At 35.9% G+C, this 68,044-nt stretch overlaps 2 protein-coding genes and 4 pseudogenes across 2 annotated transcripts; 4 read left to right on the forward strand and 2 right to left on the reverse strand.

Annotated features, from left to right (window-relative positions):
• The first annotated feature begins 7,706 nt into the window (after positions 1 to 7,706).
• On the forward strand, positions 7,707 to 8,636 carry LOC114632537 (annotated as a pseudogene).
• A 951-nt stretch (positions 8,637 to 9,587) lies between these two features.
• LOC114632400 lies at positions 9,588 to 11,477 on the forward strand (annotated as a pseudogene).
• Positions 11,478 to 33,617: 22,140 nt separating this feature from the next.
• Positions 33,618 to 34,568, reverse strand: LOC114632348 (taste receptor type 2 member 109-like). The gene has a single exon (XM_028780885.1). It carries the CDS (start codon positions 34,566 to 34,568, stop codon positions 33,618 to 33,620), a length of 951 nt encoding a protein of 316 aa, XP_028636718.1.
• A 5,631-nt stretch (positions 34,569 to 40,199) lies between these two features.
• On the forward strand, positions 40,200 to 41,959 carry LOC114632503 (annotated as a pseudogene).
• Positions 41,960 to 45,416: 3,457 nt separating this feature from the next.
• On the forward strand, positions 45,417 to 46,376 carry LOC114632401 (annotated as a pseudogene).
• A 4,531-nt stretch (positions 46,377 to 50,907) lies between these two features.
• On the reverse strand, positions 50,908 to 51,840 carry LOC114632429 (taste receptor type 2 member 42-like). Its single transcript, XM_028780932.1, has one exon. The coding sequence runs from the start codon at positions 51,838 to 51,840 to the stop codon at positions 50,908 to 50,910; it is 933 nt and encodes a 310-aa protein (XP_028636765.1).
• Between the last annotated feature and the right edge of the window lie 16,204 nt (positions 51,841 to 68,044).

Raw genomic sequence — 68,044 nt, forward strand, 5'->3', positions numbered from 1 at the left:
TCATGCCAAAATAAGTGAGTCAGTAGTTATAATTTGATGTATATATTTCAACCAATATTTATTTTATTACATTAAAAGAGTCTCTGACAAGCTAAGCCATTTGCAACAGGCTTAGGACAACTGAATCACCTGGAAAGCAAACCCTCCAACTTGCTGAGCTGTGGGACCTTCCAAGTTATGCAATGCACCCCAAGTCTCCAGATTTAAGGACCGATGTAGAGTGGGTTTTTAGTGATGTAGTTGTCTTTGAGTTACTTATGTTCCTCTGAGTAACCCTTCATACATATCTCCACTTGTAACACCAATAATACTCATTAGGTTCACAAGTTAAACTTTTTCACTTTGACCTGTCACCAGTTCCAAATAGGGGTGAGTAGGTGCTTCTTCATTTCCCCCAAAGGAGTATTTTCATATCACAGTATTTAAATCCAATCTGAAAGTGGTTGGGTACTCACAAGAATTTATGGGCAAAATAATATGGAATTGTTAGGTTAAAGGAAAAAGGATTATACAATGTTAGATAGATATGAAAATGGGTGGATCAGAGAAGACTTAGATTGAGAGGTAAAACGTATCAAAATATAATGGATGAAATTCTCAAACACTAAGAAATAGTTTTAAAACCTGGTGATAGCAGGTTACTTAGGCAAATCTCACATGATCATGATCCTCCTGAAAATTTTAATTATTCTATTGTGATCTAGGTACTGGGTTTCAAAATTTTCCTAGTTGACATGAAAATTGAAAAATTATACATGGATTTGCAAAATGAAATGCAGCAGTAAAATGCAAGGTAATGTGCTGCTTCTGCATGTGAGTAAATGTGATTATTAGCTTCAAGTGAAACCTTAACCTTGAAAGATGAAGAGAGAAAAATATGAAATTCATGAAGAGGGGCAAATTTGTTCTAATTAAGCATTGAAAACATTGTATATGACAGTGCTGTCCTTTTTTGTTTGAGGTGTGTCAAATAATTAAAGAAAAGAACTTTAACACATAACTAGAAACCAAACGATGATAAAATTTCATGTCAGACAGTGGATCCCAATTAAATGAGCATGACAGGCAACATCTTTCATACAAGAATCTACATACACCCTGTTTCTTTGTTCTTTGCTTCTGTTTAAAAAAAAGAAACCCATTGGGATATTTTTATATATAATATTAAAATCGACCAGAAAGTCAACATCTGAATGGTAGTTTTTCTCACTCGGTGAGTATAGTAGGGGATCTGGAATGAGATTGCCTCTTATTTTCCATTTATCTGTGTAAGCCATGCCATGCCCTTGAGTGTGAACTTGACTTACTTCACATCTAATAAAGAGAATAGAACCATGGCATAGGGATGTCACTCCTGGCAGTGTTTGTTTTGTTGGTTTCCTGTAGGGAAAAATGTCTCAAATCATCAAATTTATCTAAATTTTAGCTTATCTAAATATGATCACTTTTTTACTCAGACACTTTAAAAGGAATGGACTATATTACAAAGTATAGCTTCTCTGGGCAATTCCCAGTGTAAATCAATGTAGGGAGAGAAGATTTCACAATTTTAAATCATATAAAAATTGTTTTTGAGGTACCTATTTTATCATCCTGATTTCTTGTCTTACTTGTTTTAAAGTGAGATCTAAGAATCATAAGGAAAATCATTAAATTAAACAATGATACATGCACATATTACTATTGAATAGTAGTGACATGTATATTATAATAGACTTGATAAATTAATGCCATAAGAAGTACTAACTCATAACAGCCCCAATAAATGGAAGAAAAGATCAGAGATTTAGCCATTTAATGACAGGGAAGAACCCTAAATATGACATTATGTTGACTTCAGTGTTTTTACAAGTTAGGGGTGGAACTTCATATCTGTTTCTTTTTTCAGTGGATTCATATTTTTCCATAGATGCTTTATAATAAGGTCAACAAAAGAACTTAATTTTTCCTATCATGATAAATATTGCATTTGAAGTAATATGCAATTTATAGTAATTAACACAATGGATTCACCTCCAACTATTAAAATGACACACACAAAAAAGCATTCTATAGTAGTAAAGAATGTCTTATTCTCTGATTTCTCATTGTCTTTTGAGTATGGTAGAGTGAGAAAAACTAGTGACATAATTACTAATGACACATTTTCTTGTATGAAGGAGATTAATTAACTTGAATAACAGGGCTATATGAATTTATTCAGGACTATTAAAGGTTCATGTTTTCTTCCTACTTAATAAAAATCTTCACACAGAACTTTATATTTCTGTTGTTTATAAAACCATACTATCAGCATGGCAGGAACCATTGAAAATGAGATCCAGTTATTATTATAGTGGATAAAGTCTAGACACTAGATTCTGGAGCATTACCTAGTCAGTGAAAACTATAGCTTAGTTAAAAACTAGTGAAAGAACAGAAAAGTAAACTCTGAGGACAGCAATCCACAGAGGGGGGAAAAAACACGTTACCACTACAGATTGCATGTGCTGACTTCATGCTGCATCAATATGCTTCCATAAGTAGAATCATTGATTAGGGAAAATGTTTGAAAATTTAACAATTCTAACCATAATATCAGTAGAATATACAATTGGTGCAAACATATTAGTAGTATGACTGCTGGCAAGGCAAATATAAAAGGTATATGGAGTTTGTAAAAATAAAGTAGGTTTGGAGTGTACATAATCTATTTTGGCAGATTTGTATGTGTTTTGTTTAATAGTAAACAATTAACTTCTTTAGTGATGTTTTTTGGATTTCTATATATAAATGACACTTATTCTATAACTATTTGTAGTTAGTAACAGTTTCCTTCCCAAGAAGTCATTTGATTTAATATTTTTCAAAAATATTTTCTGTTATTTAAAAAACTATATTAAAACAATGACAACAACAGAGAAGTAAACATGGGACTATCATGAAGTTCCATGAGTTATTTTCATAAGACTTCTACAACATGAACAAAGACCATATTAAAGAATAGGATTATTTGAGAAATCATGCTTAGTCCAAAAATGCAGAGAATGTATCTTGACAAGGAAGAATGAACAATGTGATATTTTGTGTTTCACTGTCACCTGTTACATTATTTAAGAATCTTATCATTTATTATTTACTGGTGCTTATTAGTATCATTGAATTAAAATTATATGTCATAAAATATCAATAAAATTGATAGTATGGAATAGGAATGTTGTTTTCATTCACAAAATAAGCACTTAGTTTGGAAGGTCCTGGTTTTAATCTGTGTTGTTATAAATGAGACAAATTTAAAGTCTGACAATGATAGAATTTCTATAGTACAGAAGAAGCATGGGGAAGTTTACTGTTGTTTTTAAAATACAAAATGCGATTGAATTGAATTTTACAACAAAATTATTACCTATAGACTTTCCAGGGACAAGAGTCCAAGTTACAAACAGTGCATCAGAGGGTATGTTGGCCTTATAGTAAGATGCTGTCCTGGATAACAGCTGTAGATCATGAATCTGCGGTGCTCTGTATTCATCGTGTGTTCTTACCATTGTGTTATTTTTCTTGGAGGTTAAAGACAATGTGAAAATTTTGGCAGTTGTCAAAACTAAGAATATCTTACACATTCAGGTAAATTACTATGAACCTATTCATCCTGCAGCACAATCCATTAAGAGAGGCATGTGTCAAGACTCTAGAGGTAATTTTACATTCAAAGAGCATCAGGGCACATTAGCTGTTAGCATCTCCAGGTCGTAGAATCACTTACTCCAATAGGATCATGTGCTTTCTTTACTGTGGTTGGCAATTGATCATTGAGAAACTATCTCATAGCATGTCCTGAAGATGCTGGTGGCATACTTTCTGTTTTTTTCACTGAAGGATCATAGACTAATGCCAGTCCATGGATGGTAGTCATTTTATTGCCTCAATGCTAAAACATGAGAGGAGCCCTTTCACTCCCATTGCAAAGACTAACCTCAGGAAGAGACCTTCCAGTTCAGTCTTCTAGGGTTATAGACATAACTAGAACTGATCTTGAAAATCCACGTCATGTGGATTCTCCACATCCAGGAATCTGACTTCTCCATTTTCATCAGCCTGAACTTCAAGTATCACTGTAGAAAGCTGTTCCAAGTTCTTCCACCTCTATAGAAGCAGGTGTTTCTTTAATCAGAACAATGAACCAAAAGCTCCTATGTAGGTGCAGAGACTTTTATCATTGAGAGTTGGTGAGTACAGGGTTGGGTATAGGTGGAAAGAGCAACTATTGAGGTGGAAGATTTCATCAGCAGATCTCTTCCTCTATAATCACAAGGTTTTAAATGCCAGTAGAATTAGTTTTATGAGGTACATTCTAGATCCTAACGTCCTGAATTGATGTAATTGATGTTATCAATGATAACTTTCCTATCTAGAGTTTCTGAGATATTCTGGGTGTTTAACCTCATTAGTCCTCCACTGCTATTTATTGATCTTTTTACATCATGCAGAGAAACACTTCTCATCTGCCTTCCTGCTCTCCCCAAATGTATGTCCTCCAAAGATAGGGCTCAGTGCTTTTATTCACTTCAAAGTTTATTTTTCTAACTTCCTTTTTTTTTTCCAATGAGAAGACAGCTGAACTTGTCTCTTGAGTTTGATAGGGATTAATGTTTAGAGGCAGAATTAAAAAAAAAAACTTTCCACTATTACTAAGTGTCTTTAGCATTGATTCTAAAAATATTTCTGAAGGAGAAATTTCAAAAATCCTTTTTTTAATTTTTGCTAAATTAGAATAATGGTGATTCAGTATTCAATCTAATGTTATATTTAGCAAAACACTTTAAATATTTATAGAAATGTGTTTATTATATAAGAATTAAAGGTATAATGACCCAGATAGAAAGAGGTTCAGGTAAAATCTTCTTTGATTGTTTGAATTCATTATAATCATGATAAAACCGGAGTCTCAATAAAAATGTAAAGACATCAAAAGCTTGTAAAATATACTTACAATAAAATGGTCTCTAAAATGGGTAAAGGCTTGTGGGAAGCTATCCTTATCACATCATTGCCATTAACAAGTCTGTGCGCATGCGCTGGAAGGTTTTCCCGCCTTGATTAATCTGACAGTTGGAACACATCATGTGGCCTGAGGCAACAGGAGCCCATCAGAGACTGCCACGTCCCAGGCGAGCTTAGCTCTCTATATAAGGGAAGGGTTTTAGGCCCTTGGGGTCCCTCCTAGTTTGTGAAGCTTATGCTCTCCCTCTCAAGATGCATTAAAGCTTATACTGCAGAAGGATCCTGAGTGTGCCGCGTCTTTCCTGCTGGCGGGAGGTTGCGCGGACAAAGGCTCTGTCCTTTCTTTGATACTCACTTCATATTTTGGTTTATAGATGAAATGTGTTATGATTGTCCTTGGTAATATGTCTCTTGTCTGGAAAAATAGTATTTCCCCAGGGGAAACCTATATTTTCTATCCATAATGAAAGATACAATTCTAAGACTAGGCAAAGACGCCCACAGTGAAAACAACCCTACCTTGCAGGAAACAAAACTTTCTTTTCTAATAACGTTTTCTGTATGGTATAGAGAATAATCTATAAAATACATATTTTGAATTTTGGATGAGTCTATTTATTATACCAAAGTAAAAGAACAAACAAGAAAATATAGATAGATGATAAATATCACAATTGCACCTTATCCAATACTAAAAATATCCACCATTAATCAACTGGACGAAATCCTTCAAGGCAACCAAATGGGTTTTCCATTAGATAGCTTTAAGTGATGCAGAATGCTCACTTTGCTGAGGCATCTGAAGACAAAAAAAGGATAGCAAGAGTCAAAGATTTTGGAACAGGCTGCTCACAGCTTGCACCTGAAAGTGGACTGAAGAAGTTAAAAGTGTCAGATAAATTCCGAGTTGAGATTTCTCACAAGACATGAAAGCCTCATCTTGAAATTTCAGCCTACCTTTTCCTTTTTGGCATCTTTATATCAATGAATAAAAGATAGTAACATCTATTGAAGTGTTTGCCTTTTGCCGTTCTCAAGGGCGCATAGTTAGGCTGTTTGTCCTCCCTTAACTCTGAGTTAAATGGGCAACCCATTTTCAGAAAAGACTTTGGAGGCCATTTTAAAATAAACATGCTTAGTACATAAAAGAAGGAAGCCTCACTCCTATAGCCATATCTCCAGGGAACACTAACAGTACATATCAATTGACCAATTTAAAATCATTACATAGCTCTTTAAACACTACCATCTCTACCTACTTTAAACAGCCACACCCTTAGATGTTTGCATTCCTGTTTGTCCACTTACTTGAGCTCATCTTTGTCAAAGGAAAGAACAGGTAGAATGTTTCTGCCCCTGAAGGTTGGTGCATTTGTCAACTCTTAGGAATTGACTCAAAAATTTCCCATTCTCTTCGTTTTCCCTTCTTTATATGTCTTTTATGTAAATATCGCAAAACTGTGAGAATTTTTAGTATATATTCAGTTTTTAGAAGATGAATGATATAGGAGGCTAATGATCGTATTGAACCTTTGTAATGAAATTTCACATGTTTCATTTTGATTTCTAAAATTAACAATATGTATTTTCCTTTTATTTCAGCATTTATTTCTAAATTTACTTCTTGGTGCCTTCATTACTTCTATTTATTGATTAATGATTGTGTCTTGAAGCTCAGTTTAAAAACTTAACCAAACTGTTTTATTTGTCTTTGTTTATGTGAGTGATCATAACTAAATATATGTTGGAGGAAGTTGTGAGAAGTTAGGGATCCTCATTTGTTAGTAACTTGGTATTAATGAAGAAATAAAAAGGGCAAGGGAAAGGTAGAGAATGATGAGAATTCTGGCTGAATCCATGAACTCATTCCTGTTCAATTCTATTTCATAATACAACAGTAATGTAAGTAATACTCTACATGGTTGGTTAGAAAGTTCTAAGTTTGTGGAATTTTACATTAATTCTGAGGTATTGATACACTAAAGCATTTTAGACAGGGTCAGAACAACTGAAACAGGACTATTTGTGGATATATACTAAAAGTTGAGACCATTTTAAAATGTTTGAACGTGAAACAAAAGCATTGTAATTAAAGTAGATGCATATTTTGTGGCTGTTTGTGAATGTGCCTAAAATGTAAAATAGTATACATGTACAGTTATATGATCAGTGCTAAAGTTTAGATAAGTTGTAATGTCTGCGACATTATCAGACAAATACAAATGTCTGCTTTAAGATGTTTTGCAAAACATTAGCTTTGTCAACCCTAGTACTCAGAAAGCTCCTTACAAAGTAAGTGTAGGTTCTGATTGCCCTCTACACCTTAGAATGTAATAAGTTACAAGCCAGCTTAAAATGTTAATAAGTAACAGCCAGCTTAAAATGTTATTATGGCAGAGTTGTAGAAGCAATACAAGTAATTTGTATTTCTTTCATCTTAGAACATGAAGATTTAGTATTACCTTTAGGATTCACTCAAAAATGTTCCACGTCACTTGGTCTAAAGAGTGTATTCTGGATGGAGCTTGGTTGAACTGAATGGGAAAAAAGTAACTCTCACAGAAAAGCGACATATTATGAGCTGAATATTGTCAAAGCTTGATATTCGCAATTTGATACTACACAGAGCATTTTTAAAATTGAGTATGTTATGAGGACTCAAGACTCAGAGCTCTTTAAATTTTCTACAGTGACCTCAGGAATCATAACTTGCCTTACAGATCATGGATGGAATCATACAGAGCATGTTTACATTCATTGTAGTTGTAGAAATAATAATAGGATGGATTGGAAATGGATTCACAGCTCTGGTGAACTGCATGCACTGGGCAAAGATCTCTGCAGTGAATCAAATACTCACAGCCTTGGATTTCTCCAGAATCTACCTTCTTATGACACTGTTCACTGATATATCAGTGTCTTCACTGTACTCACATGTCTTAAAACGTAGAAGGGTGGTAAAATTGATTAATTTCCATTTGAATTTTAGCAATCATTTTAGCATGTGGCTTGCTTCATGCCTTGGCCTTTTTTATTTTCTTAATTTTTCTAACTCTATTTTTGTTTACTTAAAGATGAGAATTAACCAGGTTGTTTCAGGGACTTTGCTCATGTCTTTGGCCCTCTTGCTTCTAAACACTCTGCTGATAAACTCATACATTGATACCCAGATCGGTGACAACAGAGGACCTCTGCTATATGATTTCACTTCGAATAACACTTCATCATTTTACAGGATTATTTTTGTCGTAAACTGTATTTTCACATCCATAACCTTTACACTTTCCAGTCAACTTTTCTCCTGCTCATCTTCTCCCTGTGGACACATCACAAGAAGATGCAACAGATTGAACAAAGATGCAGAGGTGCCCTCACCAGTGCCCACATCAAAGTCTTGCAAACCATGATCATCTATGTCCTTCTCTGTGCCATTTTCTTTCTGGCTATTTTCATGCAAGTTTGGAGTAGTGAGTTGTTGAAGAACATTCTTTATGTCAAGAGATTGTTTTAGTACTTTTTCCTTCAGGACATTCATGTGTCTTGATCTGGGGAGACACAAACCTGAGAGGGAACACTCTGTGCTATGGTGGTTGAAGCACAGGTTAACATCATGGGTCCCTAAAATACGTTGCAGATCATCTTGCATATTCTAAAAGAAATTGAATTCATAAGAAATTCTCCAATATTATTTATTTTCTTTAGAAAATGTTTTACATTGCTTTATCAATTTTGTATGTTATATCTGATAAAAGTTCTATGCAAATATTTCACATGAGAAGCACAATACACATATATAATTTAAAAATATAAAGTTATAATATATAAGAGAGAGTATATTTCATATATCATATTAGCTAAAATGATTTCTTGCTTTAGGTTTAATTGAGAAAGTTTGGAAAATGCTAAATCATGAGCTAATTAATTAAAAATATGATACCCTAAGTACTAGTTTTAGAATTTAAAATTATTAAATACAATCATAATTTTAGGACTATATAATGTATATTTGAAAATATATTATATGTTTACATAATTTTTCAGCCTTGTGCTATAATTATTTATAATTTTAAAATATGTAAAATAAGTAGACCTCATGATAATTTAGTGAAATTCTGGTTACCCATTAATGCTTCTTTTTCATTGGGTACCGGGCCTGAGATTTCATTGGCTTTCAAAGAAATAGAAATTTACAATATTTTGAGATGGGGTAAACTCATAATCAGCACAAACTCTTTTAAAATCATTTATTTATTATTATACAGTGGTGTGTGTGTGTATGTGTGTATGTGTGAACATTTAAGTGACAAAACACACAGATGAAGTAAGAAGACAGCCAGAAGCATTTGGTTCTTATCACCATGTAGGTTCTAAAGATAAAGTGTCATCAGACTTGGCGGCAAGAAATGTTAAACACCCATCATCCCAAACTTGTCTGATTTTACATGTTATAATATTGTAATTAGTAAAAATGAAATAAATGTATAAATATATATTTTAAAAGGTTCAAATGTTCTAAGATATGAAACAGTGGAAAACACAACTTCTGCTTGTATTCAGGGTGTTAAATAAGGTGTTCCGTATGATAAAATTGTACTTATTTTATAATGAGTGAATTTTTTCACCCCCTCACAGAAGAAGGGGAACGAGGTTTGGAAGGACTGTGGTATGGGGCGACTTGGCATGATGTAGTGAGGTGGATTTAAAGTGAATAAGTAAGAAATAAAATTAAAATTAAAAATTAAAAAATGGAGAAGAAATGAGGAACAGGTCTAAACAGGGAATTTACAACAGAGAAATCTAAAATGTCCAAGAAGAACTTAAAGAAATGTTGAAAGTCCTTAGTCATCAAGGAAATCAAAATTAACCCAATCATGAGATTTCACCATACTCTAACCAGAACGGCTAAGATCAAAATTTCAAGTGACTGCACGTATTAGTCAGGGAATAAATGAAACAGTCCTCTTTTGGTGGGAGTGCAAAGTTTTACAACCACTCTGGAAATCAATCTGTCAGTGTCTCAGAAAATTAGCAATAGTGCTACCTCAAGACCTACCTATACAACTCCTGGGCATATACCCAAAAAATAGTCCATCATCCCACAAAGTCACTTGCCAAACTGTATTTATACCACCAGCTCTATTGTTAATAGCCTCAAACTACGAATGGACACAAATTGTGGTTTATTTGCACAATGAAATAGGATTCCACTTAGCTATTAAAATCAAAGACACCATAAATTTTGCAAATTCATGGATGGAACTAGAAAATATCATCCTGAATAAGGTAACCTAGATCCAAAAGTACATTCATCACCAAAGTCTAGCATAACTGCTCTCTGAGAGGCTCCACCCAGCAGATGACTGAAACAAATGCAGAGACCCACAGTCAAACATCAAGGCAGCAGCTAGTAGAGTGTTATGGAATAGTTGGGGAAAGGATCGAGAGACTTGACGGGGATAGGAACTCCACAGGAAGATCACCAGAATCAACTAATCTGGATCCTTGATAGCTGTATTAAAATAGAAAAGGAAAGTTATCTGTTAAAGTTGAGTGGATGAAAGTTTGAGTTTGCCAGTCCAGCATGTTGGTTACTGAGAGTCTTGTCTATCTATGCATACAAAAGCTTAGCTCAGAAAAGCTGCTTGCTGTTTAAGGACAGATTTCCCTTAAGGATTTATGTCTGGCTTTTCTAACCTGTATTCTGCTCTATTAAAATAAAACAGTATCACTTACAAATGCAACTATACTAGAACTAGCTCCTCATTTCTACTATTCTTACAATCTAGCAAAGTACACTGATATATTCTGGTTTATAACTGATCAACTGTCAACTTGGCTTACCACCTGCCTCAGCATTTTCTACTTATTCAAAATCGCCCACTTCTCCCATCTCCTTTTCCCCTGGTTGAAGTGGAGATTGAGAGGAGTACTGGTTGTTTTTCTCATATTTTTTTCCTCTTCTTGATTTTTTATTTTCTACTGCTTGAAATACTTCCTCTTTGGAGAGATATTTATGTGATACCTAAAAGTAATCTGACTTCATTTTCAGATACAATTAAGAACATTGCTGTTCAAAATATGTTTTTGATATTATATATTTAGTCTCATTTCTTGTGTCTGTAGCATCATTGCTCCTATTATTTTTTTCCTTGGTGAAGAGCTCCCAAAACCTTGTTCGGATTTCTAACACCTCTGAAGATTCCAGAACCAAGATCCACAAGAAAGCCATGAAAATGCTGGTGTCTTTCCTCATTCTTTTTATAATTCACAATTTTTGCATGCAGGTGGCACTGTGGTTAGCATTTTTGTTTCCATTGAAAAGGTCAATTAGTTTTGTCTGGTTAACATTAACCATCTTTCCCCTAACCCACTCATTTATTCTCATCTTGGGAAATAGCAAGCTTTGACAGAGAGAAATGAGTGTCCTGCAAGATCTTCAAAGACAGCTTCAAGAGCTGATCCTCTCCCTCCACAGAGTCTTCAGTCTACACTAGGGGAACAGCTTAACAGGGAGACTTGGAAGGTCATTGGTGAATTGTTCTTCTGCTTAGTTCTTTTAAGTACTGCTGAACATATATGGACTAGAGCATTCTGCTTTCCATGAGAAAAACACTATCTCACAGTCAGGTTATGACGCACAAACCTATCTTTTTATAATTCATTTACAATTTTTGTTACTTATAGTCTCAAATATTTTAAAGAGAATAGTTAATTTTTACAGGCAAAAGGTATGAAATTACAATTTACAGGGAAGGTTTATGATTCCTTAGTTATCAAAGCTACTTGTAAGCCTCAATAAGTAGAAGATGGGCAGAATGTTGATAGGAGATTAGGAAAATCTCAAGTTAAAGAGAGAAAAATATCAATTTACGTTTTAAATTATGTTAAAGCTCTCTCTCTCTCTCTCTCTCTCTCTCTCTCTCTCTCTCTCTGTTTACTTTATATGTATAAATGTTTTGTTTGCAATTATGTCTTTGCACGATATGATGTGTGACTAATATCTAGGGAGTTAACCAGATGGAATCAGATTCTCTGGAAATACAGTTACAAATTGCTGTGAGTAACACTGTGGGTGCTGGGCACTAAACTGAGTCCTCTGTCTGGACAAGTGCTCTTCCCTGCTGAGCCATCTTTTCAGTCTCCATAGCTCAGGCCCATGGATGTTTTGGTCATTGCATAATGATGAGGTTACAGTCTGAAGTTTGTATCATAAGGTGGATGGGCAGGTTGTATTAATATTCTAATGTTCTTATACAAACCCAAGTTTTGTTAGTGATTGTATTAAATCCATGAGACTTTTTCCCCATAGCACTAATGTAATATTTTTTTCAATTATATGTGAATGTCCTACAACTTGCCCTCAAAATCATTGCTTTACACTCCTCGAAGGTCTATCCTCTCACCACTGCACAGGCCGCTCCCCAAAAAGGGAGAAAACACCTAATCCAATTTGTATTATCCACATATTCACTAGAGCATGGCCTAATACCCAGTGGGCAGCCTCTTAAAGAAAGCTGAGCCACCACCTCACCACAACCACCATAGTGCATCAACTGCAAAGAGCTACACTTTAGTATTTTTATCACAAATATAAACGGCAGTCTTCAATAGCTTCCTGTGTGGACTGTTTCTGTTTTGTTGTGTGGTTGGGTAAAGGTGTTATGAGGTTGTCACAGAAATCTTTGATTTCTCTTATCCTCAGTAATGAGTTTGAAGTCATAATACTTCAAAACCAATGCAAAAGAAATTTCCTTGCCTATATAAGCTTGCAGAAGCATGGACCAGGGAGATCAACATGATATCTGGCAACAACATGGACCACAAACATCATCAGGGACTCAGGTGGCACTACAGACCAAGGATATCAACATTATCTCTGGCAGTAAGAACCAGGATATTTTGAGGAGGCTTAATAAAGAAAATGAACTGCTCTTCATCTTAGATATCTAGATGTTGCTCAATCAGGGTGACAGTGTGGTTGGGCACCATATTTGGGGACTGGACCTTCAAGAGTTCTTGGCTGCTGTATAACCACCCTGTCTCTATTGTTAGTTGCCCTTAGTGTCAGGGCATGCCCATTGTGTGTGTAACCTGCAGGCAGCACTACATTGTATATTTCCTTATTCCTAGCAGGTTGAGCTACAGGAGCAGCAGCATCACTGGTTCCATACCTCTGGGCAGCCTACCAGGTATCACCTAGGCAAGGCAGGTCCAGTGGTGGCTCATGGCTCCAGGTGGCATGAGGGCCAGCCCTACTTGACAACAACATGTGCCTTTGTCTACACTCCCATATCTGTGGTTGCTACCCCTTCTCTGGTTGTACTCTCAGGTCTCATATGACTCCATTCCACCATCTTTTCATCCAGTTCTAGAAAACCAATTTTTAAAAGTATCATCCCATAAGAACTGCCACTTATAAGTTACACTGGAGATCTTGGAAACTCTGCAAGCTCATCCTCTGCTGCCTTCTTCTAAAAGGCCCTATGGACTTCTCAGCCTTCCTGGAGTGGCCCCACGGCTTAAATTATTTTTCTTATCTTTTAATGTCTTTGTTTCTCTCTCTCTCTCTCTCTCTCTCTCTCTCTCTCTCTCTCTCTCTCTCTTTCTCTCTGTCACTCTTCCTCCCCCCTCTTTTTCTATCCATCCCTCTCTTACTTGTTTCTTCCCTCCCTCACAAATGTTTTAAAATAAAATACCAGGAGTCTTATTGAGAGTCTGCCTCCTAGTCTCTGATTTTTATTTGTTTTAAATCTGCTTTCTGAAACAATCATGGGCACATTTCATATGGTGGACACACATGAACTAAATAGCTTCTTTCTGTCTCAGCAAGCATTTGCATGTAGCTCATTTAACATTTTAGTGTGTCAGAACAGAAGGAAAAGACACTGCCGAGGTTTTACATATACCAAGTTTTTAGCTGTAAACTATTCAGCCAAGCTTTCCAAAAAGACAAGACTCAGTAATCTGAGGAAGTAGTAACATTCAAACAAAATGACCTGAGAAGAAATGCTAGTCTTATCAAAGAAGGCAGGAAATAAAGCAAGACTTTAATAATCTACTGAATATATTATAGAATCTATTTCTAACAGTACCCCAAATAGGAAGTATTTCAACCAGTAGAAAATAAAAGATGAATATAAGTAAAGCAAATACAAGAAAAACCACAAGCACTCTTGACAATCTCCACTTCAACCAGAGGAAAAGAAAATGGAAGAAGTGGACAATTTTGAATAAGTAGAAAATGCTGAGGCAGGTGGCAAGCCATGTTGACAGTTGATCAGTTTTAATCCAGAATTTATCGGTGCACTTTGCTAGACTATACGAAAAATAGAAATGAGGAGCTAGTTCTAGTATGGTTACATCAATAAATACAACCAACAGAGAGCTGATTCTGGAAGCTGCCAAACAGAGCAGAATGAAGTTGATGAAGGTGATTTTCTGGTTCTTGACCCAGTCAGAGCAGTTTACCAGTCCAATGGACACATTCCCCAGCCTTCCAGTTATAAATACTGCTATTACCAGTATCAGATACATTTGATCAATCCTGTAAGCAGTTACATAGGAAAAGAGAATCCACACTTCTAGCAATTTTCCTCACTGAGTAGTTTCAAACAAACTTCTACAGAAAATCACTCTTTGCCATATTTATCTTCTTCCTTTCTACTGTAATTTCATCTTTGATTGAAAATTTCTTCAAATGAGTAGATATTCACATATACTTAAGAAAATTCTTAGTCCTAAGTTTTTGTCACTTTTCAACTTTAGTCTCACTCTGAATCTATCAAGATCTGTTTATGAATATAGCCCCATATTTTTATTTAAAGCTGTTTTGAAAGAACGGTTACATTCTAATCCAGATAGTCTCTATGCCTACATAATAATTCACATGCCCTTAAATTTTCCATTCATGTACTGTCTGAAATTATTAAGTAAAATATATTAAAATGCAAATTTGAATCAGATTTTTTTCACTGCAATATGTTCTTCCTCACCTGAAACATTAAACTCTGTGGAACCAGATGTCTTTGTTACTGTTCAAAGTAAGTGATAAGAGAACTCTCAATAATTTAGGTATGGATTCCATAAACTTACAATGTATTTGTTATGTGTATGACATTTTATAAAAGCAAGTTTTTAAAAAGATAAAATTAAGGAACACGTAGAATAACAACAAGAGGAAGAATGAGTGAACAATTTTTTTAAAAAAATAGTGTGTAAATATAGAATATGAGTAACTCTGTACTTAATGCATCTTTCTAGAGAAGAAAGGAGAGAAGTGATAATTGGATCTTGGAGAGAATCAGAGAACTAACAGGTTAGATTTTGGAAGAGCTAAACAAACTACAAAAAGATACCCAAATAAAGGTATTCTTCTGAGATTAAAGCCTTATCTTTGGTAATTTCTTGTACCTTCTTTTTAGATGGTTCTCAGGTATGTTTGAGTGCTCTTCACAACTAATTATATCCCCAAATTTTGTGTTCTAACATTTCATGTGTTACATTTGCATTGGCTAGAGGCATAACAGTGGCACTTTAGATTTAAAAGATCACTAGAAAATTGCTTTAAGTGAGACTTTTTAAAGGAAAGGAGAGACACACTTGTGTGTGTGTGTATTTGTGTGTGTCTGTGTGTGTGTGTGTGTGGTTGTTTGTGTGTGTGTGTAGATGATAGTATTAGAATAAACCTAAAAGAAAATAAAGAAATTTTGTAGTTTTATTTTTTAAAGTGTGAATGATAGTTTGGGCCGGGTTCATCTATGAAGATCGAAGAAACTCATAAAGATGACAGCCTCTGAGATGAAGAATCAAGGAATCTTTGCAACAAGTGTGGTATTAGTGCAAGTCAACTATACACCAGATCAGAGAACAGCAGATGTCTAATTTAGCTGAAGCAGTTTAGATTACTAGAAGACAAATGCTATGATGAAAGAGTCAGTGATGTCCCAAAAAAGAAACTGAACATTATCAAACCTACTAATATACTAAAGGTGAAACTTCAAGAAAACAAAGATTCATGAAAGAATCCAGAATGGAAAATAATTCAAATAATGATAAATAAATCTTGATCAAATCTACAATACATATTATAATATTCTTAGTAATTGGAGAGTAGAAATAAATTCTTCTCTATTAAAAAGTTGTCAACAAAAGCTGAGAGTAAATATGATGCTTACCTATCACTGAGTTCATTGTTCTTTATTTTGAGACAAAGTTCTTGATAAATTGTTATTCCATATATATTGTTTTCAATTTTGCAAAGTTTTCCTCATTCAAGTAAGGAAAGAAAAATACATAGAAGATTTAAAGAACCAAAAAAAAGTGAATGAAGGTTTTCATATGCTCTTGCATTTGGTTTGTGAAAATTTTATTTAGTATTTTTTCATTGATATTCATGAGTAAGTTTGGTCTGAAGTTCACTTTCTTCATTGCATCTTTATGTGGCTTAGGTATCAGAGTATCTGGCTTCATAGATCAAATTGTATAGTGTTCCTTCTGTTCTATTTTGGGGAATAGTTTGAGGAATATTGGTATTATCGCTTCTTTGAAGGTCCAGCAGAATTCTGCATTAAAACCATCTAGCTTGGGCTTTTTTTGGTTGGGAGGTTTTTAATGACAATTTCTATTCACTTAGGGGATGTGTGACTGTATAGATAATTTACTGATCTTGATTTAACTTTGGTACATGGAATCTGTCTAAAAAATCATCCATTTCATTTAGATTTTCCAGTCTTGCAGAATGTTGTCTTTTGTAGTAGGATCTGATGATTTTTTAAATTTTTTTCATTTTCTGTTGTAATGTCTCCCTTTTGATTTCTCATTTTGTTAATTTGGATAGTGTCTCTGTGCCCATTAGTTAGTTTGGGTAAGAGTTTAATCTTATTTATTTTGCCAAAGAACTAGCTCTCAGTTTTGTTGATTCTTTGTATAATTCTCTTTATTTCTAACTGGTTGATTTCAACCCTTATTTTGACTATTTCCTGCTATCTACTTCTCTTGGTTTTGTTTGCTTTTTTTCTGTTTTAGAGCTTTCAGAAGTGCCATTAAGTTGCCTGGAAGGAATCTCTCAAATTTTTTTTATTAAGTCTCTTAGTCTATAACTTTTCCTCTTAACACTTCTCTCATTGTTTCTCATAAGTTTGGGTATGATGTGTTTTCACTTTCATTGAATTCTCTGAAGTCTTTGATTCTGTTCTTTATTTCTTTCCTGACCAGGTTCAGATTATGTGAGTATGTCAGCTTTCTGTTGCTTTTGTTGTAGTCTTCACTCTAGGGATATAGCTATGGTTCAATATATCAAAATCCCTCAAGGTAATACACTACACAAACAAACTCTAGAAAATAAAGAACATGATCATCTCAAAACTCCTTCATGTTTAAAAGTCCTGGAGATATCAGGAATTGAAAGCACATACTTAAATATAACAAAAGTAAATATTACCTTTTTGCTGGAGCAGACTCCTATCTGGCCTGCTCCTATGAATACACCATACTCTGACCCATTCTAGAGGGACTACTGTACTCAGAGTAGTGGGTAACTACCATCCCCCAAAACCCTACCCCCAGAGCTGCTGCTGGGAGCCTGCAGCACTCAAGACCCATCACCCACCCACACCTTGCCCTCCAGAATACCACTTCCATTTTGTCCTCACTTGGTCCTTTTTGCTGGGGCAGACTCTTAGCTGGTCTTCTCCCATGAAGACGTCACATCCTGACCCAATGTAGAGAAAACACTACACTCATAGCAGCAGAACATCTGTTGTACTCAGAGCAATTTAAGAAGCTAGACTCCTAGGAGCTCTAACATGCCCAGGATCATAGGATTTCAAGATTCCAGAGGCAGCCTTAGTTCCAAGAGCTCTTCCACAAAGGAGTTCAGGCAAACAGGATCACAGAGACAGCTTGACTCTGAGGAATTCTGACATAAGCACAATAACAGGAGAGAGGCTCCAGTCAGAGACAGTGAGTACAGCTAGCACTAAAGAAAACCAGATAGAGAAAGACAAGCACAAGAACATAAGCAACAGAAACAAAGGTTACTGGGCATCATTAGAATCCTGTTGTCCCAACACAGCAAGTCTTAGACACCCCATCACACTGGAAAAGCAGAATTCAGGTTTAAAATCACTTCTAATGATGATGATAGAAGACTTTAAGAAGGACATAAATAACTTCCTTTAAAAATACAGGAGAACACAGATAAAGAGGTAGAAGCCCTTAAGTAGGTAGCACAAAAATCCCTTAAAGAATTGAAAAAAAATCAAACAGTGGAAGAAAATAAACAAAACCATCCAGGATCTAAAAATAGAAATAAATACCATAAAGAAATCTCAAAGGGAGACTACTCTGGTGATAGAATCCAAGGAAAGAAATCAGGAGTCATACACACAAGCATCACCAATAGAATACAAGGGATAGAAGAGAGACATTCATGTCCAGAAGGTACCATGGAAAACATTGACAAAACTGTAAAAGAAAATACAAAATGCAAAAAGATCCTAACCCAAAACATCCAGGAAATCCATGACACAATGAGAAGACCAAACCTAAGTATGATAGGTATAGATGAGAGTGAAGATTCCCAACTTAAAAAGCCAATAAATGTCTTCAACAAAATTATAGAAGAAAGCTTTCCTAACCTAAAGAAAGAGATACTAATGAACATACAAGAAGCCTACTGAACTACAAATAGAGTAAACCAGAAAGGAAATTCCTCCCATTACATAATAATCAAAACATCAAATGCACAAAGCAAAGAAAAATGTTAAATGCATAAAGGGAAAATGGTCAGGTATCATATAAAGGCAGACCTATAAATATTAAACCAGACTTCTCACCAGAGGCTATAAAAGCCAGACAATCCTGGACTGATAGCAAACATACCCTAAGAAAAGACAAATGCCAGCCCAGACTACTATACCCAGCTAAACTCTCAATGACTATAGCTGGAGAAATCAAGAGATTCCGTAACAAATCCAAATTTAGATAGTATCTTTCCACAAATCCATCCCTACAAAGGATAATAGATGGAAAAATCTGACACAAGGAGCAAAACTAAAATGTAGAAAAACCAAGAAAGTAATCTTCCAACAAACCCAAAAGAAGATAGCTACACAAACATAATTCTACATCTAATAATAAAAATAAGAGGAAGCAACAACCATTTTTTTTCTTAATATCTCTTAACATTACTGGGCTCAGTTCTTCAATAAAATGAGGTAGACTAACAGACTGGATATATAAACATGACACAGAATTTTGCTGCATATAGGAAACACACCTCAATGACAAAGACAGACACTACCTCAGAGTCAAAGGCTGGAAAACAATTTTCCAAACAAATGGTCTCAAGAAACAAGGTGGAGCAGACATTCTAATATAGAATAAATTCGACTTTAAACCAAAAGTTATCAAAAAGGTAAAGAAGGAAACTTCATGCATGTCAAAGGAAAAGTCTACCAAGATGAACTCTCAATTGTCAACATCTATGTTCCAAATGAAAGGGTACCCACATTCATAAAAGACACTTTACTAAAGCTCAAAAACACATTTCACCTCACACAATAATAGTGGAGGATTTCAACACCCCACTCTCAGCAATGAACATGCCATGGAATTTGAAACTAAACAGAGACAGTGAAACTAAGTGATGTTATGAAACAAATGGAATTAACAGATATCTATAGAACATTCCATCCTAAAACAAAAGATTGTACCTTTTTCTTAGCACATCATGGTACCTTCCCCCAAATTGACCATATCATTTGTCACAAAACAGGCCTCAGCAGATACAAAAAAATTGAAGTAATTCCTGTATCCCATCAAATCACCATGGACAAAGGTTGCCCTTCAATAATAACAAAAGCAATGGAAAACCCACATACACATGGAAACTGAACAATGCTCTCCTCAGTGATAACTTGGTGAATGAAGAATTGAAGAAAGAAATTAAAGACTTTTTAGCTTTAATACAAATGACGGCTTGTCACACCAAAACTTTTGGGACACAATGAATGCAGTGCTAAGGGGAAAACTCACAACTCTAAGTGCCTACAAAGAGAAACTGAAGAGAGCATACACTAGCAACTTGACAGCACACCTGAAAGCTCTAGAACAAAAAAAAAAATCGAATACACCCAAGAGGTGTAAAAGACAGGAAATAATCAAATGCAGGGCTGATATCAGCCAAGTAGAAACAAAAAGAATTATAGAAAGTATCAACAAACCCAGGAATTGTTTCTTTGAGAAAATCAACAAGATAGATAAATCCTTAGCCAGACAAACCAGAAGACCCAGAAACAGTTTCCAAATTAATAAAATCAGAGCTGAAAATGGAGACATAACAACAGAAACTGAGGAAATTCAAAAAATCATGAGATCCTACTACAAAAGCCTATACTCAACAATACTAGAAAATCTGGATGAAGTAGACAATTATATACATAGATACCAGGTGCTAAAGTTAAATCTGGAGCAGATAAACCATCCAAATAGTCCCACAACCATAAAGAAATAGCAGGATTCATTAAGTTTCCCAACCAAAATATTCCCATAGCCAGATGGTTTTAGTTCAGAATTCTATCAGACCTTCAAGGAAAACCTAAAACCAAATCTCTTCAAAATACTCCACAAAATAGAAACAGAAAGAACACTACCCAGTTTGTTCTATGAAGCTACAATTACGCTCACATCAAAACCACACAAAGACACAACATAGAAACAGAACTTCAGACCAATCTTCCTTGTAAAGATTGATGAAGAAATACTCAATAAAATTCTCACAAACTGAACCAAAAACACATCAAAACAATCATCCATCATGATTGTAGGACTGTATAAGGGTATCCTGGTCCTTGGCTGTGCATGGGCCTGGAAACCCGAGACTCCAAGGGAGAAATGGAAGGTGTTCGGCCACATCCCCAGAACCCAGAGTACTCACACACAGTCTCATCTCCATAGACCTACATTGTTCAGTCACATAGGCAATTACAGCCCCTCCCAAAGTGCACAGGTAGAGGGTGTGACTATAGGCCTCATGCCCTAGGAATTCACATACTGATGAAGGCCAGAGGGCAGAGCAAATTAAGCATTCCTTCCCAGACCCTCCCCTTTTCTCCCTCCTTATTTAACTCAGGACTGTCCTGAGTTTCAGGGGGTTATATCCAAATCCATCCACCACCAGCCATACAAATAAACCTTTCTGGAACCAAGGACTTCCTCATGTCATAGTGGTGTGCCATTGCCAAAGCATCCAGCCTCTGGAACCTTAGACCTTTCTCCTGTATGTGGGACCTGCAGCTTGGAAAGCCTCTGCAACACCACTGCTGTGGCCTATTTTCTCCCACACATAATCAAGTAGTCTTTATCCTAGGAATGCAGGATTGGTGCAATATACAGAAATCCATCAATGTAATCCACTGTATAAAAAAACGAAAAAAAAAAAAAACACACACACATGATGATCTCCTAGATTCTGAGAAAGCATTTTACAAAATTCAACATCTCTTCATGGTAAAAGTCTTGGAAAGATCAGGAATTCAAGGCCCATACCTAAACATAGAAAAAGCAAGCCAGTAGCCAACATCAACCAAAATGGAGAGAACCTTGAAGCAATCCCACAAAAATCAGGGACTAGACAAGGCTGCCCACTCTCTCCCTACCTATCCAATATAGTACTGGAAGTCCTTTTCAGAGCAATTAGTCAACAAAAGAAAGTCAAAAAGGTACAAACAGGAAAGGAAGAAGTCAAAATTTCACTATTTGCAGATGATGAGATAGTATAATTAAGTGACCATAAAGCTTCCACCAGAGATCTCCTAAACAAGATAAACAACCTCAGCAAAATGGCTGGTTATAAAATCAACTCAAACAAATGAGTAGCCTTCCTCTATTTGATAAACAGGCTGACAAAGAAATTAAAGACATGACACCCTTCACAATAGTCACAAGTAATATAAAGTACCGTTGTGTCAATCTAACCAAGCAACTGAAAGATCTGTATGACAAGGACTTCAAGTCTCTGAAGAAAGAAATCGAAGAAGATCTCAGAAGACGAAAAGATCTCCCATGATCATAGATTGGCAGGATTAATATAGTAAAAATGTCCATCTTGCCAAAACAAATCTACAGATTCATTGCAATCCCCTTCAAAATTCCAAGTCAATTCTTCATAGAGATAGGAAGAACAATTTGCAAATTCCATTGGAATAACAAAATCGTAGGATAGTTAAAACAATGCTCAACAATAAAAGAACTTCTGGGAGAATCACCATGCCTGACCTCAAGCTGTAGTAACAGAGCAATAGTGGCAAAAACTGCATGGTATAGGTAGAGAGAGAGGCATGAATATCAATGGAATAGCATTGAGACCCAGAAATGAATCCTCACACCTATGGTGACTTTATCTTTGATAAAGGAGCTAAAACTGTTGAGTGGAAAAAGGACAGCATTTTCAATAAATATTGGGAGTTCTACTTGAGGTTAGCATGTAGAAGAATACAAATAGATCCATTTTTATCTCCTTGTATATGCTCAAGTCCAAGTGGATAAAGGACCTTCACCTAAAACCAGATACACTAAAACTAATAGAGGAGTAGATTGGGAAGAGCCTTGAATACCTGAGCACAGGGGAAATGTTCCTGAACAGAACACCAATGGCTTATGATCTAAGATCAAGAATTGACAAATGGGCTGGGTGGTGGTGGCGCATGCCTTTAATCCCAGCACTTGGGAGGCAGAGGCAGGTGGATTTCTGAGTTCTAGAGTTCAAGGCTAGCCTGATCTAGAGAGGGAGTGCCAGGAGAGCCAGGGCTACACAGAGAAACCCTGTCTCAAAAACAAACAAACAAACAAACAAAAAGAATAGATAAATGGGACCTCATAAAATTTCAAAGCTTCTGTAATGCAAAGATACTGTCAATAGAACAAAACAGCAACTAACAGATTGAAAAAAGTTTTATACCAGTCCTACATCTGATAGTGGGCTAATATCCAGTATATACAAAAACTCAAGAAATTAGTATCCAGACAACCAAATAACCCTATCTAAAAATGAGTTATAAAGAAGTCCCAAGTGGGGAAACTCAAATGGTCGAGAAGTACTTAAAGAAATGTATAATGTCCTTAGTCATCAGGGAAATGCAAATCGAAACAACCCTGAGATGGCACCTCACTCCAGTCAGAATGGCTAAAATCAAAAACTCAGGTGATAGCAAATGCTGGTGAGGATGTGGAGAAAGATGAACATTCCTCCATTGTTGGTGGGATTGCAAGGTGATACAATCACTCTGGAAATCAGTCTGGGGATTCCTCAGAAAATGGGATATAGCATTACCTGAGGACCCAGCTATACCAATTCTGGGCATATACCTAGAATATGCCCTAATATATAGCAAGTATACATGCTTCACTATGTTCATAGCAGCCTTATTTATAATAACCATAAGCTGGAAAGAACCAAGATGTCCTTCAAAAGAGGAATGAATACAGAAAATGTTGTACTTTTACACAATGGAGTGTTACTCAGCTATTTAAAAAAATGAATTCATGAACTTCTTAGGCAAATGGATAGAACTAGAAAATATCATCCCGAGTGAGGTAACACATTCACAAAAGAACACACCTGGTATTAGCCCCAAAGCTAGCAATACCCAAGATACAAATCACAGACTATATGAAGATCATGAAGAAGGAAGACCTTAATGTGGATGCTTTGATTCTTAGAATTAGTAACAAAATTCTCATGGGAGCAAATATGGAGACAAAGTGTCAGATAGAAACTGAAACCGTCTGGAGACTGTTCCAACAGTCTATCCATATCATGTGCAGTCACCAAAGGCAGATGCCGATGTGGATACAGGAAGTGATGCTGACAAGAGTCTGACATAGTTTTCTCCTTTGAGGTCTGCCAAAACCTGATATATAAAGAGGCAGATGCTAACAGCTAAGTATTGAAGTGATCTCAGGGCTACCAATGGAGGAGTTAAAGACTAAAGGAGCTGTAGGGGTTTCTGGCCCCTTGGGGAGAACAACATTAGCAACCAACCAGAGCTCCCAAGGTCTAATCCACCAGACTGGGAACACATAGGGACCCATGGTTCCAGCTGTATATGTAGGAGAGGATGTCTTTCTTGGGCATTGTAAAGGGTTATATTCATAAATGGGCACTAAGCCCATTCTTATTTTTAGGTAGACGTCATCTTCCCTATTAGAAGCTGTCAGAGGTCAAGAGCAACTCCATGCTCCTGTTGCTGCTTGGCTCAGACTGCAGCTCTGGCCAGCCAGATGCACTGGCCCATGACACCCATGCGATGCCAGCAAGGTGGGTGGCTCAGTCAATACACCATGTTGTCTACACAAAATGCTTGCCTGAGCGCAGACAATCCAGCTATCCATGTGGTACCTGGTAGAAATGAGACTATAATGTTTAATCATTATCTTAAGGCTTTATATATTTGGAAATGCTCAATTATCAAGATATCCACACAATTCGAGGTGTTACCCAATACCTAACCTAGATATTACAACTATCTCAAACTGCTAGAGACATAAGGAGATTCTCTGCCATCTTCTCCTCCTCCTCTTCTTTCCTTCTCTCTATCATTCCTACTTTATCTTCTCCTTCCTTTCTTCTGTCCTCCCTTATCAGCTCCTCCCACATCAGCTCCACTCCATACAATGTGGCAGCATCAGGAAACCATTCTGTTACATATCACCCTTCTTGTTAGAATAAAAAAAACAAAAAACAGAAAACTTTCCTTCAAAACATAATTAGAGCACAACTCTATCAATTTGTTTTTGTAAGGTACAAGATAAACCTAATACCCAGTCTAATATAATGTCAATAAAAAGACTATCATCATCTATCTTAACTTAAAAGACTATATAGCTCTGAACCTAGCTTATGTCTTGGCTTCAGAATGCATACTATCTGAAAACTATTTTCTCAAGTCCCCAGGCTTGGGGACTGAGGTGGTTATTATTAGGCTGCCTTTCTAGGGAAAAGTAATGATTCTATTGGAACAGGGAGGAATAGCTAAATTTGATTACATAGGCATAACTTATTGGTAGAAATATGTATGACTGTTATTAAGCTGAAGTTGAAATTTCTTAGATAGTACAAAATTTATTTTGATGCATATTCAAGTGTTTCATTGGTATAATTTCTTCTATTAATTAAAATTTGCTGGGTACACAGTCCTTCTTTAATTTTTTTAAACTGATCTGAGATGGTTAGCCTGTGAGTTTAGGACCTGTACCAAATTCATGGCTGAGTTTATTGTTAGTGTGCTTTCTATGTTTTAATTAAAAGTAGCTGAGAGGAATTATCAGACAACAGTCCAGATTTTCTTTACATAGATAGTTTTCAAAAACATCAGAAGTCCACAGAATTGACATTATAAATATTTGGGTTTTTTTTTATTATAGACCTGTTTGCTCCTGACAGCTTCCCCTTCTTGAATTTTAAGAAATTGAGCATCTTTGGAGTTATTCCAGTACTGGAGAGACAGCCACTAGGCAAGAATTTCTTCATTTCATCTACAGACAATACAGTCCAGAAATAAGAAACATTATGTGGAATAGTTGACTGGTAATCACTACCAAAGAGTGAAATCAGTCCTTAGATATTCTACATTTCTAGGTCTGTTAGATGATCCTGGGCCAGAAGGCTGAAGATCAGATGCTTCAGCGTTTTGAAGTACAGGGACTGTCCAGGTGTTCAGCAGTCTCTATAAATTGGCTAAGTTTTAGAAGCTATACTTTGTGCTTCCCACATTTTCAGGTAATTCTGTCATTCTAGATTTCTGATGGAGTTGAAGACTTATAGTCTCATAGCCAACCCAGGCTATTTAATTTGAGAGAACGGATTTAAGGATATGGTTTTCAGATGACATTCATTCTAAAGCCAAGACATAAGCCAGGTACAGAACTATACTCTTTTAAGTTAAGATACATGACAATAATTTTTTTATTGATAATATATTGGATTGGGTTTTAGGTCCATCTTGTATCTTACTCTTTAAAATTCATATGGTTGTGCTCTATTTATATTTTGAGGAAAAGCTTTTATTTTTTTATTCTAACAAGAAGGGTGATATTGTAGCAGAATAATTTCCTGCTACTGCTACATTATTTGCAATAGCTCAGTGATGTGTGAGGAGTGAAGGAAGGAAGAGGAAGAGAAAGTGGAGGATTGAGAACTAGAACAGGGAGAGGAGGAGAAGATGGGTGAAGATATCTGTGTGTGTTTAGTAGTTGAAGGCAGTTATAATATCTAGGTTAGGTATTCGGTAACAATGCTAATTGTGTGGGCATCTTTTTACTTGAGCATTTCCAAATATATAAAGCCGTTGGATAATAATTAAGCTTTAGAGTCTCATTTATACTGGGTACCGTGTGGATGGCAGGCATTATCAGGGGCTCAGTCAAACATTGTGGAGAAAGAGTGGTGGATTGGCAGTCAGCATGTAGAAAAATGAAAATAGATCCATATTTGTCACCTTGCAGTAAGCTCAAGTCCAAGTGGGTCAAGGACCTCAACATAAAACCAGATACACTGAATCTAATAGAAAAAAGTGGGAAAGAGTCTTGAACTCGTTGGGACAAGGGAAAATTTTCTGAACAGAACATTAATGGCTCAGGCTTTAAATCAGTAACTGATAAATGCGAACTCTTTAAACTGAAAAGCATTTGTATAGCAAAAGACACCATAAATAATACAAATTGGCAACCTGTAAATTGGAAAAAAATTTCACTAGCCCTACGTCTAACAGAGAACTAATATCTAAAACATATAAAGAACTCAAGAAATCAAAAAGGAAAACCCAAATAATCCACTTAAAAACTTGGGTATAGAGCTAAACAGAGAATTCACAACAGAAGTATCTCAAATGGCTGAGAATCACTTAAAACAAAATGTTTGAAGTCCTTAGTCGTTAGAGAAATGGATTTAATATTAGCAGCAATTATTTTTGTAAGTTGTTAAAGAATATATAATTCAATAAATCTTTATGTTACCTTTTGACAAATTCTCTGTAGTGATACAAAACACTTTTCTGTAATTTCTTTATTAATTCAATTCCCATATTCAATCACAGACATAAATGTTCTCACACAAGGAAGTATATCTCTCCCAGCAATCACCATAGCTGTCTTGGTCACCTTTTCACAGTACTGAGGAGGCTCATTCTGCTGAGTTATGAGGACTAAAAGTGAAGCTCAGGGAACAGGTCTCTGTGTGAGTATGAGGAGGCATGAATTCCACCCAAACTTACCAAGCCACAACTAACAATAAGGAACAAAAGTGACACAGACTGCTCTGGGATCTAGGCTTTGATTAGATAAAGACTCAGCATCTTTGACAAGTGTGTGACATCCCAGCACAGTTCCTTTTCTTGCTCTGGTTACAGAAGAGTCAATTTCTTCCACCCATATGAAGAGCATTTGGGGCCTCTTGTCAGTCTTCTCAAGGTGAAAGATCAGGCAGGGGCTGCCACCTGACTTCAGGAAATCAAGTGAGCATACTTCAAACCCAGAGAAACTTCCCTCAATAGGAATAAACAATCCTTAGTAGAGCATCAGGAGACTTCCTTTAATAGAAGATGCTTTGATTGACACACCTCCTCCATCCTCTGGCAGTCTGTCTCTTGCTGGCTCAAAGCATCTACTTCCTAGTGATTCTTTCAAAACAATGTGTCACATATCATAGAAGGAGAAAATAACATCAAACAATTGGGTCGCACATTATAGAAGGAGAAAATAGCATCTGACAGTTGTCCTCTGACCTAGTACAGGTGCTGTGGCATTTGAACAAGTAAAAAATAAATACAGAGAAAGAATTCATTCTACTTCCAGATGTTAACAGAGAGTATTTAACAGAGAACTTCAACATTCCTGTAGGATTCCTAAAGGTGGAGAGCATAGAATGTATCACAGAACAAAATGGCCGTAAATACACAGACAAGAGACATGGAACAAAGAGAGAGTGGTTTTGTCTTCTAACATTCAGTTCAACTCAAATGCAAATTTTACTACAGATAAGTAAAGACTGTAGAGAGCTACATCATATTTTTAGCCTCTGTATAATCGATACTCCACTTCCTTTTCTGGGACTGAGCATGAATATATAACCAAGTGAACAAGATCATTGTTTCATGTTGTAAGACCTAAGAGACAGAATACAGCCTAGGCATAAAATTGCCAGTCTAAAGGAGAAAGCAATACTTCAGACAATGATCATAAATACTTTGCCCTTATTAGAAACTATTGTAAAATCAGTGAACAGAATTAGTGTGGAAATTCAAAGGTTCCTAATGATTTGGGGACAATAGATGCTGTGGGACAATCACAAAAGACAATTTTTAGAAACCTTGTAAAGACAGTGTGTGTTATTTAACACTTGAAAATGGACCAAAAGTCTTGAGAGGCATTACTGATGAAATTATTCTTTTCTTAATGCTTTACAGGGAGGTATCAATAAGAAGAGCATGAATGACAATGCGTTAAGCCACCTAGCTCGAGTCTATGCAAAACTATGTAGAAGTTTTTATATAACACGACTCACAGTAGTTACCAATTATTCTGCAGATTTAAAGACAGATATTTTTTTAATTTTCTAAAGTATGGCATGATGTCTGCAATTAGCTTTAAGGTAAGCACATAGAGGAAGTTCTTCTGCCAATGGTAACTGCAGTCAATTATTAGATAGAGTGCTATATTTAAGGCTGATATTTCCTGGTCAGTGGGATATGACATCAGATCATATTTATTAAAAGCTGCAGATATGACAGGAATCCATGTCAAAGAGAAGAGGATACCTGTTCCCAAGAATAATGTATTTTGGGTCATGCAACTGTTAATGTCCTCATATTAAAGTGGAATAACCAGTATCCTGGGTACTCACTGAAAATTATAAACGAAGTCCTTTAAAATATCACCTGCATGTGTCTCTGCCCTCCACTTTCTCATAAACATTTGATTCTTTCTTACATGTCCACACCTGCAATCATTTCTGTAAACTCATTGAGAAGTTTGTCTTCCCCACGATATCTTAAGACTTGCCTCTCTGGTGTTCTTGTGGCAAAGTCCTCATTTCAGACCCTGTACTAAGTGAAGCTAGAGTGATCAAGGTCCTCTGTGGTTTGGTCTCTGCTCTCATGGTTTTGTACTTGCTGTGGAGAGGACTGGTTCACAGGAGCATTCATTATTCCATGATGTTCCTACCATGTCTTGTGCATAGCTGGGAACACATGGGGTTTCAGAAACCCAACCTGTCACGAGCTATCTAAGGTAGGCTAAGGGTTGCAGGTGGCCCATTGCTTTTGCATGGCTTACAATGGGTGAGGTCTATGAGACAAAGTCCCAACGATACTTCATTCCAGTATTGCTTCTTGCAGATGATATATCACATCTCCCACTAAGAATGAGTTCTCCTGACTAAAGAGAGCTAAAGAGAAATATCTAAGGACAGAGAGATGTGAATAAGCATTCTATGAGATGTAGGTGAGGTCTGCCTTCACAGAGAGCAAAATGTCACCAATCTCAGCTTTATGCATGGAATGCAGGTATTTTTGTCTTCTCCATTGAGGAGCCCCTGCTACATGTTTAACTCCTGGTTTCTCTGATGATCTGTAGTGAAAGACCTTTGTTCTCCAAATATATAACTAGAAGCAAGCTACTCACAGTTTAGGGTTAAAAAAAAAGAACTCTACTAAAGTGTTGCTTTAATGTCTTCTAAGAGAAAAAGATTTCATTTAAATTAGGTTTATTCCTATATCCATAACTACTGGTAGACATACATGAAAAGGAATAGCATTAAAGCAACCATGCTATAAGCTAAAAACATGGGAAATATGATTGCTGTATAGTTTTTGATGAATTACTGGCAAGGGGTAACAAAAGTGTCATAATAGAACACTACCTTCTAGATACACCTACCTGCTGCATTAAGTCATGGTGGGCAAAGACATTTTTTGCCACGAAATAAACCTACCAGTTTATTTTGTGTATGTCAAGTGTAGGAATTGTCTTCCATTCCCTTCTCACCTGTTTCTGTAGGAAAGTCTTTCCTTATAAATTTTTGTGCTGGTGGAATCTAAAGTGTTACAACCTAGAGTGAAAGGTGCCATAGTGGGATTGGGAAAGCTTCTTGATGTGTGTGCCCCATGATAGGATCTAAGTTCTGTCTATTCTGATGGTTTATGAAATCTCAATATCAGCACCCATACCACAGACCCAATACTAGGCCCATTTGAATTTTCAGATCTCTTATTATTTGCACTTGTCTTTCTCCCCTGAAAGAAGATAGGTCCATTTTGAAGGTAAGACTATTTTAATTGTCAGAGTTTTCTATAAAATAACTTTTATTTTCTCAGATGAAATGATTAGGTGAGAGCTGTATCAAGATATGCATCCACGAAGCTTGGCGTGGGCACTGGGCACTACCTCTTTTTTTCTAACTATTCCTAGGCCTAGGACTAGAATTTTCTAGTCTCTATAGAATCTAGACTTTTGACAGCTCAGATCTTGAAGGTTCAGCTTCTATCCTTTTTCGGTTAACCTTGGTCTAGAATGTTTTGAGTCTTTGGGATTTACTGCTGAGTAAACTCACCCTTTCTAATTCTTTCTAAACTCTGGCTAGCTGGTTCAAATCAGCTGTTCTGGCTCAAATTCCTCTCCAAGATACTTGATTCAATCTGGCTTCTCTAAGCTTCTGAATGGATTTCCCTGTTTGTCCTTAAACCTACTTGGGCAATTTGTTCTAATCTCTCTCTTTCTTATTTTCTGGCTTCAGCTGCTTATGCTAACCTGCTTTGAACTGCAAATCAACTCAATTCCACTTCGGTGAACTTACTTGACTGATAGCAAACTTATTTTCTCTTTCTGAACTTCCCTTAAGTAGCTTTTCTTTCCTGTGATGTTTTCATGAGAATTGAGTATATCTTATCTCTGACTTATTCTGTTAAATCATTCTTTGATTCATCATTTTGTCTGCTCATGAAATATGAGTCACTTTCAAGCATGACTGTTTCCTTCTATAATCTAACCTAACTTTCATTGTTTTTGATTACAGATATCTCAGTAGTCTAGTGAGAGAGATTGCTGAATTAAATTCTTCTACAGTTTTCATTATTTCTTTTTTACATTCTTATTTTGTTATATACTATTTGTATGTCTTTCAAATGATTATTGTATGGACGTGAGCATTTTGAAGATATTTTGGATTTTCTTTCTTTGTCCATTAACCCATCAGGCCTCTGAAGGAAACACACTGTAACTCATTTACTCTGAAGCCCTTATGCCCCTATCTGTCATTGGTGAAGTTTATTAAACTTGATTTTCAGTATATTTGTATATCTCTTAACTAAAAAGTTTATTTGTTTAGAACTCTAGCAACTAAGGTTTCATCTTTTCATATTATTCGTATTCCCCCTTTCTCAGGTTGCATCCCTTACTTCCTCTTCAAGACAGCTGTGAGTTATGATCATTAAAGAGATGTGAATGGGAAGGATGGTCTTTTGTAATAATGAAAAAAATCAGGTCAAATGAGCAACAAAAATGTGGAATAATAAGAATACTGGGTAGATAAACTCATTTCTGACCAGTGTACGATTCATAGCCAAATGGGAAAGCTGAACTCAATCTATGCCTATGTAAAGTAGCCCCAAATATACTGAGTATTTACATAATTTTTGAATCAGTTATTCAAAAGCATTATTAAATACTGTATGATCAACTGGCACAGTATACCCATGAATTAGATGGTTAACAATATTGTAAAATTTATAAATGAAAATGTAGGAAAGGGAGATTTCAACTAAAAATTTAGTTTATGTGTGTGTATGTGCCTGCGCATTAATCAATGACCTTGTATAGAAAAATCAAATAAGAAAAGCCCATTTTTGGTGTGAAATACTTCAAGAATAGAATGCTTGGCCTGTGATATTATTAGATATCTTTATATTGTAGGAAGAACCTTAGGAAAATATTGAGCTAATTTTATACATTGCTGATAATCTCTGAGCTTAGAAAGTTCCATATATCCCTTTGACTTTCATATCCATTTTTCATATTTTCTAATATGTTTTGTTCCATATTCAAGTACTTAGGTTAAAGTATACAGAGGAAATATAAACAGCAAAATAATGCAATATTTGCATCTTAGCACATGAAAACTCAACATATCACATGTCATTGGTTAGAAAATATTTAAGGCTATTATATGTACAGAGTAGTGTTATGCATCTTAACCATGAGGGAAAGTACACACATGTGGAGAAAGCCATGGACCCAATCCTTGGCTTAGCAAATTTAGCTGTCTGCTTTTATTTATTTAAGATGAGAGATGGAGAAGCAAAAATGTGATGAGTATATGATGTAACCATCTCAAATTTTCTTCAAGGATTTTAAAAACTGAGTCATGATGAAAGCCAGTGGATGACACTGCATTTAATATATTTAATTCCTAGAGTTATGCATTAATTCCCAAGACCCAGAAATATAGGAAGATCTTATCTTGGAAATTAATTGTAGAGAAGTTCAGTTACTTTATTTCAGAGCATACTATTTCTCGTGAAAACATATTCAAATGGTGTAATGAATGGTTGTTATCTATACACTTGTTTCAATGAATGTGTGAACATTTGATGGGAATATGGGTAAGTATAAGTTTGACCCAGAAATTTGAAAGAATTAAGGATAAACATATAACTGAACAAAGAACTCTTCATCTCTAATAAAATTCAAAACCATATCATACTGATGATTAAACTGCATAAAACACTGGGTATTTCCCGAAGATCTATTGCATATGTACCATATTCTACAACTAAATCTTTGAAACTACTTCAGGAATTTATATAATTTTAGAGATTTTTAAATGACTACTAAATAATAAATACTAAAAAGAGGTATACATTTGAAGTTTTGCTATTGATTGTGTGGGAGTCATCAATAACATATTTCACATGATAATAAGGATTCTGTAATATTAAAAATATAAAAATAACAATTTCAAATTAATATTTTAGAACTATAATAATCTTATGTATCTTATATGTTAAAGTAAAATAGGTTATATTACTTTCCCTAAAATAATATACTTTGCACCTAGAAATGTAGGTGAAATTGTCTTAATAATTATGAAAGTATTTTAGAATGGTTGGTAATGATTGTATTAAAAAATATGCAGTAACTCAAACACAGTAGTTTCATGGTTCCAAAAAATTTGCAAAAATAAATCCAATTGAGCTACGTATCTATTAAACTATTTTTATTCCCACGTATTAAAAATTCTATATTAAACTACACATTTCTCCTTTTAAGTTTTATTCACATATTCTACATTATATGGTTTCAGTCATATTATTTTGTCACAGTTTGTTATAGACATCAACATAGGTCATAACCAAAAATCTCTGTGATTAATATTTGATGCAAAATTTATATAATTTTGACGTATTTATGTTTTAGTGAAATATAAACAAGACCTTTTTGATAAAAGTGTTAAGAAATAACCTTGCACACACCTTGCTAAGTTAATAATAGCTTTAATTAGTGGTTATTGCAAGTAAACATCAAATTCATTCAGTGAGGTCAAATAATATTTAAAACTTGAAAATGAAAAAAACAGAGAAATTTTATTCCACATAACTTGACCTGCATTTCAGCCACAAGAACACGGAGATAGAGGCCTGTCTCAGGTTCCTGTCTCCCAGAATCAAGACATATGTATGAAATGAAGGAAAAGCTATATATACAATATGACAAAATAAAATAAAAAGATGCTTCTTCAGTAATTCATGTTTCCAAAGTTGTACTAACAGAGACAGGACAAAAATGGAGAATAATAGGAGAAAGGCAATCACAGTTTGCAAGGCTTTGAAGTGGGCCATTGTGCTGGCATCTCTGCATCCTTGAACATGCTGCTGCATCTTCTTGTGATGTGTCCATAGGGAGAAGATGAGCAGGAGAAAAGTTGACAGGGACAAAATAAATGGGACAGACAAGAAAATAATGTGAAGCCATAACACAAAACTTTGACAATTTTCATGGTAATAAGAAACAAAGCTGTATGACATGTTTATTTGATGATATTCATTTATACACATGTTAATTCCCAAGTTAACTAGTAAAATGTTTGAAAACAAGAGGACCAGCGACACCAGTAATGTAACTGAAACTACTTTTTTAACTCTCCACTTTAGGTAAAGAAAAGGAGAATTAGAAAAATTTGCTATCTTGAAAAAATAAAAGACACTGAGGCATGTAGCAAGCCAGATACTGATATGATTAGCTGAAGTCCATAGATTACTAGTGAAATGTGCCATTGTTCTAATAGTAACTAAATCTGCATCCAGAAAGGTAATTAGGGACCCTATTAGTACAAACCCGAGGAGAAAAATTCTCGAAGTTGCCAAAGCAGTGAGGATTTGATTAACTAATGATATATTTTTTCTCTTAACCCAATCCATGCATTGCACCAAGGCCATGAATCCATTTCCAATTATTCCAATAATTAATTCAATGAATAAAATTATTTGAAGTATGCTCTGGAAAGTATCAAATATTCTCTTCAAAAGATCCTCCATTTTTTGTATTAGTTCTAAAGATTTACAAGCACTTTCATTTGAAGTGCTATTTTTAACATGCAATTTTGAAGATTTCTGAGTTGACTCTCATAAAATACTTATGCTTAACTTTCCCACACACAATAATAGAGAAACGAACAATACAGTTACGGATTCTGAAGCTCTTTCCATGAAAATGTGTCTTCTCATACAGGTCAGGAGAGTCAGATCAGTAGTGCTTTGCTCACACACAGATCCTGTAGTATTTTCTAGACAGAGATAAAGAAGTGATTGAAAACTTCTATGCTTTTGCAAGGGAAAACATATGAGTTTCATCACTTACTTATATTTTCATCAATCTATGTATATAAAAAAAACAACAAAATTTAAAATGATATGGGTCTCTCTTATTTTTAAGGCTTTATAATTACAGCAAATTTCACAGACTTTACAATATGATATCCTTATCTCTCATATTCTTATCTCTGTACGGTGTCATGAGAATATTTAATCTTCCAATATTTAGAGGTAAACACAATATTTTTTCATTATCTCATATGTATATATACGTGTATACAATGCTCACCTGTAAGTATGTATTTAATGAGATTCGAATAATTTTTAAATTTTTCTATACTGTATCTACATTGGCCAATATTATGTGCACATAGATCATGCTCAGCAGTGTCCAAGTTGCTTAGGTCAGTTTAATTATGAGCTTTCCATGTTACCTGATGGAATAGGACTACTCCATCCATGAATGTTAGAGAGGAAACTCTACTTTTGCTGTGACCAGTCAACAAAGAAGATTAACTCATCCACAACATAAGACACCTCCTTATTCATGGCTCCTCTTTTAAATGTTACTATAGATTCTTCCATTAGCAGTAAACACCATGCGACTGCAGCCACCTCTCACTTAAACTTCTTGTAGTATCTGCACTGTAAACATAACTGCTTATCACCAAAGCAGAAGTCTGTCAGGCATGCTGGGAAACATAAAGTACACTTTGATATAGTCATAAATCAGTTCTACCTAATGGTCAATATAGAACATAATTTGAGAAACTAAGGGAGGGTTGCCAAATATAGTGTAGATGGCAAAGAATAAGATGCAGTGATTTAATGTCTCTGACTAACAATACTTTCAGTCCCTGAAGCAATACTGGGGGAAGAAAGTAAGCAATTTGAAGACACAGAAGTCTCCATCTTTTGGTGGTTTGTTCTATGAAGAAGGCATAACAGACAGGTGTGGGACATATCAGAGAAACATCTAAGAATGGAAAAACACACATACCTTCAGTGTAGAGGCAGGCTGTTTCCTGTGACTTGGAACCTTCCAGGTAACCAATGAGGTCAAGTATGAAGAGAAACAAATAGAAACAGGACAAGGGGTAGAGCTGAGGGGAATGAATAATGATAGTGAGACTTCATGTGCTTTCAGAAAAGCCTCAGGTCTTAGATTTATGACAAAAACTACACTGACCTGCAGGGAGCTCTTCACAATAACCACATTTTTCAACTTTTTAATGGATAATTTATTGACATTTAAAAGACAACTGTGGGTTTTCTTCCTATTCATTTGTGAACAAAAAAACCAGAGTATTTTTGTAAGATTTAAACACGGTGTTATTCATTGCACTCATGTGCACACACTACTGCAAATACACAGTATTTTTTCCTTTTACTTCACTTATTGGCATTCTGTTCTAATCACACCAATCACAAATATTTTCTCATTATTTTACTTCTTTTTGTAAATAAATGTTAAGCAGTTCACAGCTTCTGGGGACATTTTTTTCCAAATAGTTTTTTTTTCTTTCCTGTTGAACGAGATAATAAAGAACACTGGATCCAGTAGCCATCTGCCTCTGAGGAAAATCACTCATAAAGTAAATTTTAAAGTATTCTTCAGAAAAGAAAAGTTGCTGTGACTTAGTAAAGAGTTTCCCATTCATGAATTCTGAACTTGAATAATGGTATAATGCAGTAAAAAAAAAAGATAAGAAAATTTCTATCACTTTTAGTAGCAAGATTCCAAACTCCACCCACTTCGCAAACTACCAAGTCAATGCCACCTTTAATGTGTGAGTACACCTTAAAAACAATAATATTCATTTTCATGTTTTAGAAAAGATTTTCTTTGATGAGCAGCCCACAAAATGATAGTGTAATTTAGAGTCAAGGAAAGACTGATTTTAATAAAAATGCTTTTTGCAAAATGTATGTTACTTAAAGTACATTTGGAGCATCACATAGAAATTGTGAGGGTTCAATTTCTTTCCCTTTCAGTCACTAATACTTCTATAGGCCTTTGTAACTAAATGAAGACATTAAAGAAGAAGTATTTTGAATCACATCCTGATAAATTTCATTCTGACTTACAATCATCATAGCTTCCTCCTGACCAACAGCAGTCCCTGGGGAAAGAGTCTAAATTGAGAATGGCACACAACATTATTCTAACATTTCATCTACAAAGTAAAATTAAAATGCAGCTTGAATTCCAAATCCAGAATAGAGTGCATTGAAAATGATACACTTTATTGTTTGTCAATCATCTATCAATATTCCAGAATTTTCTATAAAAGTGAGTGCCTCAGAGCAAAGAGCCCCCACTTATTCTAAAGACAGTGATAATGTATCTGTTTTATGTAAAATTAATTGTATATCATTTTATTTTTTATTTATGACTGATTACACAAAATTTTAAAAATTCACAAAATGTTTAATCAGCTTTGATATTATTTATTCCTCCATACCAAAATAAATAAGTCAGTAGTTATAATTAGATGTATATATTTCCATCAATATTTATTTTATTACATTAAAAGACAACTGAGCCAATTGCAATAGGCTTAGGACAGCTGAATCACCTGGAAAGAAGCACTCCAACTTGTTGAGCTGTGGGCCTTCCAAGTTATGCAATGCATTCCAAGTCTCCAGCTTTAAGGAAATATGTAGGGTGGATTTTTAATGATGTAACCGTCTTTGAGTTACTGATGTTCCTATCAGTAACCCTTCATAAATATTTCCATTAGTAACACCAATAAAACCCATTAGGTCCCCAAGTTAAACTTTTGCAATTTGATCTGTCATCAGTTCCAAATAGGAGTGAGCAGATGGTTTTTTATTTCCCCAAAAAAGTATTTTCACATCACACTATTTAAATCCAATCTGAAAGTGGTTGGGGACTCCCAAGAGTGTATGAGCAAAATAATATGGAATTGTTAGATTTAAAGGAAAAGTATTACACAAGGTTAGATAGATATGAAACTAAGTGGATCTGGAAAGGCTTGGGGTGAGGGTTAAAATGTATCAAAGTATAATGTATGAAATCCTCAAACACTAAGAAAGTAGTTTTAAATCATGGTACATCAGTGATAGCAATTTACATAGGCAAATATCAGATGATCACAATCCTCCTGAAAATTTTAATCTTTTTATTATGATCTAGGTACTGGGTTTCAAAATTTTACTAGCTGACATGAAAAAATCAAAAGGTAAACATGGATGTGCAAAAATAAATACAGCAGTAAAATGTAAGATAATATGCTTCTTCTACATGTGAGTAAATGAGATTATTAGCTTCAAGTGCAACCTTAACCTTGGAAGATGAAGAAAGCAAAATATGAAATTCGTGAAGAGGGCCAAACTTGTTCTCTGTTAGGAATAATAAGCCAGCATTGAAACATTGTATGTCACAGTGCTGTGCTTTCTTGCTTGAGGTGTGTCAAATAATTAAAGAAAAGAATTTTAATACACAAGTAGCAACCAAACAGTGATAGAATTTCATGTCAGACAGTGGATCCCAATTACATGAGCATGACAGGCAACGTCTTTCATATAAGAATCTACATACACCCTGTTTCTTCGTTCTTAGCTTCTGTTTGAAAAAAAATAACATGGGAATATGTTTATATATAACACTAAAATAGACCAGAAAGTCAACGTCTAAATGATAGATTTTGTGTCTCTGTGAGTGTAGTAGAGGATCTGAAATGAGACTGCCTCTTGCTTTCCATTTATTTCTGTAAGCTACGCTATGCCCTTGAATGTGAGCTTGACTTACTTCACATCTAATAAAGAGAATAGAACCATGGCATAGGGATGCCACTCTTGGCAGTGCTTGTTTTGTTAGTTTCCTATAGGCAAAAATGTCTCAAATCATCAAATGTATCCAAATTTTAGTTTCTCTAACTATGATCACTTTTCTTCTCAAACAATTTATAAGGAATGGACTATGTTACAAAGCATAGCTTCTCTGGCCAAATCCCAGTTTAAATCTGAATCCTGACAATGCCCAGGAAAATTACTAAGTTGGTTAGCATTCACTTTTTTCAAAAAGTTACTGCAGGGAGATTTTAAGTTTATAAATATATAAAAGAAATAGATGAAATTGTAGTTAAATTAAGCTTTACCTCAATCTTGTTGCTTAAATCTATCCTGTTGGCATAGTGGTTTGTGTTAATGCCATAAATAATAAATACTTCAGAAATGTGTGCTCATAATGTATTCTTATCATTAAACCTCAAGTAAGAGATAAAAAATTAACAGAAATATAACAAATCATTGTTATTATAGAAAATTTATGTAAGTGTTTTAGTTATAGCTTTTATATTCTCTCCAAGTGGCACTACATTTGATCAGTGTCAGAAACATGCTTAGCAAATACACACACACACACACACACACACACACACACACACACACACACATATATATATATATATATATATATATATATATATATATATATATATATAAAACTAATCCCCTGTCATGAGTTTAGATGATGCAGATGTTCCCTTTTGCTGAGGCATCTGAAGACAAAAAAGAATTTCAAGAGACACAGATTTTGGAACAGTGAGCTCACAGCTTGCACCTGAAAACTGATAGGAGAAGGTAAAATTGTCAGCTGAATTCTCAGTTGAGATTTCACCCCAGGTATGAGAGCCTAGTCACTGAAATTTCAGCCATACTTTTCCTTTTTGGCATCTTTATAACACTGAATAAAAGATAGTAACATCTATTGAAATGTCTGCCTTTTGCTGTTCGCAAGGGCACATTGTTGGGCTGTTTGTCCTCACTTAACTCTGAGTTAAATAGGCAACCCATCCACAGAAAAGATTTTGGAAGTCATTTTAAAATAAACATGCTTAGGACAGAAAAGAAGGAAACCTCGTTCCCATAGCCACATTCTCAGTGAACGCTAACAGTATATAGCAATTTGCCAATGTAAAAGTCATTACATAGCCCATTAAATACTACCATCTCTACCTACTTTACACAGCCACAACACACGGTGTTAGCATTCCTGTTTGTCCTCTTACTTGAGCTCATCTTTGCAAGAGAACCAGCAGAGTGTTTCTGCCCCTGAAGGTCAGTGCATTTTTCAACTCGTAGGAATTGACTCAAAAATCTCCCATTCTATTCTTTTTCCCTTCTTTTTATATCTTTAATGTAAATATCGTAAAACTGTGAGAATTTTTAGTATATATTCAGTGTTTAGAAGATGATTGATGGATGGTGTTAGTTCACTGGAGACGAGGCTTAGTCAAAGGATCTGTCTGCAAAGTACCTGGAAAAGCTACCGTCTCAGCAAAGGTTATAATTGTTTATAGAAGTGAAGCATTTCTAAAGAAGGTAACAAACAAGAAAAGGAAAATGCTAAAGCCAATCAATGAAAGAGTAACTACAGTGGATGCTGAGCTAGAATTTGCCACTCAGCCCAATACAACCGGAAAACAACTTTTTGACCAGGTTGTAAAACCAGTTGGTTTAAGTGAGGTCTGGTTTTTTGGGCTGCAATATGTAGACAGCAAAGGATATTCTTCTACATGGTTAAAACTGAATAAAAATGTAACATAGCAAGATGTTAAAAAAGAAAATCCTTTACAGTTCAAGTTTAGAGCTAAATTTTTTCCTGAAGATATTTCTGAGGAATTGATTCAAGAAATGACACAGAGACTTTTCTTCTTGCAAGTTAAAGAAGCCATCTTAAATGATGAGATATATTGCCCACCAGAAACTGCAGTTCTTTTGGCTTCGTATGCTGTTCAAGCCAAGTATGGAGATTATAATAAAGAGATTCACAAACCAGGCTATCTGGCTAACGACAGACTCTTACCACAGCGTGTTTTGGAACAACACAAACTGACCAAAGAACAGTGGGAGGAGAGAATACAGAATTGGCATGAGGAACACAGAAGGATGCTAAGGGAAGATTCGATGATGGAATACTTGAAGATTGCACAAGATCTAGAGATGTATGGTGTCAACTACTTTGAAATCAAGAGTAAGAAGGGTACAGAGCTCTGACTGGGTGTTGATGCTTTAGGTCTGAATATTTATGAGCATGATGACAAGTTAATACCAAAAATTGGTTTTCCCTGGAGTGAAATCCGAAATATTTCATTTAATGACAAAAAATTCGTTATAAAGCCAATTGACAAAAAGGCACCTGATTCTGTCTTCTATGCACCTCGTCTGAGAATCAATAAGCGAATTTTGGCCTTATGTATGGGAAACCATGAACTGTACATGCGAAGGAGAAAGCCTGATACTATTGAAGTACAACAGATGAAGGCTCGGGTCCGGGAGGAAAAACATCAGGAGCACCTAGAAAGGGCACAGTTAGAGAATGAAAAGAAGAAACGAGAAATAGCAGAAAAGGAAAAGGAAAGAATAGAATGTAAGAAGGAAGAGCTGATGGAGCGTCTGAGGCAAATCGAAGAGCAGACAATGAAATCCCAGAAAGAACTAGAAGAACAGACACTGAAAGCTCTGGAACTGGAGCAGGAGCGCCAGCGAGCGAAAGAGGAGGCAGAACGGTTAGACAGGGAGCGCCGGGCTACGGAAGAGGCCAAGTCCTCAATAGCCAAGCAAGCTGCTGACCAGATGAAGAACCAAGAGCAGCTGGCAGCAGAACTTGCCGAATTCACTGCAAAGATCGCACTTTTAGAAGAAACCAAGAAGAAAAAGGAAGAGGAAGCTACTGAGTCGCTGCACAAAGCTTTTGCGGCTCAGGAAGACATGGAAAAGACCAAAGACGAGTTAAAAACTGTGATGTCTGCACCTCCTCCACCGCTCCCGCCCCCAGTCATCCCTCCCACAGAGAACGAGCATGATGAGCACAGTGTGGATGCCAGCACCAAGCTGTCCAGCGAGGGGGTGATGAACCACAGAAGCGAGGAAGAGCGGTGACAGAAACTCAGAAGAACGAACGCCTGAAGAAGCAGCTCCAGGCGTTAAGTTCAGAATTAGTCCAAGCCAGAGATGAAACCAAGAAGACCCAGAATGATGTTCTTCATGCTGAGAATGTCAAGGCAGGCCGTGATAAGTACAAGACTCTGCGACAGATCCGACAAGGAAACACAAAGCAGCGCATGGATGAGTTTGAAGCCATGTGAGAGCCCGTTTTTGTGATCTGTGTCCTTCATAAGCTGAACCACCACCGAGAAAGCAGGCCTGTGCGGGTGCCGTGGAAGCATCCACCTTGCCAAAGCACGCAGAACACTGAAGGGCGTGCTTCAGCATTAAGGCAGTGTGATGTCATATTTGGTCATTTTTCTTTTGTCCAGGGAATAGATAATGGCATTCTGTCACCTTTTTGTACATTTTTCACTTTTTATTTGTTTCATCTTTTTCAGTTGAATATTAACACTGATGGCCATGTCTGACAAATGCGTGTATGTGCTTTGAGCACTGTGTACATCGAAGGATAGTGGTGGACATTTCCGTGCATGTTCAGTTAAAGAGCTCAGTTTTCCTTGCCCTTCCCATGTTGTAGGCTACGTACATCTCCATGTCATTCTTGTGTTTTGTCAGTCTGGCCTTCTCATGCCCTCTGATGATAGAGCTGTAATCCTGGTGTCACACAGATCACTTACTGGAGGTGTCTAAAATGAGATAGTGGGGTAGACAGACAGACAGATAGGGGACTACATCACAAAATGATTAGAACATTGGACAGCACAGTACACAGCCAGTGGTTAATTATTACAGAAATCCCTTAATTACTTTACTGAGTGTTTGCTTTACTTAAGTACAGTCATCTCAGATAGCTTGAGAGATAGCGTTTCATTTCCTGTAGTCCTATGGTGGCTTTCCTTGCCTGTCATTTCAGCAATACACCCACTAGGCAGTTGCTCCTAGGAAAATTATTGATGAAGCACTGCCTGCAAGTACGTGGTCTTGAAAAAAAATGCAAGTTTTGTTCGTAGGTTGATTTAGAAACACAGATGTCCAATAGAAAGTAACTCTTGATGATAGCTAATTCTAATTGTTGAAGGGGAAAAAAAAACCCAAACCTTGGCCTTTCTGCAAGGGCAGCATATGGAAACATCAATTCTGAGAACATAACACTACCTCACTTGTCACATGGTGACTGTTCACACACAGTCTGTGCTGCACATCTGTTACTCATGGGCAATCACAATCATGTCCTTCATTGAGTATGCTTCTGAGATTCCAGTGCTAATAACTGGAATTAAGTGCCTTGTTGTTGAATTGTGGGGCTCTGATTTGTGTTTAGATTGTATATTCTCACTGGTATGCTGTTCCCTGATGGGTGTTCTGTGTCTGAGGAAATGGAGTAACCCTTTGTGAGAAAGACATTGCCCTTGCAGCACATGAAGCATTCCCACTCTTCATTCTTGATGAGATAGGTAACATCGTTTTAGCATATTTGGTTCTAAATCACTGCTTATTTTATTTACAATCCCTAAAAACAAATTTTATTTCAATTACGTCTTACTGAGGAAGTCTTTCCAGCGAGAAAGCTGCTCGTACATTCTCTGATCATGAAGCACCTGAATTTGAAGATACAGAAAGCCTTGTTTTCTCTGTGTGGTTCAGCTACTTTCCATTTGGTATGATGCACTCAAACTAAACTTTACCTATGGCAATTGCCATTTTATTAAGCAGTTTTCACGCACAGTAGATTCAACTTGTTTTTGTGCTGTTTTTGATTTTTGCTGACTTAAAAAGAGTTAATTTGAGCAGACATCATAAAAAGGAAAAGGTCAATATATTTTTTGGACTCTGTAGGACAAAAGACAACAGGTTCACTTTGAAGTGACTGCTGTACAGTGGTTGTGCACATGCTTCCAAGTCATTTGTGAGGGAATGCTTTCCATAGATGAGAGGGAGAGACAGCAGGCCTTACCACTCAGACTTTGAAGTATGAGTGTTCACTTTTCCAAAGCATCAGAACAATAGTCCTTATTGCTAAAAGAATTGACTTCCCTCAGATTTTTACTGATTCTTTTTCTATTTGCATTGTGTACATTATCATTGCTACACCAGTTGTTACAGTGTTGAGAGGATACCAGTTATATTTGCTGTTAATAGTCTACTTGTAGATTAGGATTAAAGTGGGTTTAATCCACTTTTATAGATGTATGAATTTTTCTAAACAGGAACAGCCACTTGCAAAATGGGTTTTCATGGTGATTGCATCAATTATAACGTTTATCATTAGCAGTTGAGAACACATGTTCATATAGCAATGTAAAAACACACTAATGAGTATTTGGTAATTTCCCATTAGCATAATTTCCTGTTGTACAAGTAAATTACAATTACATCTCTAATTTTGGATAATATTCATTGGTTAACAATAAAGTGACAAAAGCTCATGCAAAAAAAATTTAAAAAAGAAGAAGAAGATTGATATAGTAGACTGAGGATGGTATTGATACCTTGTAGTGAAATTCTACATCTTTTTCTTTTTGATTTCCTTTTATTTTTGGCATTTATTTCTAAACTTAATTCTTGGTCACTTCATTATCTCTACTAATTGATCAATGATTGTGCCTTGAAGCTCATTTTAAAAACTTAACCAACCTGTTTTATTTGTCTGTGTTACTGTGAGTAATAAGAACTGAATATACGTTGGAGGAAGTTGTGAGAAGTTAGGGATCCTCAATTGTTAGTAACTTGGTATTAATGAAGAAATAAAAAGGGCAAGGGAAAGGTAGAGAATGATGAGAATTCTGGCTGAGTCCATGAACTCATCCCTGTTCAGTTCTGTTTCATAATACAACAGTAATGTAAGTAATACTCTACATGGATGGTTAGAAAGTTCTAAGTTTGTGGAATTTTACATTAATTCTAAGGCATTTATATAGTAAAGTAATTTAGACAGTGTCAGAACAACTGAAACAGGACAATTTGTGGATACATACTAAAAGTTGAGACCATTTTAAAATGTTTGAATGTGAAACAAAAACATTATAATTCAAGTAGATGCATATTTTGTGGCTATTTGTGTATGTGCCTCAAATGTAAAATAGTATACACGTACAGTTATATGATCAGTAATAAAGTTAAGATGAATTGTAATGTCTGTGGCATTATCAGACAAACCAAATGTTTGCTTTAAGAGGTATTGCAAAGTATTAGCTCTGTCATCCCTAGTACTCAAAAAAGCTCCTTACAAAAGTCTAGATTTTGATTGAACTCTACACCTTAGAATGCAATAAGTTACTTGCTCATAACTACAACAGCCAGCTTAAAATGTTATTATTCTAGAGTCTAGGAAACAATACAAATAATATGTATTTATTTTCATCTTGGAACATGAAGACTTAGTATTACCTTTAGGATTCACGCAAAAATGCTCCACACCACTTGGTCTAAAGAGTGTATTCTGGATGGAGCTTGGTTGAACTGAATGGGAAAAAATAAGTCACTCTCACAGAATAGAGATGTGCTATGAGCCAAATATTGTCAAAGCTTGATATTTACTATTTGTTACTACACAGTGAATTTTAAAAATTGAGTATGTTATGAGGACTCAAGACTCAGGCAGAGTCTTTAAATTTTCTACAGTGACCTCATGAATCATAACTTGCCTTACAGACCATGGATGGAATCACACAGAGCAGGTTTACATTCATTGTAATTGTAGAAATAATAATAGGATGGATTGGAAATAGATTCATAGCTCTGAACTGCATGCAATGGGTCAAGAGAAGAAAGATCTCTGCAGTGAATCAAATACTCACAGACTTGGCTTTCTCCAGAATCTACCTTCTTATGACATTGCTCACTGATATATCAGTGTCTGTAATATACTGACATGCCTTTTTAACTAAAAGAGAGATAAAATTGATTAATTTCCATTTGATTATCAGCAATCATTTTAGCAAGTGGCTTGCTTCATGACTTGGCCTTTTTTATTTTCTTAAAATAGCTAATTTTTCTAACTCTATCTTTGTTTACTTAAAGATGAGAATTAACCAGATAGTTTCAGGGACTTTGCTTATGTCTTTGACCCTCTTGTTTCTAAACACTCTGCTGATAAACTCATACACTGATACCCAGATGGCTGACTACATAGGATGTCTGCTGTATGATTTCACTTTGAATAACATTGTATCATTTTACAGGGTCATTTTAGTCATAAACAACTGTATTTTCACATCCATACCCTTTACTCTTTCAAAGTCAACTTTTCTCCTGCTCAAATTCTCCCTGTGGATACATTACAAGGAGATGCAACAGCATGCATGAAGATGCAGGGATGCTCTCGCCAGTGCCCACATCAGAGTCTTGAAAACTATGATCATCTATGTCCTTCTCTGTGTCATTTTTTTTCTGGATCTTTCCATGCAAATTTGGAGGAGTGAATTGGTGAATATTCTTTATATCACTTTCTGTGATATTGTTGCACCAGTTTTTCCTTCAGGACACTCACATGTCTTGACCTAGGGAGACACAAACCTGAGAGGGACCTCTCTTTCTGTGCTATGGTGGCTGAAGCACAGGTTCTCATCATGGGTACCTAAAACATATTACAAATCATCTTGCATATTCTTATAGAAATTGAGTTCATAAGGAATGCTCCATAATTATTAGTTTTCATTAAAAAATTGTTTTGCATTGCTTTATCACTTTTGTTTGTTATATCTGATAAAAATTATATGCAAATATTTCATATGAGAAGCACAATACACATGTATAATTTAAAATTATAAATTTACAATAGATAAGATACAGTATATTTCAGACATCAAATTAACTACAATGATTTCTTGCTTTAGGCTTAATTGAGAAAGAGTTTGGAAGATGCTGAGAATCATGAGCTCCTTAATTATAACTATGATACCCAAAGTACTAGTTTCAGAATTCTACATTCTTAAATAATCATAATTTTAGGACTATATATGTATATTTACAAATATATTATGTAACTACATGATCTTTAACCCATGTGCTATAATTCTGTCTAAATTTTAAAAATGTAAAATATGTAGAGCTCATGATAATTTCACGAGATACTAATTACACATTTATGCATCTTTTTGTCATCGTGTACCAGGGCTGAGATTCCACTGGCTGTCAAAGAAATAAAAATTTACAATATTTTGTAAATTTTTTGTAATTAAATATTTTACAATATTTAAAATATTGTAAAACTTACAATATTTTACATAATCAGCACAAATTCTTTTAAAATCATTTAATTATTGTATACACAGTGATGAGTGTATATGTGCTTGTGTGTATATTTGTACATTTAAATGATAAAACACGCAGATGAAAGTTAGAAGACAGCCTGAAGAATTGGGTTCTTATCACCACGTAGGTTCTAAAGATCAAGTACGTATCATCAGACATGGCAGCAAGAAGTGTTACCAACTCATCATCCCTAACTCATCTAATTTTACATGTTGTTATAATATTGTAAATAGTAGAAATTAAATGAGCAAAATATATTTTAATAGGTGCAAATGCTCTAAGATATGAAACAGAGGGAAACACAATTTGTGCCTCTATTGAGGGTGTTAAATACTGTGTTCAGTATCACATAATTGTACTTACTTCAGAAATAAAGAATTTTTTATCCCTCTCAGAGAAGAAGGGGAGGAAGTTTAGAGGAAGGACTGTGGAAGGGGGTGACCTGGAATGGTAGCATGTGCTAGATTTAAAGTGAATAAGTAAAAAATAAAATTAAAATTAAAAATTAAAAATAGAAGAAATGAGGTAAGGATCTAAACAGGGAATTTACAAAGGAGAAATGTACAATGATGAAGATACACTTAAAGAAATGTTGAAAGTCCTTAGTCATCAAAGAAATCAAAATCAAGATGACCATGAAATTTCATCTTACTCTAATTAGAATAGCTAAGATCAAAAACTCATCTGACTGCACATACTAGTGCGGGAGCAAAGGAAACACTTCTCTTTTGGTGGGAGTGCAAAGTTGTACAATCTCTCTGGAAATCCGTCTGTCAGTTTCACAGAAAATAATGAATAATGCTATATCAAGACCCATCTATACAACTCCTGGACATATATCCAAAAAATGTTCCATGATCCCAAAAAGTCACTTGCTAAACTATATCTATAATTGTTAGTAGCCAGAAACTGAAAGTAACCCAGCTGTCCTTCAACCAAAGAATGGAGACAGAAACTGTGGCTTATCTGCACAATGAAATAGGATTCCACTTAGTTATTAAAGACAAAAACATCATAAATTATACAAATTAATAGATGGAACTGGAAAATATCATCCTGAGTGAGGTAACCTAGATCCAAAAAGATAAGCATTACTAAAGTCTAGCATGACTGTTCTCTGAGAGGCTCCACTAAGCAGATGACTGAAACAGAAGCAGAGACCCACAGACAAACATAAGGGCAGCAGCTCAGGGAGTGTTATGGAAAAGTTGGGGAAAGGATTGAGAGCCCTGAAGGGGATAGAAACTTCACAGGAAGACCACCTGGGACAACTAATCTGGATCCTTGATAGCTGTATTAAAATAAAAAAGGAAGGTTGTCTCTTAAAGTTGAATGGATGAAAGTTGAGTTTGCCAGTCCAGTATGCGAATTACTGAGGGTCTTGGCTATCTATGCATACCAAAGCTTAGCTCAGAAAAACTTGCTTGCTGCTTAAGAACAGATTTTCCTTAAGAATTTATTTCCATTTTTTTCCTAAAATGTGTTCTGCTCTGTTAAAATATATACAATATCATTCAAAAATGGTGTAATGTTAGATTTAGATTGTTATGTTCATAGTACTAATAAAGGCTTACCTTTATTTCCTGCCTTCTTTGATAAAAGACTAGAATTTCTTTTCAGTTCATTTTGTTTCAATGTTACCGTTTCCTCAGATTATTGAGACTTGTCTTTTGGAAAGTTTGACTTAAGAGTTTACAGCTAAGGACTTAATATATGTAAAACCACTGCACTGCCTTTTCCCTCTGTTCTGACTCACTAAAATGTTACATGAGCTACATGCAAATGATTATTGAGAAAGGAGGAAGCTGTTTAGTTCATGTGTGTCCACTATATGAAATATGTCCATGATTGTTTCAGAAAGCAGAAACAATCAAAATCAGAACAAAACAAAATCAAATCAAAACAAATCAAAATCAGAAGCTGGGAGTCAGATTCCCAGATGGACTCCTGGCATTTTTTTTTAAAACATTTGTTAGGGAGGGAAGAAGAAAGAAAGGAAGGGATGAAAAAAGAGAGAGGGAGGTAGAGAGAGAGAGGAAGAGAGGGAGGGTGTTCACGTAGCCTTGTTCAAATCTCTAATGGACTGTCTAATAAAATTTAGCTTCTGAACAAGAGAGAGAGAGAGAGAGAGAGAGAGAAGGCCTGCCTTGCCCAGGTGATACCTGATAGGCTGCCCAGAGGTATGGAACCAATGAAGTTGCTCCTCCTGCTGCTCAACCTGCTAAGGGTGGGAAAATACAGGGATGCATTGCAGCCTACATATGATGGCCATACTCTGACACTAAGTGCACCTGACAATAAAGACAGGATGGTACGCAGCAGCCTGGAACTCTTGAAGGTCCTGTCACCAAATATGATGCCCAACCACACTATCACCCTGATTGAGCAACATCTGGATATCTATGATGAGGAACAGTTTTTTTTTTTTTTTCTGGATTAAGCCTCCTCAAAATATCCTGGTTCTTGCTGCAAGAGATAATGTTGATATCCATGGTCTGTAATGCCACCTGAGTCCCTGATGATGTTTGTGGTCCTTGTTGTTGCCAGATATCATGTTGATCTCACTGGTCCATGCTGCTGCAAGCTTGTATAGGCAAGGAAATTTCTTTTGCATTGGTATTGTACTATCATGACTTCAGACTCATTACTGAAAATAAGAAACATCAAAGGTTTCTGTGACAACCTCTTGATACCTTCTCCTAACCCCTCAAAACAAAAAAAAAAAAGAAAAAAAGAAAAAGCAGAAACAGTCCACACAGGAGGCTATTGAAGACTGCATTTAAAGTTGTGATAAAAATGCTAAAGTGTAGCTCTTCACTGTTGATGCCCAATGGTGGTACTGGTGAGGAGGTGGCTCAGTTTTCTTTAAGAGGCCCTTCTCTGGTAGTTTGGCCATGCTCCAATGAATATGTGGATAACATAAAATGGACTAGGTGTTTTCTCTCTCTTTTTGGTGAGCAGGCTGTGCAGTGGTGAGAGGATAGACCTTAGAGGAGTCCAAAGCAAGAATTTTGGGGGTTCATTGTAGGACATTCCCAAATAATTTATAAAAATGTTACCTTAGTGCTGTGGGGAAAGAGCCCCATGAAAGAATACAATCAATAACAAAACTTGCGTTTGTATGAGAACATTAGAATATGATTACAGACAGTACATCTGCCTTATGATACAAACCTCAGACTATAACATCATCATTATGCAATGACCAAAACAGCAATGGGTCTGAGCTGTGGATACTGAAAAGATGGCTCAGCAGGGAAGAGCACTTCTCCAGGCAGAGCACTCAGGTTAGTTCCCAGTACCCACAGTGTTACTCACAGCAATTTGTAACTGTATTTCCAGAGAATCTGATACCTAATAGTGAACTCCCTAGATACTAGACATACATGCAAAAGCATACATGCAGACAAAACATTTATACATATAAAGTAAATAAATACAGAGCAAGAGATAGCGATAGATAGATAGATGATAGATAGATAGATAGATAGATAGATTTAACATAATGTAAAACATGAATTTATGTTTTTCTTTCTGTAACTTTAGATTTTCTTAATCTCCTATCAACATTCTACCCATCTTCTACTTATTGAGGCTTACAAGTAACTTTGATATCTAAGGAATCATAAAACTTCCCTGTAAATTGTAATTTCATACCTTTTGCCTGTAAAAATTAACTATTCTCTTTAAAATGTTTGAAACTATAAGTAACAAAACTTGTAAATGAATTGCAAAAACATTGGTTTGTGTGTCATAACCTGACTGTGAGATAGTGTTTTTCTCATGAAAAAGCAGTATGCTTTGGTCTATATATGTTCAGCAGTACTTAAAAGAACTAAGCAGAAGAACAATTCACCAATGACCTTCCAAGTCTCCCTGTTAAGCTGTTCCCCTAGTGTAGACTGAAGACTCTGTGGAGGGAGAGGATCAGCTCTTGAAGCTGTCTTTGAAGATCTTGCAGGACACTCATTGCTCTCTGTCGAAGCTTGCTATTTCCCAGGATGAGAATAAATGAGTGAGTTAGGGGAAAGATGGTTAATGTTAACCAGACAAAACCCATTAACCTGTTCAATGGAAACAAAAATGCTAACCACAGTGCCACCTGCATGCAAAAAATGTGAATTATAAAAAGAACAAGGAAAGACACCAGCATTTTCATGGCTTTCTTGTGGATCTTGGTTCTGGAATCTTCAGAGGTGATAGAAATCCGAACAAGGTTTTGGGAGCTCTTCACCAAGGAAAAGAATAATAGGAGCAATGATGCTAGAGACACAAGAAATGGGACTAAATACATAATATCAAAAACAATCATGGTTTGAACAGCAAAGTTCTTCATTGTATCTGAATATGAAGTCAGATTACTTTTAGGTATCACATAAATATCTCTCCAAAGAGGAAGTATTTCAAGCAGTAGAAAATAAAAAATCAAGAAGAGGAAATAAAATACAAGAAAAATGACCAGTACTCCTCTCAATCTCCACTTCAACCAGAGGAAAAGGGGATGGGAGAAGTGGGCGATTTTGAATAGGTAGAAAATGCTGAGGCAGGTGGCAAGCCAGGTTGACAGTTGATCAGTTATAAACCAGAATATTTCAGTGTACTTTGCTAGATTGTGAGAATAATAGAAATGAGGAGCTAGTTCTAGTATAGTTGCATTAATAAATACCACCAACAGAGAGCTGATTCTGGAAGCTGCCAAACAGAGCAGGATGAAGTTGATGAAGATTTTCTGGTTCTTGACCCAGTCAGAGCAGTTTACCAGTCCAATGAATACATTCCCCAGCATTCCAGTTATAAATATTGCTATTACCAGTATCAGATACATTTGATCAATCCTATAATCAGTTACATAGAAAAATGGAATCCACAATTCTAGCAATTTCCCTTGCTGATCAGTTCTCAAACAAACTTCCACAGAAAATCACTCTTTTCCATATTTATCTTGCTTCTTTCTGCTGTAATTTCATCTTTGATTAAAAACTCCTTCAACTGAGTAAATATTCACAAATACTTAAGAAAAATCTTAGCCCTACTTTTTTTTCATTTTTCAAGTTTAGTCCCACAATTAATCCACCATGATCTGTTTATGAATACAGCCCTATATTTTTACTTAAAGCTGTTTTAAAAGAAATATTATATTCTAATACATATAGTCTCTATGCCTCCATGATCATCCACATGCCCTTAAATTTCCCATTGATGTAATGTCTGAAATGATAAAGTCAAATATATTAAAATACAAATTTGAATCAGATTTTTTTCATTGTACTATGTTCCTCCTCACCTGAAACATTAAACTCTGTGCAACCAGATGTCTTTGTTACTGTTCAAAGTAAGTGCTAAGAGAAGTCTCAATAACTTAGTCATTTATTCCATAAACATGCAGTGTATTTGTTATATGTATGACATTTTATAAAAACAAAGTTTTTAAAAGATAAATTAAGGAACACATAGAATAACAAGAGGAAGAATGAGTGAACATTTTTTTAAAAAAAAAATAGTGTGTAAATACAGAAAAGGAGTAACTATGTACTTAAAGAATCTCTAGACAAGAAAAGAGAGAAGGGTCAATTGGATCTTGGAGAGACGTAGAATTTATGGAGAACTAACAGGTTAGATTTTGGATGATCTAAACAAACTACAAAAAGATACCCAAATAAAGGTATTCTTCTGAGATTAAAGCCTTATCTTTTGTAATTTCTATAACTTCCTTCTAAATACTTCTTAGGTATGTTCAAGTGGTCTTCACAATTAAATATATTCCCAAGTTTTGAGCTCTAACATTTCATGTGTTAAATTTGTTTTAGCTAGAGGCATGAAACTGGCAGTTTAGTCTTTAAAAGACAGCTAGAAAATTGCCTTAAGGGAGACTTTTAAAGGAAAGGAGAGAAACACTTTGTGTGTGTGTGTGTGTCTGCATGTGTGTGTTCGTGTGTTTGTGATAGTATTAAAACAAAACTAAAAGAAATTAAGGAAATTTTGTAGTTTTACTTTTTAAAGTGCGAATGATAGTTTGGGAAAGATTGATCTATAAAGATGGAAAAAGACTCATAATAATGACAGACTCTGAGATGAAGAATCAATGAATCTTTGCGACAAATGTGGTATTAGTGCAAGTCACATAGTCACATATACATCAGATCAGAGACCAGCAGATGTCTAATTTAGCTAAAGCAGTTTAGTTTACTAGAAGCCAAATCCTATGATTAAAGAGTCATTGTTGTCCCAATAAAGAATCTGAACATTATGAAACCTACTAATATATTAAATGTGAAACTCCAAGAAAACAAAGATTCATGAAAGAATCTAGAATGGAAGATAAATCAAATAATAATAAATAAATCCTGATCAAATCTGCAATATATATTATAGCATTCTTAGTAATTTTAGAGTAGAAATAAATTCTTCTCTATTGAAAAGTTTTTTTCTCAGCAAAACTGAGAGTAAATATGATGCTTACCTCTCACTGAATTCATTGTTCTTTACTTTGAGGCAAAGTTTTTGATAAACTGTCATTCCATATATATTGTTTTCAATTTTGCAAAGTTTTCCTCAGTCAACTAAGGCAAGAAAAATACATAGAAGATTAAAAGAACCAAAACAAGGTGAAGGAAGGTTTTGATGTGTTCTTGCATTTGGTTTGTGAAAAATTTATTTAATATTTTTGCATCGATACTCATGAGTAAGACTGGTCTGAAGTTCACTTTCTTAGTTGCATCTTTATGTGTCTTAGGTATCAGAGTAACTGGATTCATAGAACAAATTCTGTAGTGTTCGTTCTCTTCTATTTGGGGGAATGGTTTGAAGAATATTGGTATTATCGCTTCTTTGGAGGTCCGGCAGAATTCTGCATTAAAACTACCTGGCTCTGGGCTTTTTTTGGTTGGGAGGTTTTTGATGACAATTTCTATTTGCATAGGGGATGTGGGACTGTTTAGATAATTTACTGATCTTGATTTAAATTTAGTACATGGTATCATCCACTTAATTTAGATTTTCCAGTCTTGTAGAATATTTTCTTTTGTAGTAGGTTCTGGTGATATTTTAAATTTCCACATTATCTGTTGTTATGTCTCCCTTTTCATTTCTGATTTTGTTAAATTGGATACTGTGTCTGTGTCCTTTAGTTAGTCTAGGTAAGAGTTTATCTTATTTATTTTGTCAAAGAACTAGCTCTCAGTTTTGTTGATTGTTTGTATAATTCTCTTCATTTCTAACTGGTTGATTTCAGCCCTGATTTTGACTATTTCCTGCTGTCGACTTCTCTTGGTTTTGTTTGTTTGTTTGTTTTTCTGTTTTAGAGCTTTCAGATGTGCCATTAAGTTGTTTGGAAGGGGTCTCTCCAAATTTCTTTTATTAAGGCACTTAGTACTATAACTTTTGCTTTTAACACTACTTTCATTGTTTCTCAATGAAAGTTTGGCTATGATGTGTTTTGATTTTCATTGAATTATATGAAGTCTTTGATTTTGTTCTTTATTTCTTTCCTGACCAGGTTCTGATTACATGAATATGTGGGCTTTCTGTTCTTTTTGTTGTAGGCTTCACTCCAGGGATGAAGTGATGGTTCAATTTATCAAAATCCTTGAAGGTAACACACTACACAAACAAACTCTAGGAAATAAAGGAGACTATCTTGTCAACACTCCTTCATGTTTAAAAGTCCTGGAGATATCAGGAATTCAAAGCAATTACCTAAACATAATAAAAGTACATATTGCCTTTTTGGTGGGGCAGATTCCTATCTGGCCTGCTCCTGTGAAGATAGCATACTCTAACCCATCCCAGAGAAACTACTGTACTCAGAGCAGAGGGAAACTACCATCCCCCAAAACCCTACAACCCAAAGCTGCTACTGGGAGCCTGCCTCACTCAGGACCCATCACACACCTACACCCTGCCCTCCAGAATGCCACTTCTCTTTTCCCCACATTTGGTCCTTTTTGCTGGGGCAGAAATCTAGCTGGTCTTCTCCCATGAAGACATCACATCCTGGCCCATTGTAGAGGAAACACTAACTCATAGCTGCAGAAAATCTGCAGTTTAGGAAGCTAGACTCCCAGGAGCTCTAACATGCCCAGGATCATAGGATTTCAGGATTCCAGAGGCAATCTTAGTCTCAAGAGCTCTTCCACCAAGTAGCTCAGGCTCAGAGGATCACAGAGGCAGCTGGACTCTGAGTAATTCTGACACAAGCACAATAACAGCAGAGAGGCTCCAATCAGAGACAGTGAGTGCAGGTAGCACTAGAGAAAACCAGATGAGGAAAGACAAGCACAAGAACATAATCAATAGAAAGAAAGGTTACCTGGCATCATTAGAAGCCTGTTCTCGCACCATGGCAAGTCATGAACACCCCATCATACTGGAAAAGCAAGATTCAGATATAAAATCACTTCTCATGATGATGATAGAAGACTTTAAGAAAGACATAAATAACTCCCTTTAAAAAATAAAGGAGAACACACGTAAACAGGTAGAAGCCCTTAAGGAGGAAACACAAAAATCCCATAAAGAATTGTAAAACAACACAATCAAACAGTTGAATGAAATAAACAAACCATCCAGGAACTAATAATGAAAGTAAAACCATAAAGAAATCACAAAAGGAGACTACTGTGGAGATAGAAAACCAAGGAAAGAAATCAGGAGTCATAAACACAAGCATCACTAACAGAATACAAGAGATAGAAGAGAGACATTCATGTGCAGAAGGTACCATGGAAAAGATTGACAAAACTGTAAAAGAAAATAAAAAATGAAGAAAGATCCTAACCCAAAACTTCCAGAAAATCCAGGACATAATAAGAAGACCAAACCTAAGAATAATAGGTATAGATGAGAGTGAAGATTTCCAACTTAAAGGGCCAGTAAATATCTTCAACAAAATTATTGAAGAAAACTTTCCTAACTTAAAGAAAGAGATGCTAATGAACATACAAGAAGCCTACTGAACTCCAAATAGACTAGACCAGAAAAGAAATTCCTCCCATCACAAAATAATCAAAGCATCCAATTCACAAGACAAACAAAAATATTAAACACATTAAGGAAAAATGTTCAAGAAACATATAAAGGCAGACCTATAAAAATTATATCAGACTTCTCACCAGAGACTATGAAAGCCAGATAATCCTGGACTGATAGCAAACAGATCCTAAGAGAACGCAAATGCCAGCCCAGACTACCATACCTAGCTAAACTCTCAATGACTATAGCTGGAGAAACCAAGATATTTCATGACAAAATCAAATTTATATAGGTTCTTTCCACAAATCCAGCCCTACAAAGGATAATAGATGGAAAACTCTCACGCAAGGAGGAAAACTAAAACATAGAAAAAGCAAAAAAGTAAACAAACCAAAAAAAGATAGCTACACAAACATAATTCTACCTCTAATAATAAAAATAACAGGAAGCAACAATCAATTTTTCTTAATATCTCTTAACATCATTGGACTCAATTCTTCAATAAAAAGACATAGACTAACAGACTGGACATGTAAACAGGACATAGAATTTTGCGGCATATAGGAAACACACCTCAGTGACAAAGGCAGACACTAACTCAGAGTAAAATGCTGGAAAACAATTTTTCAAACAAATGGTTGCAAGAAACAAGGTGGAGTGGCCATTCTAATATCGAATAAAATCGACTTTAAACCAAAGTTATCAAAAAGATGAAGCAGGAAACTTCATGTTTGTCAAAGGAAAAGTCTACAAGATCAACTCTCAATTATGAACATCTATGTTACAAATGAAAGGGTACCCAAACTCATAAAAGAGACTTTACTAAAGCTCAAAGACACATTTCAACTCACACAATGATAGTGGGGGACTTCAACACCCTGCTCTCATCAATGAACATGCCATGGAATAAGAAACTAAACAGAGACAGTGAAACTAACAGAAGTTACAAATTAAATGGATTTAACAGATATCTATAGAACACTTCATCCTAAAAGAAAAGATTATACCTTTTTCTCAGCACATCATGGTACCTTCCCCAAAATTGACCATATCATTGGTCACAAAACAGGCCTCAACAGATACAAAAAGACTGAAATAATCCCTTGCATCCCATCAGATCACTGTGGACAAATGTTGACTTTCAATAATAACAAAAACAATGGAAAGCCCACATACATGTGGAAACTGAACAATGCTTTACTCAATGATAACTTGGTCAATGGAGAATTAAAGAAAGAAATTAAAGACAATTTAGAATTTAATAAAAATGAAGGCTTGTCACACCAAAACTTTTGGGACACAATGAAGGCAGTGCTAAGAGGAAGACTTATATCTCTAAGTGCCTACAAAAAGAATCCGGAGAGAGTTTACATTAGCAACTTGAAGACACACCTGAAAGCTCTAGAACAACAACAACAACAAAAAAGCAAATACAACCAAGAGGAGTAGAAGGCAGGTAACAATCAAATGCAGCACTGAAATCAAACAAGTAGAAACAAAAAGAACTATAGAAAGTATGAACAAAACTAGGAACTGGTTCTTTGCAAAAAATCAACAAGATAGATAAACCCTTAGTCAGACAAACAAGAAGACACCGAGACAGTTTCCAAATTGATAAAATCATAACTGAAAATGGAGACATAACAACAGAAACTGAGGAAATTCAAAAAATCATGAGATCCTACTACAAAAGCCTATACTCAACAAAGCTAGAAAATCTGAGTGAGAGTGAGTTCCAGGACAGCCAGGACTACACACAGAAACCCTGTCTCGAAAAACAAAAACAAAACCAAAACCAAAGAAAAAATAATCTGGGTGAAGCTCATACCAATTCTCTTCAAAATAGTCCACAAAATAGAAACAGAAAGAACACTACCCAATTCATTCTATGAAGCTACAATTATGCTCATACCTAAACCACACAAAGACAAAACAAAGAAACAGAATTTCAGACCAATCTCCCTTATAAATATTGATGTAGAAATACTCAATAAAATTCTCGAAAACTGAATCCAAGATCACATCAAAACAATCATCCATCATGATCAAGTAGTCTTTATCTTAGGAATGCAGGATTGGTATAATATAGAGAAATCCATCATTGTAATCCAATATATAAACAAACTCAAAGAAAAAAGCCACATGATCATCTCCTAGATTCTGAGGAAGCATTTTACAAATTTCAACATCCCTTCGTGGGAAAAGTCTTGGAAAGATCAGGAATTCAAGGCCCATACCTAAGCATAGATAAAGCAATATACAGCAAGTCAGTAGCCAACATCAACCTAAATGGAGAGAACCTTGAAGCAATCCCACTAAAATCAGGGACTAGACAAGGCTGCCCACTCTCTCCCTACCTATTCAATATAGTACTGGAAGTCCTTTTGAGAGCAATTAGTCAACAAAAGCAAGTCAAAGGGATACAAATAGGAAAGGAAGAAGTCAAAATTTCACTATTTGCAGATGATAAGATAACATACTTAAGTGACCATAAAACTTCCACCAGAGAACTCCTAAACATGATAGACATCTTCTGCAAGGTGGCTGTATGTAAAATCAACTCAAACAAATGAGTAACATTCCTCTATTCAATAAACAGGCTGAAAACAAAATTAGGGAAATGACACCCTTCACAATAGTCACAAATAATATAAAATAACTTGGTATCAATCTAACCAAGCAACTGAAAGATCTGTTTGACAAGAACTTCAACTCTTTGAAAAATGAAATCAAAGATCCCAGAAGATGGAAAGATCTTCCATGCTCATGGATTGGCAGGATTAATATAGTAAAAATGTCTATCTTGCCAAAAGTAATCTACAGATTCATTGCAATCCCCATCAAAATTCCAAATCAATTCTTCATAGAGATAGGAAGAGCAATTTGCAAATTCATTTGCAATAGCAAAAACCTAGGATAGCTAAAACTATTCTCAACAATAAAAGAACTTCTGGGGGAATCACCATCCCTGACCTCAAGCTGTACTAACAGAGCAATAGTGATAAAAACTGCATGTTATTGGTACAGAGACAGGCATGAAGATCAATGGAGTAGAATTGAGACCCAGAAATGAACCCACACACCTATGGTGACTTTATATTTGATAAAGGAGCTAAAACTGTCCAGTGGAAAAAGGGCAGGATTGTCAACAAATGGTGCGAGTTCAACTTCATGTCAACATGTAGAAGAATGAAAATTGATCCATTCATATCTCCTTGTACATGCTCAAGTAAAAGTGGATAAAGGACCTTCACGTAAAACCAGATACACTGAAACTAATAGAAGAGTAGATTGGGAAGAGCCTTGAATACTTGGACACCGAGAAATGTTCCTAAACAGAACACAAATGGCTTATGATCTAGGATCAAGAATTGACAAATGGGGTCCACTTCTTGCAGCTGCCAACCTTCTAGCAAGTGCTGACTACTACTGTCTCTCCTCAGGGCCTTCCTGCATCAGGGAGCTTGTCTCTCAGTGGCCTCATCTCTGCTAAAGAAGGCACACTCAGAACCCATCCAGGGAGGAGTAGCTGCCATACAAAGGGACTGGAAGTCAGCCTTTACATTGAGATGGAGCTGGGGAAGAGCAGAGCTCATTCATGGAGAAAGCCACCACCCAGGAACAAGCTATGAGAAGAAACATCACCTTCCAAGCATCCAGAGAAATCTATATGCTTGTGGGTGCCTCAGCCAATACGCTGTGTATTAGGCTTCCCTATAGTCTCTGGGGTGGTATGAGGAGAGGATCCCTAACTGATCCACTCCTGAACCCCACCACCAGTGTTTCCTATGTTGCCTACCACCTTGGAACCATCCTGATAAAAGCCTACCCAGTCCCCACTGCTTACACATGGTTACTGTGGGATTGAAGCCAGGCTATTAAAGTGTCCTCAGTGTGGTCAAGGGAGGCCATGGACATTTATCACCAACTTGAGAGCCAGTGCCCAGATGCTGTGGCATCCAACACATTTCCTCGTAGTCTCAAGGCAATTCTATCCCTAATTCATTAGTCTTTCTCTCTTTTTCCTATGACATTTCCAGACATTGTCCTCAAGTTCAGTACTAGATTCTAACTTCTCTAGAAGGGTAAAAGAGGCCTTGGGGTGGTGTGTGAGTGACCCAGATACTTGCAAGCCCAGTCTTCAAATGTTTGCTTCTTAAACCCAGCAACCCCAACGGCCTACCCTTCAGAGTCCACTCCTGCCTCTTTCAGCAGCTGGTGAGATGTTTGGAGCCCAAGACACCCCACATTGTATCCTTTGAGCCAGCAGCCAGCCTCTACTGCCTGTAGGATCTCAGCCATGTTGCCTGAACCTCCATCTTCACATGCCTTCCTGGCCTTGAAGGGGACCCCATTGATTCTTTTGGTTCCTTTTTTTTTTTTTCTTGACTCATTGTTGGCATCTTTTCCCCAGCTTTCATTCTGGACAAGTTATGTTTCATCCACCTAGGCAGATAAATTTTGTGTATAATTTTTTTTAATTTCACAATACACTGAGAAGCATGTAAACTATCAAGATCCATCACCTACACTAAACCCTCTTTTCCATTGAAATGGATCTCTGTGTTCAGTACCTGGACATCCTGTGGTACTACCAAGTCCCTAGTGCTTACACATGGATGCCCTGGGGCAGTTATCTCAAATGGTTTCTTCCTGTGCCCTCACTGTAGTCAAGTGATGCCACCAGCTTTTATCAACAATTTGAGAGTCAGTACCCAGATGCCATGGACTCTAATATTTTGCCTTGTTTCATGGGAATTTGACCCCCTAATTTCTTGGTCTTTTGAAGCCTCTGACCAGTCCCCTTCCCTCAGGGAAGATCCTCTAATCCCTGACAGCCATGTATGACAGCTCTGTCCTCTAGGTAGTGTCCCTACAGCATCCTGGGACCACAGAACCTAGAAGGCACTCTCTGAAATCTCTTCAAAAGCCCCACTTAATGGGGAATGGACTTAAGTGGGAGAGACAGAAGCCACAAGTTCACTGCACACGTGTGTGTGCATACACACACACAAACACACACACACACACAAGCCCACCACATCATCTCCTCTCAAGAGCTGGTGACATAGTCCCATAAAACAGAGTGACTTACATGTTCTTAATATTAAATAAATGATATTCTATCAATCATTTTTCTTGTTTCCTCCAGTTAACATATTTTAAGACCCCAGCCTAACTGGCAAATGTGAATAGTACAATTGTATTTCCAAGTTTATTGGCATGGAAGTTCTCCTGTACCTCCAGCTGATTTTTGTCTATTGTATTCTTTCTTTCCTAATGTCAAATATATTATCTTACTATGTTTCTAATGAAAAAAGAAAAAGAATTGACAAATAGGACCTAATAAAATTACAAAGCTTCTGTAACGCAAAGATACTGTCAATAGGACAAAATGGCAACTAACATATTGAAAAAAGTTTTATACCAGTCCTACATCTGATAGTGGGCTAATATCCAGGATATACAAAGAACTCAAGAAATTAGTCTCCAGACAATCAAATAACCCTATCTAAAAATGGGATATAAAGAAGTCTCAAGTGAGGAAACTTAAATGGCTGAGGAGTACTTAAAGAAATGTATAATGTCCTTACTCATCAGGGAAATGCAAATCAAAACAACCCTGAGATTATACCTCACTCCAGTCAGAATGGCTAAAATCAAAAACTCAGGTGATAGCAGATGCTGGTGAGGATGTGGAGAAAGAGGAATACTCCTCCATTGTTGGTGGGATTGCAAGGTGATACAACCACTCTGGAAATCAGTCTGGGGATTCCTCAGAAAACTGGATATAGCATTACCTGAGGACCCAGCTATACCAATTCTGGGCATATATGTAGAAGATGCTTCAATATAAAACAAGGATACATACTTCACTATGTTCATAGAAGCCTTACTTATAGTAGCCAGAAGCTGGAAAGAACGCAGATGTCCTTCAACATAGGAATGAACACAGAAAATGTTGTACATTTACACAATGGTGTATTACTCAGTTATTTAAAATAATGAATTATGAACTTCTTAGGCGAATGGATGGAACTAGAAAATATCATCCCAAGTGAGGTAAACCAATCACAAAAGAACACACCTGCTAGTAGCCCAAACACTAGCAATACCCAAGATACAAATCACAGTCTACATGAAGATCATGAAGAAGGAAGACCAAAGTGTGGATGCTTTGGTACTTACAATCAGTAACAAAATTCTCATGGGAGCAAATATGGAGACAAAATGTCAGACAGAAACTGAAGGAGTGGCGATCTGGAGACTGCTCCACTTGGCTATCCATACCGTGTGCAGTCACAAAAGGCAGATGCCGATGTGGATGCAGGAAGTGATGCTGACAAGAGCCTGATATAGCTGTCTCCTTTGAGGTTTGCCAAAACCTGATGTATACAGAGGCAGATGCTCACACCTAAGTATTGAACTTATCTCAGGGTTTCCAATGGAGGAATAAAAGACTGAAGAAGCTGTAGGGGTTTGTAGCTGTATGGGGAGAGCAACATTACCAACCAACCAGAGCTCCCAGGGTCTAACCCACCAGACTGAGAACACAGGGAGGGACCCATGGTTCCCACTGTATATGTAGGAGAGGATGTCCTTGTTGAGCATTGTAAAAGTTTATAGTCATAGATGAGGCACCTGGGCCAGGCTTGTTTTTAGGTAGACACCATCTTCCCTTCTAAAAACTGTCAGAAATCAAGAGCAGCTACATGCTCCTGTTACTGCTTGGCTCAGACTGCAGCTCTGGCCAGCAAGAAGCACCACCCCATGACACCCATGAGATGCCAGGATGGTGAGTGGCTCAGCCAATTCACCATGCTGTCTCCACAAATGCTTGGCTGAGCCCAGACAATCCAGCCATCCACATGGTACCTGGTAGGAATGAGTCTATAATGTTTAGTTATTATCTAAAGGCTTTATATATTTTGAAATGCTCAATTATCAAGATGCCCACACAATTAGAGGTGTTAACCGATACCTAACCTAGATATTACAGCTACCTCAAATTGCTAGAGACATAAGGAGATTCTCTGCCATCTCCTCCCCCTCCTCCTCCTCCTCCTCCTCTTCCTCCTCTCCCTCCTCCTCCCCCTCTTCCTCCTCCTCCTCCTCCTCTTCCTCCTCTTCTCCCCTTCGCTCTCTCACTCCTCCTTTACCTTCTCCTCCCTTTCTTCTGTCCTCCCTCATCAGCTCCAATGCATACAATGTGGCAGCATTCTGAAACCATTCTGCTACATATCACCCTTCTTGTTAGAATAAAAAAACAAAAAACAGAAAACTTTCTTTCAAAATATAATTAGAGCACAAATACATTAATTTGTTATTGTAAGGTACAAGATAGACTTAATACCCAGTCCAATATAATGTCAATAAAAAGACTACTATCATCTATCTTAACTTAAAAGACTATCTAGCTCTGAACCTGGCTTGTGTCTTGGCTTTAGAATGAATAACATCTGAAAACTATCTTCTCAAATCCCCAGGCTTGGGGACTGAAGTGGTTATTATTAGGCTTCTTTTCTATGGAAAGGTAATGATTTTATTGGAACAGGGAGGACTAGCTAAAATTGATTACATAGCCAAACCTATTAGTAGAAATCTGTCTAACTCTTACTAAGCTGAATTTATAATTTCTTAGATGGTACAAAATTTATTTTGATGCATATTCAACTGTTTCATTGGTATGACTTCTTCTATTTATTCAAAATTGGTAGGTATCCAGTCCTTCTTTAAAAAATTTTTTTAACTGATCTGAGATGGTTAGCCTATGAGTTTAGGATCTACATCAAATTCATGGCTCTGAGTTTATTGTTAGGGTGTTCTCTATATTTTAATTAAAAGTAGCTCAGAGGAATTAACTGACAACAGTCCAGATTGTTTTACATAGTTAGTTTTCAAAAACATCAGAAGTCCACAGAATTGACATTACAAACATTTCTTTATTAGAGGTCATATGATTATAGACCTGTGTGCTCCTGGCAGCTTCCCCTTCTTGGATTTTAAGAAGAAATTGAGCATCTTTGGTTTATTCCACTAGTGGTGAGACAGCCACTAGGCAAGAATTTCTTCATTTCATCTACACACAATAAAGGCCAGAAATAAGAAACATTATGTGGAATAGTTGACTGGCAATCACTGCCAAACAGTGAAATCAGTCCTTAGAAATTCTACATTACTAGGTCTGTTAGATGAATCTGGGCCAGGAGAAAGATCAGATGCTTCAATGTTTTGTAGTATAGGGACTGTCCAGGTGTTCAGCAGTCTCTATAAATTGGCTAAATTTTAGAAGCTATGCTTTGTGCTTCCCATATTTTCAGTTAATTCAGTCATTCTGGATTTCTGGCAGGGTTGAAGATTTATAGTCTCATAGCCAAGCAAGGCTATTTAATTTGAGAGAACGGATTTAAGGATATGGTTTTCAGATGGCATTCATTCTAAAGCCAAGACAGAAGTCAGGTACAGAACTACAGTCTTTTAAGTTAAGATACATGACAATGGTCTTTTTATTGATAAAATATTGGACTGGGTTTTAGGTCTATCTTGTATCTTACTCTTTAAAATTCATATGGTTGTGCTCTATTTATATTTTGAGGAAAAGTTTTTATTTTTTTTATTTTAACAAGAAGGGTGATATGTTAAGTATAATTTCCTGCTAATGCTACATTATTTGAAATAGCTTGGTGTTGTGGGAAGAGCAAAGGAAGGAAGAGGAAGAGAAAGAGGAGGATCGAGAGAGAACAGAGAGAGGAGGAGAAAATGGTTGAAGATATCTGCGTGTGACTAGTAGTCGAAGGCAGTTATAATATCTATGTTAGGTATTGAGTAGCAGTGCTAATTGTGTGGGTATCTTGTTAATTGAGCATTTCCGAATATATAAGGCCTTTGGATAATAATTAAAGTTTAGAGTCTCATTTCTACCGGGTACCGTGTGGATAGCAGACATTATCAAGGGCTCACTCAAACATTGTGGAGACAGCATGGTGGAGTAGCAGAGCCAATCACCACTCTGGCAATTCATGGGTGCTAGGGCCTGTGCTTCTGGTTGGCCAGAGCATTGGTCTGAGCCATCCAGGAGTGGGAGCACAGATTTGTTCTTGGTCTCTGGCCACTTCTAGTCGAGAACATGAAGTCAACTTAAGAATAAGCCTAGGCTGGGTGCTACGTTTTTAAGTATTACACTCTACAGGGCATAGGTGGGAGAGGAGATACTTGGTCCTATAAAGGCTGGATGCCCTAGTGTGTAGGAATGCAAGAGCAGGGAGGTGGGTGTGGGTGGATGGGGGCACATCCTCATAAAAGCAGGAGGAGGAGGAATGGGATAGGGGATTTCTGGGTGGGGGGAAATGGGGAAAGGTGATAAGATATGAAATATAAATAAAATATCCAATAAAACATTAATTTTTATAAAAAGTATTATATTGCAAACCAATAGCAAACATCAAATTAAATGGAGAGAAACTTGAAGCAATCCCACTAAAATCTTGGATGAGACGAGGTTGCCCACACTCTCCCTATCTGTTCTCTATAATATTTGAAATTCTAGCTAAAGCAATAAGTCATTAAAAGGATTTGCAAGGAATACAAATTGGAAAGGAAGGGGTCAAAGTATCACTATTTGCAGATGATATGTTAGTAACATTAGTGACCCACAAAATTCCACCAGAGAACTCCTACATCTAATAAACAACTGCAGCAAAGTGGCAGGATATAAAATTAACTAAAACAAATAAGTAGCCTTCCTTTATATAAATGATAAACAGATTGAGAAAGAAATTAGAGAGACAGCTTCCTTCACAACAGCCACAAAAAGTATAAGATAACTTAGTATAATTCTTACCAAGCAAGAGTAAGATCTGTTGAACAAGAACTTCAAATCCGTGAAAGAAGAAATTGGAGAAGACATAAGAATATGAAAGGATCTCCCATGTTTATGGATTGGTAGGATTACCAATGTAAAAATGTCCATCTTAAAACCAGCAATCTACAGATTCAATCCAATTCCCTTCAGATTTCCACCACGAATCTTCACAGATATGGAAAGAACAATTTTCAACTTCATATTAGAAAAAAAAAGAGAGAAGAAAGAAACCAGGATCACCAAAACAATTCCCAATAATAAAATAAATTCCATGGGAATCAACATTCCTCACATCAAGCTGTACTGCAAACCAGTAATGAGAAAAAACATTATGGTACTAGTACATAGACAAAAATATTGACTCAGTGGAATAGAATCAAGCGACCCAGAAGTAAATGACTACACCTAAGGACATTTGATCTTTGATCAAGAATGCAAAAACATACAGTGGAAAAAAGAAAGCATCTTCAAAAAATTATGTTGTTCAAATGCAGTCAGCATATAGAAAAATGACAATAGATCCATATTCATCATCTTGCAGAAATCTCAAGTCCAAGTGGGTCAAGGACATCAACATAAAACCAGATACACTGAATCTAATAAAAAAAAGAACGTGGGAAAGAGTCTCGAACTCATTGGGACAAGGGAAAATTTTCTGAACAGAACATTAATGGCTCAGTCTTTAAAATAGCAATTGATAAATGGGACCTCATGAGACTGAAAAGCTTCTGTATAGCATAAGACACCATCGATAGTACAAATTGGCAACCTACAGATTGGAAAAAAATGCACTAATCCTATGTCTAACAGAGAACTAATATCCAAAACATATAAAGAACTCAATAAGTCAAAAAGGAACATCCAAATAACCCATTTAAAAACTTGGGTATAGAGCTAAACAGAGAATTCATAACAGAAGTATCTCAAATGGCTGAGAATCACTTAAAAAATGTTTAAATTCCTTAGTCATTAGAGAAATGGATTTAATATTAGCAGCAATTATTTATGAAAGTGTTAAAAAATATAAAATATAAAATTCAAGTGAAACCTTAACCTTGGAAGATGAAGAAAGCAACATACGAAATTCGTGAAGAGAGCCAAACTTGTTCTCTTTTAGGAATAGTAAGCCAGCATTGAAATCATTGTACGTCACAGTGTAGTCCTTTTTTGTTTGAGGTGTGTCAAATAATTAAAGAAAAAAACTTTAACACACAACTAACAACCAAACAATGATAGAATTTCATGTCAGACAGTGGATCCCAATTGCATGAGCATGACTGGCAATGTCTTTCAAACAAGAACCTTCATGCACCCACCCTGTTTCTTTGTTCTTAGCTTCTGTTTGAAAACAAAAACAACAACAACAAAAACAAAAAACCATGGGAATATTTTTATATGTAACACTAAAATAGACCTGAAAGTCAACATCTGAATGGTAGTTTTTGTCTTTCTGTGAGTATACTAGAGGATCTGGAAAACAGATAACCTCTTGTTTTCCATTTGTTTGTGTAAGCCATACCCTTGAGTGTGAGCTTAACTTACTTCATATCAAATAAAGAAAATAGAACCAATGCATAGGGATGTTACTTCTGGCAGTTCTTGTTTTGTTAGTTTTCGGTACACAAAAAAGTCTCAAATCATCACATTTATCTAAATTTTAGTTCCTCTAAATATGATCACTCTTCTTCTCAGACTATTTAAAAGGAATGGACTACGTTACAAAGTATAGCTTCTCTGGACAAATCCCAGTATAAATCTGAATCCTGAAAGTACCCAAGAAAACTCCTAAGTTGGTTAGCATCTACTTTTTTCCAAAAGTAATCGCAGGGAGATTTTAAGTTATAAATAAAAAAAAAATAGGTGGAATTGTAATTAAATTAAGCTTTACCTCAATCGTGTTGCTTAAATCTATCCTGTTGCCGTAGTGGTTTGTGTTAAAGCCATAAATAATAAATACTTCAGAAATGTGCGATCATGATGTATTCTTATCGGTAAACCTCAAATAAGAGATACAAAATAACAGAAACATAACCAAACATTGTTATTATAGGAACTTTATGTAAGTGTTTTAGTTGTGGCCTTGATATTCTCTGCAAGTGGCTGTACATTTGATCAATGTCAGAAATGCATGCATATATATATATATATACAGAGAGAGAGAGAGAGAGAGAGAGAGAGAGAGAGAGAGAGAGAGAGA

Source organism: Grammomys surdaster, unplaced genomic scaffold (genome assembly GCF_004785775.1).
Source record: "Grammomys surdaster isolate TR1022 unplaced genomic scaffold, NIH_TR_1.0 373, whole genome shotgun sequence".
In the NCBI taxonomy this organism is placed as follows: domain Eukaryota; kingdom Metazoa; phylum Chordata; class Mammalia; order Rodentia; family Muridae; genus Grammomys; species Grammomys surdaster.

Excerpts from the sequence above, each read along its gene's own strand:
- LOC114632429 (XM_028780932.1), bottom strand. The coding sequence starts at position 51,840 with ATGTATCTGATACTGGTAATAGCAATATTTATAACTGGAATGCTGGGG.
- LOC114632348 (XM_028780885.1), bottom strand. The coding sequence starts at position 34,568 with ATGGAGGATCTTTTGAAGAGAATATTTGATACTTTCCAGAGCATACTT.